The sequence below is a fragment of the Nuphar pumila genome, chromosome 15 (assembly GCF_984573655.1).
Source record: "Nuphar pumila chromosome 15, dmNupPumi1.hap1.1, whole genome shotgun sequence".
Lineage (NCBI taxonomy): Eukaryota > Viridiplantae > Streptophyta > Magnoliopsida > Nymphaeales > Nymphaeaceae > Nuphar > Nuphar pumila.
In genome coordinates, this window is record NC_143263.1 from 70,384,011 (window position 1) to 70,456,099 (window position 72,089).

Genomic DNA, 72,089 nt, shown 5'->3' on the forward strand with positions numbered 1-72,089 from the left:
ATAAGATATCTCTTCGGTTCTAAGGTAAAGGCTTCCCAACATCCTTGAGCACCTACCGATATACCTCGGACTATGGCCCTTAGGTACGTGGTAGGGGGGCGCGAACCCAAATAAGTGGTCCAGTTGTGAGGCTCTCTCCCGAACTATGGTTCAGTGAGATAGCCCAGCAACGTGAAGACCGTGACAATATAGGTAGGGATGTTTTCAAAAATATGACCAACATGCAATAAAATCAGAAGGCTCTAATGCAAGTCCTAAAGCGATAGATTTAAATGAGAAGAAGCATACACTTGCATACATTGTTTGCATTCAATCCCTAGAATTGAGGAGAGTTGTATTTAAGACCTAAGTCTAATGTGAGCATGGATATAATCTCCTCAATATGGTCCTACCAAACCATACTTAGATCCTATATGAAAATAATGTCAGCTTAGGACAGAATCTAGGCTCCTAAGGTTTGCATGGAAATGAAGCTGACAGATGTTAGAATAAAGACTTAGATTATATAAAAGCAAGGCAAAGGCATCAATTCGACCAGACGAAGACGAGGTCCCATCACGGTCGCCAAAACTGTGATCATCGCAAAATTTTTCCTCTCTTATGGTTTCTCTCTCTTCCTTCTCTTTTCCTTTTCTAACCTCTATTTTCCTCCTTTTTGAAGGGAGAAGAATAAAAGAAAGAAAAGAAAGAGAGAAGAGAAAAGAAAGAAAGAGAGAGAGAAGAGGAACTATTTTGCGTGGTTTCACTTGACCTTAATTTGAAAATATTTAGAAATTTAACTCGCCTCCATTTTTAAAAATATTGGGGGAAAAATGGAGAGACGGGATTCGCTCGTCGGTACGAGGTTCGACCGTTCCTGGTGCCTTTACCAGGGGTAATCGAACCAAGGATCGAATCTATGCCTTTTGCTTTGCCTAAATATAATCTAAGAATCTATTCTAACCCTAAATGCACAAAGAATCATACTTGTGCAATGCAAGGATGTATGCTCTTTAGAAAAGAATGTTTTTGGAAATTTCCAAGTATTCTGAGATGAACTTGGTAAAGGAATGAAGAAATGATTGAATTTCACTTAGAGCTTGAGATAGATCAGAGAAGTTCTAAGTTTTTGAAGTAAATCAGGATTTGAAAGAATAAATGAGAAAGAATGACTTGAAGCTTTGAAATGAAAGAAAATGAAGTTTCAAAGTCAAAATTGACTTTGAATTTGGATTTGAATTTAGAAAAGGAAATGAATACTTGAGATGGAATTGAATTTGGATTTTAAGTTTGGAATGGGTCTGAGATAATCAAATGGTATTTAAGAATAGAAATGGATTTAGGGAGTTCAAATGAGATCTGAAAATGGAATTGGATTTGAAATCTAGAATTGGGAATGGAGTTGGATCTAAAGATGGATTTAAGATCTGAGATCCGAGATAAAATTGGGTTCTGGATCCTAAGATGGATTTGGATCAGAAGTCTGAGATCCAATGTAGAGTTGGACTCTGGATCCTAAGATGGATTTGGATCTGAAGTTTGAGATCCAAATGTAGAGTTGGATTCTCGATCCTAAGATGGATTTGGATCTGAAGTTTGAGATCCAAATGTAGAGTTGGGCTCTGGATCCTAAGATGGTTTTGGATATGAAGTCTGAGATCCAAGGTAAAATTGGATTCTGGATCCTATAAGGAAATTGGATCTGAAGTCTGAGATCCAATAAGAGTGTTGAATCATGGATCCTAAAATGGATTTGGAGTTAAATTCAGAAGATGAATCAAGAACTTCCAAGTTTGATTTGAATTTTGGGAAAATGAATTTTAGAAATTGAATTTTGAATATACAGATGAATCCCAAAGTCATTTTAGACCTTGGATTTGAAATTTGAATTTGAAATTTAGGAAAATGAATCAAGAATCTCAAAGTTAAATTGAACTTTGAGTTTGATTGGAGCTTTTGAAAATGAATTTGAATTTTCAAAGTCAAATTGAACTTTGGAATCTGATTTGAATTTGAATATATAAAAATGAATTTGAAATCTCAAAGTTGATTTGAACTTTGAGTTTAAAAATAGAATTTCGAAAAATGAAAGGATGAATTGGTTTTGAGAAGGATTGAAGATAGATTGAGGAAGATATTTACATTACTTGGAGTTTTGAAAAAGGAATTTTGAGAAAAAAAAAATATGATGCAATTCTATTCTATATGATGAATGAATTTAGATTTTTGAAATTGGATTTTGAAAAGCTATTCCATTTTTTAAATGAATTAAAATAGGATTGAAGATATAATACATCCTTGACTATGGTCAGTGAATGTATTATATAATAATCTGTATTTAAATTCAGGTGAAGAATGAAACACATTTGGTGCTTTTATAGAATTTAAAATGAAATTAATTCTCAATATACCCTAACTATGGCCATTGGTATATATTTTGAATTAATTTTAAGTTAAATTCTGATAAAAGAAGAAAATATTTAAGGAAAATATGATGAATTTTGAAGACGGATCTAGTGTGGATCCAATGTTATTTCGTAAAAGATAAAAATCCTAAGTCTTGTTTACATCCCGACTATGGCCGTTGGTGTAAATCATCAACTTAGGATTAATTTACCTCTTACGAAATGGTGCACGAGCCATTCGTGTTGCCATTTGTGAGAATTTAAAAAAATAAAACAAAAGATGCATGAAAATAAGCAAGTTATGATATTTACAATGCTCATTCATTCTATCTAAAACAGGAAATGTAATTTCTCATTAAAAATTCAATTATTACATCTTTCAATGGAAATCAAAGTCCTACCCTAAGAACAACGAGTAGCACCTCTCTACATGTTTTTTTTTTTTTTGCAAAATTGGATCAGCACAGGACAACAGAAGGCAAAATATATAACAGAAAAAATGTTATATTAGAACTAAAGACATGCTCAAGAAAAATACCTATTCTAATGAAGAAAAGAACGTACCAAATGCAATATTTAACCTAAATGGAAAATGCATATGTATATATCTTATGCTATCAAGGACATATATAGGTGTATATATATATATATATGTATATATATATATAGGTAGTGCTTTAGGCCAATGAAGCCTGTATGTGAGGAGGCATACACAATGCCCTTGATTAATGAAAATTTTGTACAATGAATGATGATCTTTGCAAGTCACTGAAAAGGTGAGTGGTAGTTTGTACATTTGCACAACAATATTCTAAAAAGGTAAATGATGTGCTGTTTAGTGAGGGTGTAGCAAGCTACAATCATGCTTGGTACTGTTGTACCTACTAAGAGGAAGGCCACAACAGTGCTTGTCACTGTTGTAGGCATGTAGGAAATTGCAGCTTGAAATGAGAATAAACAAGGCTTGACACTGTAATGGAGGTGCAGAGAATACACGAGGTCAACATGGGTGGTCAGGTGATTAGTGCAGATATCACTGTGAGTTATTATAACACTATACAGGATGAAGGTGATATACAGCTGCACAAACAAAGGCATTGGCTGTGATGGGATGCAGGGGTATTGGCGAGTAATAGGCGATGAGATGGTGCTGTAAGGGAATGTTTGACAACAGTGGTGACTAGGACGTGATACAGAGGATAGTTGGAAAGGCTGTTGTTGTAGGTAGAGAGATAGGAATGACTAAAAAGGGGGTGAGTGAGCAATGCTTGGCATTGCTGTAGGAGTCTGAAGGGGCAGGACTACATGGCAATGCCATGGCATTGCCGTGAACACATAAAAGGCTACAGCAGTGCCAAGCACTGCTGTAAGTTACGGTTATTAGACAGGAAAATCAAGCCAAACGTGCTGCTCCTGTGGTAACAGTGAACAAGGGAAGAAAGTGATGTACAATGTATGGCGAAAGGATGGTATGAGCAAGACATGAGAGGATGACAATAATGCCCTGCACTGCGTGGAGGAAAACGACTGGAATGGCTGTGATAGATGTATGCATAGCAGTGACTTGAGATGCAAGGAATGATTGTGTAACAGATAATGTAGGTATAGGAGTGATGTGATAGTTGGGAAAAGACATGAGTAAGTGGATATAGGAAGCTGCAGGTGATGGAACAGTGCATTCTGAGGGCACGTGGAGGTGTAGATGTAGGGAATTTAGGGCCTTCATATGTCAAGGGTAGATTAACTATCAAAACTGATCGGAGAACTCTCACCTAGAAATGACTGGTGTTGGGTTTTAAAATCAAAGTTTTTGCGAAATTGTGAGAATCAGTCCTGCCTAATTAGGAGAATTTACCAAACTAAAGATGCTACCATCATAGATCAGCTGCAAATAAGGTACTCTACACCTTTGCATATGATAAATTGACCCAGACTCCCCATATTTGACTAATAATTTGACCTCTGCTTGAAGCCACACATGGTTATACATAATCCATGGGCAGACATGATCTGGAAATGAATGCGAAGGTATTGAAGGAACTGTAGACTGATTGTGGAATATCTAGGCATTGAAGGTTTTTAGAGGATACGGTGAATCAACAGGAAGAAAAGGGGATGTGTTGTGCAGAAAATTGTTGTGTGCAAGTGACGTGCAATGAAGAGAACAGATGGTTTTGTAGTTCAGTATACACCATCACCATTGCATGAGTGGAGATTGCAACACTCTCACAGGACCAGGCACATATGTACCTGAATCAAACGAATACAGCAAGCCAAACTCCTTTATAAAAAAATTGACCATCATAAGCCTTTTATATCCAACCCATCGATATCAGTATCTTTGACAGGAATGTTCAATTCTAGGATTGCAGAATTACTGTTAGCTGGCTGCGGTTGTATGGTGAAGAGGATGTAACACAAGTTTGAGATTAACAGCAAGATGAATTCGTGTGAGAGAGAAAGTGTATACCTATGCTTAAGATATGTACATAATTTTCCATTGCTCAAAGCCTATGTTGGATCAATTTATCAGACAATTTCATGTTAGATGGAGTCCATTGCCTCTCATGAGATAGACAAACCAGATATGTCGTTTCTCTTTCAGAGGTTTCTATCTACATGATCGGACAGGAAGTCTGGAATATGAGAGATGTAATGATATTAATTGATATGCTTACGATACAGAACTTATATTTGAATCTACTGTGGAGTGATTGACATAAACCATGATGTTGATTCCGAAAGCTAAAACATACGTTGGATGATCATGTTACAAAAGCTATGTAAGCCAAAAAAAATAAAAAATAAAAAATAAAATAATGGGAAACACAAACCTGGGTTAGATCGATGCATAGAGGATCAAGTAAAGAATGAAATATTACCAAACAAAGAAAAAAATGCGATGATGAACAGGGGTGAAATCCATACTACATGGAGGTACCTCTTGTGTGTGAAGGAAGGTAACGTGACGCATCAAATACTAAGAATACAGTAAGCAGGGTATGTCTGCTGAATGATATGAACAAAGTGCCACCATACATTGAAGATCCGCATCAAACCAGCAATTGGATATAATAGAAAACAAGAAAAGAAAAGAAAAAAAAAATGAACAGATCAGACATGAGAATAAAACAGGAATCAAGCTAATAAAAAGTAAGAACAGGAATCGATCAAAACAGAATCAAGTAAAGAAAACTAACATCGAATTAGATAAAAGATATACATAGAGAAAAATTGTTGGGATCAGAGATCCTGTTGCTGTTGCATGGAGATGGATCGAGATTGCACAAGCAATCTAACACCATCAATGATGCATAAACGGGGGCCAAAACCAAAAAAAAGAAAACTAAGAGGAAATGAAAAGGGAAAGAAAAAAAATATAGGTAAAGAATACTTACCGGATTTATTGATTGAAGCTGGATATTTTGAAGGAAGGGGAAAAGTCGAAATGGAGCCTTGGAATTAAGAAACCTTTGAATGCTGGATAGATCGAGCCCTTGGTTTTGGAGGAATTCCGGAGATGAAGAGAGCTATTTAAAGGCTATTTTTGGTATTTTCTATAATTTTTAATTTAAAATTTGAACAAGGAGATTCAGATTTGGATCTGGACAATGGATCCAGATCCAAAATCAATTTAAACATATGAAATGAATTTAATTTCAATAATACTTGAGAAATGAACTGAAATTTAGATTTGAAATGACCCATTTGCTAAAAACTGAATTTAGGGGCAATAAGGGAATATTTAAAAGATTTTGAAAATTTTGGGGTGTTCACAGCTTCCATAGTTGATCTTCTAGGCATAAAACCAAATTGATTCTCTGATATCATGACAACCTTCCTCAACCTAGACTCAATCACCCTCTCCCAAAGTTTCATAGTATGACTCATGAGTTTTATACCACGATAGTTTGTGCAATCTTGTATATCACCCTTATTCTTATATAAAGGCACCAAAGTACTCTTCCTCCACTCATTAGGCATCTTATTTGTTCGCCAAATCAAGTTAAAAAGATTTGTCAACCAGTCTAAACCTTTCTCTCCCAAGCATTTTCAAGTCTCGATAGGTATACCATCTGGGCCAACTGCCCTTCTTGATTTCATTTTCTTCAAAGCCTCTGCGATTTCTTTCTTTTGAATCTTGCGCATGAAGTCACGATTTATCTCATGAAAAGGAATGGAGAAGTCTCCAAGATCTTGAGCATGACTATCATTAAATAACTTATCAAAATAATCTTTCCATCTCTCCTTAATCTCCTCATCTTTGACTAAAACCCTTTGCGTTTCATCTTTGATACATCTAACCATACCCAAATCCCTCGATTTCCTATCTCTCATCTTTGCAAGCCTATAAATATCCTTCTCGCCTTATTTGGTATCCAACTTGTCATAAACCTCCTTATATACCTTAGCCCTCGCGTTTCAAACTACTTTTTTAGCTTCCTTCTTTGCTATCATATACTTCTCCAAATTCTCATTATCACGACTCTTACTTAGATTTCTATAACACTCTCTTTTAACCTTAATAGCTAATTTGACATCCTCATTCCACCATGATGTATCCTTACCTAGTGATGCATTGCCTTTAGACTCACCCAATACCTCCTTAGCCACTTTTCTCATGCCACCCGCTATCTTATTCCACATAGATTCTGAATCCTCCTCGAGACACCAATCAGCTTCCTTAACTACCTTCTCTACAAACATTCCTTGTTTAGCTCCTTTCAGTGCCCACCACTTAATTCTAGGATCTATCCTATATCTATCCCTTTTGCGGCATTGTCTAATTCTAAGATCTAAAATTAAGACTCTATGTTGTGTAGCTACACTTTCTCCCGGTATAACCTTACAATCGATGCAACAACCCCTATCTCTCTTTCTAAGTAGGAAAAAATCTATCTCACTCGTATTAACCCCACTTTTAAACGTTACTAGGTGAGACTCCCTCTTCCTAAACCAAGTGTTTGCTAAGATCATATCATAGGACAAACCAAAATCTAAAATCCTTTCTCCACTTTCATTTCTTTCTCCTATACCATAGCCTCCATGGATACTCTCAAATCCATCCCTACTAATGCCTACATGTCCATTAAGGTCACCGCCGATGAAAAGCTTTTCTCCATAAGATATCCCTTGTACTACTCCATCTAAATCTTCCCAAAATTGATGCTTAATGGAATCATCTAAACCTACTTGAGGTGCATAAACACTAATAATATTAATAATATCCGTACCTAATACTAATTTAATAAGTAAAATTTTATCACCCTTCCTACGGACCTCAACTACATTATCTATAAACTGACGACTCATAACAATCCCTACTCCATTCCTATTCCTATTTATTCCTGTATACCAAATCTTATATCCCCAAGGTTCTATCGCTTTTGCTGTCTCACCTACCCATTTGGTCTCTTGTAAACATAAAATATCAATCTTTCTCCTACACATAACATCTACTAACTCTACCAACTTACCAGTTAAAGACCCTATGTTCCAAGTGGCTAACCTAATTTTATGGTCTTGGACTAACTTCTTTACCCCCACCCATCCAACAAAGTGAGGGAACCCTTGCCTATTTGACACCACACCCGGGCGCCAGTGTGACGCGTCGCTTCTGGGCGACGACCTAGCAACCCTTGCCCATTTATCACTGCCTCCGGGCCTAGAGAGTACAGCGCGTCGCTCAGTAGGGAACGCCCCAACGAAATTCTCATATTGGTTCGTTTTCATAGGGTATGACTAAGTTTTTATGCTGGCTGTCACAGGCCTACCGCAACCCTCCTCCTTTATCCGGGCTTGGGACCGACAATGATTACAATGACTTACACTAAAAAAAGTTAAATGCTCAAGGGATAACGATTTGTACTAAGGAATACAAAATTCTGCAATGATCATTACTTAAGAATGCAAGCAATTACAATGATTTATAGTATTGAATGTTAAATGCTTAAGCGATAACTAAGGAATACAAAATCCTTCAATGATCATTACTTAAGAATGCAAATTATTACAACGATTTACAATACTGAAAGTTAAATGCTAAAGCGATAACGATTTATACTAATCAAGAAAAAATCCTACAGCGATGATTACTTAAGAATGCTAAACATTTCAACGATTTATACTAATGAATGATAAATGTTGAACTGATTGTAAACGATTTTAAACTATTTACCTCATTTAATTGCAGACCATCTAAAATGAACTTAGCATTATCCTCCTAGACATTTATTCTAGCCCACCGACCGATCTTTGGAAAATCACAAATCACAGGACCACACTGAGGATGCAACGCGACAATATGCTCTCACGCTCAGGCCTATAAAAATAATATATTAGTAACACTACAACCTTCAACGAGCATAGTCTACAAGTACTAAATATGTAATAAACAAATACCTAAACAAATAGCCAAAAACCCTTGACGATTTTCATACCCTTACTCGCACGGTAAAGTTGATTGTACAAGTGTGCGAGCATAGTAGCACCCCATGCCCAGTTGTTGACTTCATCTAAGTCTTCCAGGAACTACAACCACAAGTAACTTATTCTCGAACCAGAACAATCATAAAATAAAGTAAGTCCAAAAAAAAAAAAAAGGAAGTCGCACAACTCTTGGTCATCTCTTTCAGATGCACATATTGCAGACTGACCTTTCCATTTATTACAAAAAGAAGAAACTTTCATCAATGTGGATTTGCTTCCACCAGAAATACATTGACTCTAGTCATCTATCGACATTCCTAGAAGGGCCGTGCACTTTTCCTTTGCGTTATAGTTTGAATTCTGTAATAGGACAACACTTCTATGACACTTAAGACTAGTAATCTGCACCACATCTTCTAGGGTCATAGTGATCTCAAAAGAATCAAATTGAAATGTGTTTGTCTGATGATTCCACTTATTTACCAGGTGGGTCATGGTGTTCCAACACGTTTCAAAATAATGTTGGTCTAGAAGAACACCGAAGTGCATATTTTGTAACTGATCCTTCTGATATGCACTCAGCTGACCATATCACGACAGAACTACAGGTCACTGACACCACCCTCTGAGCTTTTCACCTGGTGCTCTACTTCTCTTATGACCTCTGTGTAACACAAAATAGCATATTATCCGTATCAATTATAAATTAGTCTCATTTATACTTATACACGTCATTGTATACAGTAATCGCTATACATAGTAATCGCTATCACATTAATCGCTATACATAGTAATCATTATCACAGTAGTATCTATCATAGTAAATCGTGACAGACAGGATCGATTTACGTACCTTGGTCACACTTTTCTCCTCTTTATCCCCTCCCTCCATCCTCTGCCTTTCTTGTTGCTCTGTCTCCTCCCTCTGCTTTTCTATTTCTTCCTTTCTTCGCTCCTTCACCTCCCTCTTCTGCTTGTTAATTTCTTTCTTCCTTTCCCTTTCCTTCTCTTTCTCCTTCTGTTTCTTCCTTTCCCTTTCCTTCTCTTCCTCCTTTTGCTTTTTCCTTTCCCTTTTTTTTTCTTCCTCCTTTTGCTTTTTCCTTTCCCTTTCCTTCTCTTCCTCCTCCAGCTTTTTTCTTTCCCTTTCATTCTCTTCCTTCTCCAGCTTCTTCCTTTCTCTTTCCTTATCTTCCTCATCTTCTTTCTCCTTCCTTTGCTTTTCCTTTTCTTCCTCATCCTTCTTCTCCTTCCTTTGCCTTTCCTTCTTTTCCTCATCCTAATGCTTCTTTCTTTTCCTTTCCTCTTCCATCTTTATCATTTGCCTTTCATTGTCTTTCTCCTCATTTTTCTTCTTCAATAGCTTTTCTCTCTCCTCCTCCTTATTCTTTTTTTGCCTTTCCCTCTCCTCTGCCTCCTTCTTCATTTGACTTATCCTCCTTTGCTTTTCAAAATATTCCTACTTCAGCATTTGCCTTTCCTTCTCTTCCTCCTCCTTCTTCTTCAATTGCCTTTCCCTCTCCTTCTCCTCCTCCTTATTCTTTTTTTGCCTTTGCCTCTCCTCCTTTCTTTGCTTTTCATTCTCCTCCTTCTTCCTTTGCCTTTCCCTCTCCTCTGCCCTCTTTCTTTGTCTTTGCTTTTCATTCTCCTCCTTCTTCCTTTGCTTTTCCTTCTCTTCGTCATCCTTCTTCTTATTCATCTTTAGTTCTTTCTCATTCTTCCTTTGCTCTTCAGCCTCAATAACTAATGGATAATCCTTCGCATAATACAATTCCAACGCTTTATCCCTGTCTTTATCATTCTCAATCTTCATTATATTTTGGTACCTTTCATAATGCTCATATAGATGGGACTGGCGGATAACTTCTCTAATAGTCATCCCATAGAATGGCGGGGGATTTCTTGTCTGACGAGCTTTAGACATTGCTAACCTGCACAACACATAAATTTAACTGCATCATTATATGTTACAATCGCTTCCCCAAGTATATAATAATATGAATTATCCCATTCATTAAACAATCACCAACATTACAAATTGTCACAATATTTGGCTTCATAAGTAAACACCATTGTAAGATTTAACAAACATAAGTAAACATCAATTGGAACTTTTGATCCTCATCCGGTGACTTCAACTCTCTTTCAAAACCATTTCCAGTCTTTATTTCAACTATTTTAGAACCCTGGTGTGGGGCCCACATAGTTGGTGCCATATCTGAAAGAGTTTCAATCCATTTAGGACTCTAGTTAATTTAGAACTTCAGTTTTATTTTCAAACTTTCTTTCAAAAACTTTCTTTTTTAAAAACCCTTTATTTCAAAAACTGGATTTTCAAATCAGTTTTCAACCTTCTTCAAGCGGGGCCCACCCTGCAGGGGTGCAAAACCCTAATTTTCAATTTTATTTTATTTTACATCCTTCGTATTTCAAAAGCACAAAAAAATATATTAGTTAGTTTAGATGTCCTTTTGAAGTTTCTGAAGAAAAATCATTTTTAACCCCTTTATCTTTAATTTTTTAAAATCGTTTTCTGAAAAATAAGTGAAGCCCATAGTGGGTGGCACCACATTTGAAATTTTTTTGGTTAGTTTAGGATTAGTCAGTGTCCTAATTAGGTTAGGAGTTTGAAAAATCAAAATTGATTTCAAAATATAACTTTTATTTTCGCTTTTTAAAACCTTGTTTTTAAAACTTGAAATTAGAGTTTTTAAAACCAAATATGGGCCCACAAGGGATGGCGCCACATTTGAGGCTTATTTTACACAATTAGGACTCAATTAGGATAGAAATTAGGGTTTTAATTAGGTTGGGAGACTTTAGAAAAATCGCCCCCCATATGGCTTATCCAAAACCATTAAGAAGAGTCTAGAAAAATTAAAACTCTTCTTAAACTAAATCCAAAAAAATCTATAAAAAGGGGCATAGAGGAGGGTCGACCCATGCATGCTCTCTCTCTCATTGCTTTCTTGCTCTCTCTCTCTCTCCTCTAGCAGCCTTCATTCCTTCATTGTTGCAGCATCACCAAGGTAAGTTTTATTTATTTTATTTCATGCTTTTTTTATTAATTTTATTATTTGTTTTAGAGTATTTTAGCCCTTGCCACCCTTTTGGTATTAGATTTGAGCCTCGTTTTTTGTTCAAAACCTATGAGGATGATTCAAGAAAGCAATTTAATGCTACGTGAGGGTGATCTACACATTTTTGCTCCATTGAAATTGTTGTTGATGGGTACGTTATGCTAAACGCTCGAAAAAAGATCGAGATTCGACCGTTCGATGGTCGAATCCCTCTTCTATAGGCTAAATCAAATTCCAACCATGCTTTCCCTTGATTTTTTTTATTATTTCATCATACTAATATTTGTTTTATTCATCCAAGCATCAAATCTAAATTAGTTATATTATTTATCACTTTTTCTTTATTATTTTTTATGTTTAGAATAGGTTATTCATGCATTATCGATAATTTGTGCATCTCGATCCTGATCATGCGGGAACAACATTATTTCATGTTCTATTTTCTGTAAAAAAAATATGATTTTTTAGGTAAGAACCGTGCATATGTCAGTGATTTTCCATAAAAAAATTGGATTATTTTGGGCTCTGTAACTCTGTCAAAAAAATAGAAAACCGAACTATACTTCTTGAACAGAGAAAATGCTATAGGAAACTGGGAACGACTTGCCAAGGTGATATCTCCCTCATCAAAGGTCCGATCGACAACTCATAAGTTACAGTGCGTTCATCATGAAGTCTAGTATTTCCTGTAAAGTTTTCATATTTTTCCACGCTTGAGTTCTATTTTTCTTTTATCAGAAAGTGGAACCTATTTTACAGAGCGTGTTATGTATTGTCTAAACCTCAGATTGACTTGTGTCGATCGTATCTCCCTCACTGGACATACGATCGATGATTCATAAAAAAAGAGTATCTTCATCTATGTGTTTACTATCATCTGCTAAAATTTCATAATTTTTTAATATAGTTTGATATATTTTTCTGTACCTAAAACCAGATGTATTTATTTCAACTCGTTACGTATTCGTCGAAATTAATGGTATATTACCAGAATAGTATCTCCCTAACCAAAGATGATTTTTCCAATCTGTAAAAAAGGGAATTTTTGTTTATCTGTCTAATATCTCTCTGTAAATTTTTATGGTTGTTTGATACCTGATTCGGGTCTGACACTGTGATAGGTATATGCCCATGGGCAAAATTGCATATTTTTAGGGTTTTATTTTATTTTCATATCAAAATAATGTCAAAATTTCTATTTTTCAATTCTACTTTAATTTAAAAGTTATTAAAAGTGTTGATGTCAATTTTTGTTAAATTTTGAATTTATTTGATAGTTTATTTAGTTAAATCACAAAAATAGGGTGCCCACAAAGTCCCGATTCAACTGAAACAGAGGCAAAAAACTGATATTTTTATGATGTTTCATGTTTTTCATGAAAAACATCATATTATTAGGGTTTTATCATGTTTATAATCATGCTATAGTGCTCCACACTCGATTTGATGTTGATTTGAATCTGTTTGATTCTTAAATCAAAAGTTTTACAAATTTGTTTCTGAAAGCCTGATTTCAAGGCCATAGTCTTATTTTTAGGAACATTTTGGTCATTTTTTCCAAAATTCTGAATTTAAAAGTTGTTTTTTTTATTATTTATTCAATTTTACATCATGTTTTATTATGTTTATCCAAGGAAAACATGGGAAAAGGCTTATATCCAGATAAATCCAGCAATTTCCAGATATTGTTGGATAAATCCTGAAAAGCCAACATATCTTCACTAACAAGTTTGCTAGTTTTGCAGGGACATTCAAGACTGTATTTTCTTTATTTTTCTTTTCTTTATTTTAATTTGTTATTTATATAAATTATAAAAATTTGGAATAAGAATTTAATTTCCTGCTTAGAATAGGGTTGCATTGCATATAGTTTATTTCTTTCAATAATGTTAATGTGTGATGGATGATGATTCATGCATATTCAAATCCACCATGGTCTACATGAATGACACATGCACTAGCTTCTAAAGAGTTGATAAACTTGGTGGGTTTCATATTTATGGTCATAGTCAGAATACGAACGAAACTGAGATTTATCATCTTTTTCTAAGCCACAAATGGCCTACACTCTTAGGCATTTTAAAAAATCATTACATATTTTAAAGTTTTTCTAAATATTTTCTCCCTTTAGAATCAAATGAACTATATTCCATACGTATTAATGGCCATAGTTAGGGATATGTAGAGAGTTTATTCCAACTGATTTCTATAAGGCACAAAAATTCTTTTTATCAATGATTTTCCATAAATTCTTCAGAAAATATTTTCTCATATTGCATTCATGCATCATCTAGGTTATATTTCATCATAAAAAGAGTTTTTCAAAGGGTTACACGCCCATCCTCTTGATCAATTCAAGATTTTAAAACTCAGAAAAAATGATTTTCTCAAAAATCTTCAAAATTTATTCAGAAATTGATTTTCTCAAAACATCAAGATTTCTTCAGAAATCGATCTTCCTTTTCTTCAAAATATTTTTCCAATGTGATTCATGATTTTTAAAGTGTCCCTTTTCCAATAATTTTCCAATATTCGAAGCATACATCATGTTTTCAATCTGCACATGCCTGATTGTTTGTACATTTAGGAATAGAACACCGATTTAAACAAGTTGAGCAAAGCAAAGCACTAGATTGATCCTTGGTCTGATTACCCCTGGTTATGGTGCCAGGAACGGTTGAAACTCGTACCGACAAGCGAGTCTCATTCTTCAGAATTATCATGCATTTTAAAATGGAGGCCAGTTATTTGCAAAATCTTTTTCAAAGATCAGTTTGACTTGTAAAAGTAAAATTTTGCAATGATAACAGACATGAAACTCATTAACAAAAATAGAAACACAACCTAAATAAATCTACAAATCCTAAAGGCAAATCTAATAATATACAACATATGGGTTGCCTCTCATAAAGCACTAAGTTTCACATCCCCAGCTAGACGGATCTCTGGGAAACCTTCATTATCCATGAGATCAATGGACATGAAGTCATGCTCAATCAGGCTCTTTGAGAAAAAGAGTGTCATCTGTGACATTACGCACTGTGTTTCTGCCCACTCTACCCTTATAAGTGATATCATGACTCTCGACGCTGGATGACAGGAGGTTAGTCTCCTCTTGGAGAGTACTCTCAAAAGGAGAGTCAAGAACCAATCAACTATCACAATATGCAATATCAAGCAAGGGAGAGATGTGATCTTGATTGACTAGGTCAAGCATCTCGTGAATGTATGCCTCTTGCTTGCTAAAAGCAATCAGTTGCCCTAAGGCCTGGGAAACAGGGGCTCGGGAAGTATATGATGAAAACTCAAGCTGCGGGCCTTGCCCATTCTCCTGGGGCTTGGTGGAGGAGATCGACTGGTCAGTAGGTATGACAATAGGCTCATCAGTCGATTCCTGAATCGGGTGATATGCCTTCCCACTCCAAAGGGATATAACAGATTTGACCTGCTCATGGTGAGAATCTAGGGTATGCAGACCAAATGACATGGGATCCTTTCCCTTTGGGTTGACAACAGTCTGACAAGGTAGGCTCTCCTCGTTACGCTTGCTCAAGGCCTCAACCAACTGTCTCATTTGAGTCTCTAGCTTCGCTATTGATTGCGTGTGGGAATATAGAGTGGCCTTAATATTAGAAAAGGCCTCTAACATCTTCTCCTAAAATTATGTGCTCGAAGTGGGCTTGTGAAGAGAAGGCAGACTAAAGTGGGGGTGGACCTATGGAAATGTGGGACACGTGTAACCTTGTGAAAAGTTACTTTGTCTATGCTGTGTCTGGGAGGACTGATGGGGTGGGTCAAAATTGGAGTGGTTTTGCCATCCTGGGTTATATGTAGGTGTAAAAGGATCGTGCACGGGTCTAGCAAAACCTTGGGCAGCATTCTCCTGCTCCTGAATGAATTCAGGATATAGCGGTGATGCCGGACACTCAAAAACAAAGTGTATAGGGTTAGCGCATAGCTCACACATTTTTTCTACTAGACTTCTCAAAGATGAATTGGCTAAGAATTGATCTAACTTCCTAGTCAACATGTCAACTTTGGTTTGCAATTTGCGCTCGGACCCTACTTCAGAAATCCCAACTTTCCTAGGACCACTAGGCACAGATGTGGTCCTATCGAGCCGTGAAGACAAGGCATGATGCATGATATTTTCACTCAAAGTCTCAAATAAAGTCCATGCCTCATCCTCACTCTTGAGCATGAATGTTCCCCCACACGACGAATCAACAATTTGCCTGTCCTTCTCAGTCAGGCCATCATAAAAATACTGCACCAGTTGCCAATGGGGCACCTCGGGGTGGGGGCACTTGCAGAGAATATCTTTCATCATCTCCCAAGTCTCATGGAATTGTTCTCTCTCAATCTGAGAAAAACTGGTTATTGCTTTACGAAACCAATTTGTCTTACCAATTGGGAAATACTTTTTGAGGAACTCACATTGCATTCATTCCCAAGTGGTAATTTAAATTGTATCGAGGGCCTTTAGTCAGTGCTTGACTTTATCTTTGAGGGAGAACAAAAACAACGTTAACCTCAATGCATCATCTCCAAAATTGTTGATCCGCACTATAGAGCAGATCTCGATAAACTCATCGAGATGATGGTAGGGGTCTTCGTTGCTAAGGCCATAGAAAGATGATAACATTTGGATTACACTGGCCTTGATCTCAAATTGGTTCGCTCCTACATTAGGTCTTGTGATGCAGGAGGTGAGAGTATACTGATTTGGCATGAAATACTCTCTAAGAGGATGAATCAAAGGCTGATCATCGGCCACAGTGATGGGATGATGGGCTCTCCTAACGAGAGACTTGAGATCCTCAATAGGCTCAACAAGCTCGGGGTCGAGCGATCCTTGCCCTTGCATGCACCAATAGAGTAGACCGGTGCGGCAAATGTCCTAAATTTGGTTTTTCTACCTAACTAATGCACTAAGTGGCTAAACCACGCAAACCATAAAGCAAGTAAAATAAAAGGCAATAATGAAAAGCTCAAAACAAACAAAACACCACACACTTGCACTCAGTAGGGAATTTGCAAAAAATAAACTATAAGCACAGTACCAATCGTGCATAGTCACCTCTAAGGGTATCCTAATAGGTGGGCTATGTAGGAAAAGTAAACTGGTCTCTACATTATGCAAACACGTGGTTCTAATCTTAAGTACGAAAAGCAAACTAAGCAATCCTAATTAATCAACAAGAAAACAAACTAAGCAATCCTAATTAATGAACTGAAAGTAAACTAACAACCTAAAATATGAGAACAAACACAAGACAATAAAGTGAATACTAGTATTTCACCGTTTCTCGACAACGATGCCAAAATTTGGTGTAAGTTTTGGAAAACCCGCTTTAAAACGATAATTTTCAATTGAAATACAGTGAAAGCGAGACACCAAAAATAAAAACCGGCTCTCATGAGTGATGGAGTCCGTGTCGAACTCAAAGAATGGGTAATACTGTGTATTCAACACTCAACTAACTATGCTTTATTGCCAAAATTATAAAAGTATAAGAAAATAACTACTTAACTATTACATCAAATTTTACCCTAGATAGGCAGAGGGTTTAAAATGGTTTTATTATAACCCAAAAATTAAATGAAGATCAAATTCCTGATTCTAAAAGAAAAGCAATTGTCTTTTGCTTGTATCCTCATGTCGCATATCAAATGCACGCCACCATGTGTCTCGCTTGCTTGCCTTCTGCTCCATGCTTTTTCTGCAAAACACGAAACACACAACAACAACGACAATAGCACTACACTAACAAAATGAAAATGCAAAAATGAAATGAATGCATAAATGTCAAAACAAAATGCGAAATGAAATGCGAAATGCGAATTCACGAAGGGAAAATAAGAAAAGCAAATTGCACGATATAGAAAGAAAACACAAAACTAAAATGCTTATGCAATTGTGTAGCAGGAAATTTTAGAAACAAAAGGGACGGAAATACAATGTAATGCAAGAAAGGAAAACCGCACAAGTAAGAAAATACAGTAGAACGTAATTGAAAAGAGCATAATGGATAATAATAAACAAATGCGCACAGAGTGAAAATCTGTTGCAGGAATGAAATTTGAAATGCAGGAAGTCAATGAAATGCTAGAAATGAAATAAAGAAAATGAAACTCAAAAACACATATAGCAACAACAAATGTAGAGGAAAAAAACTAATAAATCAAATCGCGAAAATCGCAGCAAATAAGAAAAATCACAAAATAGGAAAATGCTGCAGAAAGTTGTTGAAATCAAAATTTTCAAATGATGCAACACGATGCAAATGAAATGCGCTACTGATTGGAATGAAGATGCAGAATGAGTTTGATGTTGATGATAACAAATACAGAGGTGACGATGATGTGGGAAACCAAAAATGTAAGATGTAAACTCAGAAACGCTAAAAGCTAAACCGTAACAATGAAGATCAGAAAAATCTAAAACACAGAATGAAAACTTAATCTAATTTTTTCGTTTTTATTTTCAATTAATCAAATCAACTAATCTAACAAGAAATGAAAGGAAGAAAAACCTTACCGAATTGGCTGGAGGGGTTGGGAAGAGAAGGCGATCTCTAGCCCTTCCACCGCCGTCGGATCATGTTTCTCCATCGGAGATGAAGGAGAAGGAAAAGAGAAGAAGAGAGGAGGTGAAAAGAGAGGGAAGGAGGAGAAGAAGAGGAAGAAGGACTTACCAAATTGCTGGAGGGGTTGAAAGGAGTGAAGGGGCCTCTCCCTTGCATCAATGGCACCCAGTGAGAAGATTCAGGACCTCCGGTGGGAAAGAGTTAGAAGAAGAAAGGAGGAAGAAGGAAGGAGAAGAAAAGAGGAGGAAGAAGATAGGGGTTGAGAAGAAGAGGGGTGCGTGTGAGCAAAGAATGGGCCCCTCTGTCAAATCCCTACATAGGGTATTTAAAGAGGAGGAGTTTGCTACTAACTCCTATTAATTTCTATAAATTCCAAAAAGAGTTTTTCTACAAAAACAAAATGTTTTCTAAAAAACTCTAAAAACCTACATTTTTCCTAAACTATTTCAACTTAAAAACTATAGCGTCGAGTTATTTTTTCGAATCTAATTTAATTAAAAATCTAAATCCTAAAGAAAAATATGAATACTAATTTCTAAACAACCTAATTCACAAAATTAACTTGCAATTTATGCTTTTTTTGAATTTTATCTTTTTCACGCATTTTCTTGAAACTAACCATAAATTTTGGATTTGTATTGGATCATGCATGAATTAATATGAATTAAATGCTAAAATAAATGCATGATCAGTACCTCCAAATCACAACAACAACAAACAACAACTACGCCTTCATCCCAAAACAATTGGGGTCGGCGATATGAACCAAAAAATAAAATCATTATGGGTCTTCCACATGAATCCTTCTCCAATCATTTCTATCCAATGCCATGTTCTCGGCGAGGTTCAAATCATTCATATCCTTTCCTATCACCTCCATCCATGTCTTCCTAGGCCGACCCCTACCTCTTTTAACTAATATATTTTTCCATTTCTCCATCCTTCTAACTGGAGCATCATTAGGCCTTCGCCGAATATGTCCAAACCACTGTAAACGATTCTCTCTCATCTTATTTTCAATGGGTGCAATGCCTACCTTCTTACGTATCTCCTCATTCCGAATCTTATCTTTTATTGTATTTCCACACAACCATCTGAGCATACGCATCTCAGCTACACTCATTTTTTGAATATGATGTCTCTTGGCAGCCCAACACAAAATAATACAATACCAAATGATCTACTTGCCTTTCTCACAAGGAGAGAACGCTACAGCTGCACACACACACACACACACAACGACCAACTTATCGTCACCCAAATAGACCTTTATGATTGGATGATACATGTCAGAGGCCCGACGAGATGGATGGAACTTGACTAGTACACGATTGCTCACCGCTACTCCCGCACGAAGAAGGGCAGAAGAGAAAAAGAAGAAGAAAAAAAACACAAAGAAGGGCCAATAAGGAATCTGGTACTGGCCGATGAGAACCGCGATAGTGAAGGGCCTCCGGGTCGGCACTCGTCAGAGAGACGAAGTGTGTCTCGACGACAGCAATGGTGCAGGGTGGACAAAAGAAAATAGGGGAAGAAAAGAGGGGATGGGAGGTCAGCGATGGTCGGCCTGCGACGGATTGGGCGAGACTTGGGGAGGGGGAGGAAGAAGAGGAGGTCGACGATGGCGCCGCTCCGACGGCTTGCAAATGGGGAAGGAAAGAGGTGAAGAGAGGACTCGGGGAGGGGGAGGAAGAAGAGGAGGTCGGCACACGACAGTGGCACACGGCGGTGAGAGAGATGGAGTGAGGGAAGAAGGAGGTGATGGAGAGAAATCAGGAGACAGGCGGCGGGCGACAATGGCACACTGCGGTGGTCAGCGGTGGCACACGACGACGAGAGAGGAGTGAGGGAAGAAGGAGGAGGTGATAGGCGATGGGCGCCGATGGCACACGACAGTGGCACATGGTGATGAGAGAGGAGTGAGGGAAGAAGGAGGAGGTGACAGGCGGCGAGCAATGTGCGAGAGATGAAACAGTAAGGGAAAGAAAGGGGATCACATTAGGGTTTTACAGAAGAAATTAGTGACAACTTAGCGATGGAAAATTTTTATCTGAAAATCTATCGCCAATTAGAATGAAGTATCAACAGAAAAATTAGATCGCTCATCTGTTGCGAAGTTGCGATGGAGTTTGAGCCGGATTACATTCTGTCGCTAATTAGCGACGGATTTTGAGACAGAATTTTTATGTCACAAATTCTGCAACTAATTCTAATTTTAGGGATGACTAATTTTATCTCGCTAATCCGTCGCAATATTGGGATGGATTATTTCAGTCGTAAATGTCCATCGCTAATTAACATTTTTCTTGTAATGAAATGATATTAAAGAAAAACACTGTAGAGAAGAAGTATTCCTTTGTTTTTTATTGATCTTCTACAAATTACAAATATATGTAGTCCAAAATAAGAGATAATAATAACAAGTCATTGACCTCTATCATATCCTTAACTCAAGGGATTCATGATAATCCTTCTTCTGTCTCCTTAAAATATGTAATCCGAAAATGAAACTTAAGTTAAAAATGAAAAATTATATTTTTTACATTTATCATGTCATATATAGAAAACATAGCAAATAAAATAAATTTAACAAATCTAATAATAAATAAATAATATATAATATATATTCTGATTATACATATATATTATATGCATATATATCTAGCCAAACCCGTCTGGATTCCATGGGATTAGGATTTCTCAATGGGCCGGCCCCAACTGGGACTTAGACTCAGCTCATCAATTGACGGGCCAGGCTTTGACCAGGCTGACCCAGTTGGCCGGTCCATTAGCTGGCCAGGCCAACCCGTTGCCCACCCCTAGGTGGAGACATTTTTTGACATGTTTGATAGCCCCCATGGGACACATCAAAATGGAACAAAAAATCCCCGGAGCATTTTATCCCTGCTATCAAACACACCCTAATTGTTAAACCATAAAATTAACCCAAACTTGATAAACCCTATCATATCTCTAACATATGCTTTCAACAATTTCTAAACTATTACATTTTATACTAAGCTTTGTTTGACATGACAAAGTGTAAACTATGTCACAGGAACAAGTTATATGCCTCCAGTGTCTACTGACACAAACATGACAAACGTAGATGCCATGTGACACATCATGACATATCCTACATTATTCTAATATTATTTAAATAATTCAATAATAAATACCAAGATTTTTAACTACTAAAATATAAAAAATATACTTTTTTATCAATAAAAATTAAAAATCTATGTCATCTTGTCCAACTTTTCAAAAAAATTGTATATTCATGTCTCACATTCATTTCTAGTCTATGTACATGTCCATGTCCATGTGATATGGTGTAAATAAGTGTTGGTGGCAGTGGGACAAAAGATCTAGTCACACTGAATACATTGTAACAATATCGGCTATTTATCACACAAAAAACTCCATATAGAGTGATATAGAATAAAACTTAGCTGTTACAAAATTCATAGGCAAAAGCTAGTTATCATAAAATATCATTATATACTTTAAAAATAAATCTCTTGCTTTTACCATTTTTTGCTTAGGTTGCTTTATTTTAAGTGCCATGTTATCCAATCTCTTTTAGGAATTTTAGTTTAGAAACATATAAAGAAAAGCAACTTTTCAAGTGTCACTAGACTTTGACTCTCATGGTAAGTGAATTCACACTATGTTTTTCATGGAAATGCTACTTCACTTTTGCATTTGTTATTTTCCCTTGTCAATTTTCAATAGACATTTTTAGACTTGTTACTCTTAAAAAAAAGATCAAGATGAAGAAGAAGCCTCCATATGCATTAAAAACATACATTTTTGGCATGCTTCAACAAAAACAAAAAAAAATTGTTTTTATTCTATATATATTCCTTGTTTTTTAGAGGAACCATAAAATTCTAGCTTCAATTTGAGTCATTGATACGAAAAAGTGAGAGATAAGTGCAAAAATGCATAAATCAAATTACCTTAATAATTTATTATAATTTTGCATCAAATGATATTAAAATATCATAATTAATAGTAGTTGAAGAAGTTTAAAAAAATATGACATGAGGACATAGATTTCCTAATTTATAATAAAAATCAATTTTTTATTTTAAAATGTCCTTGTGTCCTATTTTCCAAAAAAAATGCAATCTTGCCAGTCAAACCCACATCACAAGTTCTCGTTTCAACGTCTCATGGTGACATAGAGTGCATTTTTTTTTGTATTTTTTGAAAGACTGGCTGGGCTTATGCAGACCCCTACCAGATGTCTATTAAACCCCATGTGGCAGAGGGATTCAAACCTGGGCCTTCAGCTTGGCACGGGACCCTGCTTACCATATGGGATACCACCTCGATGGTGAGTGCATTTCCTTTTACTCATTGAAAGGAGGCATATTTAAAAAACATAGAAATTTCATACGAGGTGATCATCATTTTCAATATTGTTATAATCACATATGTTAGATTTTTGGCTCAAAACTACCTAAGTATAACCTCTATCTTTCCATTTTTTCCTAAGTATGTGGGTATAGGTTCCCTAGTAAAGTTTAGTCCTATATTGAAAGTTGTAGAAACTTTCTTTGTCCTTATATAGGAGGGTGAAGCCTTAGAGGGCATTAGATTTTGGGCTTGAACAAACCTTGGATCTTGGATTACAAACAATTTATATTTAGATTTGGGTTTGCCCTCAAGTATATTTTTGACCTTTGACCAACCATTAAATGGAATTTGACTTTGCTTTTGGATCTTTTTAGATCTTATCCAGATCCGTTTTGAACTTTGCTCAACATTTTTTCATAAGCATTAAGAGTCCAAACGATCCATAGCCACCCAACCATGTTACCGTTGACTTATAATCCTATCTTGGATGATCTTGTAACTGGCAGAGTCATTTCAGATCCTATTCATATAACTTTGGTCTATTTTGAACGCCCCTCTCTGGCTAGCCATTTAGGCCTTTATGGTCGACCATTTGGCCAGCCCAGGCTCATTATGGCTAACCATTTGAGCTCTCTTAATGGCCACTATGATGGTTGGTGGGCTGAGGCCTATATAAACCCAGCTCCCCCTCCTCATTTTTTATCCCTCTAATCTTTGCTTTCTATCTCGAGCTATGCTCTCCTCTCTCTCTAGCTAAAGTTTTTGCTCTCTCTAATTTTGGTGCTTCTCTCTCTCTCTCTCTCTCTCTCTCTTGGGTTAGACCCAAATTCAGGTAGAGATCCGATTCTTTTAGAGAGATCTAGATCTAGTTTAGCCCAGATCCAGCATTGGTTTGAATCCAGATCTATTTCTTGAGCCAATCCAGATTCAATTATAGTTTAGATCCCTATCTAGGATCTAGATCTATTATAGTTTGAATCCCTATCCAAAATTCAAATCTAGTTGCTGATCAAACCTACATCCAGTTATAGTTTGGATTTGACCCAATTACTGTTAGGATCTAGATCCAAACCCAAGATCCAAATCTAATTCAACCTTAGTCAAGAGGTTGTTCAAGGTGGTCTGTGTCGAGGTTGTTGGGCTCACTCAGTGTAGGGCATGGTTCTATCATTTGCGAAAGCTTGATTATATTTTGAAAGCATAGTTGCATGGATATCCATTGCACTGAGGACTTGATCCTAAGTGGAGCAACTATCGCTTGAAAGATAACACATTTACACATGCCTCTCAGCTCACTGGTTCACTCTCAGTTGCCTGACCCACTAACTACGGTAGAATTTTCAATAATTTTTAAGCTATAATTCTGCAAATAATGACTGTAAAGATTAGAAACCAAGAACTACCCAAGTTGTCCTAGTTTGATGACACCAATTTTAAATGATGGCAACAGAAGGTGCTCATCTTCTTCACGATTGCAAAAGTGGCATATGTGCTCACAGAGGACTATCCAGAAGAACGAGAGGACAAAACTATTGCTAAAAGTTGCAGGAGACTAAAGTAGAAACATGATGACTTTGTGTGTCGCTGATACATATTGAATGCACTCTTCGACACCCTGTTTGACCTCTACTCAGAAGTTAGCACTACAAAGAAGTTGTGGGAAGCTCTTGAAAGTAAATACAAAATAAAGGATGTATGAAATCATAAGTTTTTGGTTAATAAGCTTATGGATTTCAATTTCTTCGATGATAATCCATTGCTACCTCAAATCCATGAAATACAGATCTTGGCTAATTAGATCAAGTCTACGAGTATGAACCTTGATGAATTATTACAAGTGGTTGCAATCATTGAGAGAGTGCCCCCATCTTGGAAAGATTATTGAAATGAATTAAAACATAAGAATGCAGAGTTTATATTAGAACAACTTCTTTAACATCCTAGAATCGAGGAGGAAGCTCGATCTCGAGATAAGAAAGATGATATAAAAGAAGTTCGAGCTAAGATAAATATGGTTGAACCTAAACCAAGGTTCAAATCCGAACTTAAGAAGAACAATAAATCAAAATTCGATGCTAAAAAGATAACGATTGTTTCCTGCTATACTTGTGAAAAATCAGGTCACTATGCTAGTAAACCCGATAATGACTTAATGGATGTAGTTAGTGAGATATTTATTATTAATTTAAATAAAAGATAATACATGGATTCTGGATCAATAATCCATTCATGCAATAATAGAAGTATGATCAAAACATACAAAACCGTAGGGAAAGACCATATTATATATATGGGAGAAAAACATGAAGATAAAGTTCATGAAAAAGTGCGTGTGAAACTTTACTTCACCTCTAAGAAATGTCTAACCCTAGAAAATATGTATCACGTACCTACCGTCATGAAAAATCTTGTATCTGCCTATTTGCTTACAACTCATGTTCTCAAAGTTGTATTGAAATCTGACAATATTATATTGTCGAAGAACCACAAGTTTGTAGGCAAAGGATACACCACCATTGGATAGTTCAAACTCAATTTGAGTAATAAAGTTGTTTCTTCTTCTGTTTATATGCTTGACTCATATGATTTATGACATGCTAGATTAAGACATGTAAATTATAAATCTTTGAGAAACATGGGTAACTTAAGACTTATTCCTAAATGCAAATGTGAGCATCTTAGAAAATGTGATGTGTGCATTAAAACAAAGTTTGTGAAAAAAACTATTTCAGAGTGTTGAAAGAACTTCTAAATTACTAGAGTTAGTACACTGTGATGTATGCGATTAAAAAAAATACTCCAACGCGTGGGGGTACCAATTATTTTATAACCTTTATTGATGATTTAACAAAATATGCTTATGTCTATCTTATGAAAACAAAAGATGAATCATTTGAAAAATTAAAGATTTCTAAAGCAGCGGTTGAAAACTTTCATAATAGCAAAATAAAGTCTTTTAGATCTGATAGAGGTGGTGAATATCTTTCAAATGAGTTCATTGAGTTTTGTAAAATTTGTATAATATATAAACAAAATACTGGTCCATATACTCCTCGTCATAATTGTGTAGCTGAAAGTAAAAGTAGGACTCTATTTGACATGGTTAATCCAATGCTTATTAGTTCTGGTATAGATTATAACTTGTGGGTTGATGCATCACTTAGTTTATGTCATATCTTAAATAGAGTTCCATATTCTAAGTCAAACACTACACCTTATGAATTTTGGAAAGGGAGAAAACTAAATTTACGTTATTTAAAAGTTTGGGATTGTATTGCTTATGTAAAGCTTACTGAATCAAAATTAACCAAACTAGGTAAAAAAAAAATTAGAACATTTGTCTTCATTGAATATTCTCAAAATAGTAAGATATATAGATTTGTGGATATTGAAACCAAAGTGATTTTAAAAAATATCGAAGCCGAATTTAGAGAAGATTTAAATTTAAAATCACTTGAAACTCTAAAAGTTTTGAAAATAATTCAAGAAAAAAAAATTATGAGACTGAAAATATTGAAATTTGAAAAAGTAAAAGATTGAGAAAACCAAAATATTTTGGCTCTGATTTTTATCTCTATATAATAGAGATTATGTTTCTTTTTTAGAAGCGATGACCTCTCCTGATGCTCCTTCTTGGAAGAAATCTATATAGAGTGGATTAGATTCTATCATGAAAAATAAAACTTAAATTTTTGTTGATTTATCTTGTTTTAAACCTTTGGGATGCAAATGAATTTTCAAAAAGGGAGCTTCGAACCGATGGCTCTATTGAAAATTTTAAAGCTAGACTATTAGCTAAAGGTTTCAAACAAAAACCCAGACTTGATTGTTTTAATACCTATGCTTATGTACGTAGAATTGCATATATTAGAACTATGGTTACTTCGACATCAATTATAATTTTGAAATTCATCAAATGGATGCCAAAATTACCTTTTTGAATGGTGTCTTAGAAGAAGAAATTTATATGTAAAAATCTGAGTGTCATATCACACCGGGTCAACAAAAGAAAGTTTGTAAACTGTTAAGGTCATTATATAATTTAAACTAATCACCTAAACAATGGCATAAAAAATTAATGAAGTAATCATTTTATGTGGTTTTAGAATCCACGTCTTTGATAAATGCATATATAACAAAGTAGAAGATAATCATGTTATAATTGTTTGTCTCTATGTAGATGATATGCTAATCATGAGTAATAATATAGAATGCATAAATAATACCAAAAGTTTTCTTTCATCTAAATTTGACATGAAAGACATGAGATTAGTTGATGTTATAGTTGGTATTAAACTTATTAAACATAAAAGTGGTTATGCATTAACTCAATCCCACAACATTAAGAAAATAAAATCATTATAATTGTAAGCCCATTGCTACTCTGATTGATCCTAGTGTTAAGCTATCAATTAACACTGGAAGAAGTATATCTCAATTAGAGTATATAGGTATTATTGACAGTCTCATATATGCTATGAATGAAACTAGACTAGACAGAGCGTTCAACATGAGCAAGTTAAGCTGATATACAAATAATCCAGGATAAGAACATTGAGATGCAATATATTGAGTCTTGAAGTATTTGAGAGCAACTTTAGAGTTTGAGATATTCTATGAAAGAGAACTCGATGTACTTGAAGGGTACAATGATGCAAACTGAACTTCTCATTTCAATGAATCATTATCCACAAGTGGATATATATTTACCCTTGAATCTAGAGCAATTGCTTGAAGATCCAAGAAGCATACTGTGCTAACCCATTCTATAATGAAAGAAGAGTTGATAGCACTAGCATCAACTAGTATGAAAGTTGAATGACTAAAGAATTTCTTAATGGTGATACCATTAGGCGATAAGCTAGTATCCCTAATAACTATGTGTTGTGATAGTCAAGCAACTATATACAAAGCACAAAGTACTATTTATAGTGAAAAATCTAGACATATCAGTCTAAAGCATAATTTTATGAATAATTTACTTAAACAAGGAGTAATCTCAATTGAGTACATGAAATCTTATCAAAACTTAGCGGATCCGTTGACAAAGAGACTTTTTCAAGATATCGTATCTAAAACATTGAGGAGAATAATGTTAAAGTCTATAAAAGCAATCACTGCTGACAGAAACCCAACCACATGATAAGGGTCAAACCATGTCGAGTGATTCAATGGGAAGAACAAGTCTCTGAGTGATTGAATTGAGCACTTAATAATTTTTTCATTCTTGATGTCAAGTGCTTGAAACATGTGTACAAAAGTTGAGTTTGAATTAAACTCTTAATAAGATCTATAGGCCTTATGATTGGGGTGTTTCAAACAGGTTTACATCCTTGATGGACTTAACTATGTGAGTGTGAATGTGAGGGTTGTCTTCTATGAGACTTAGACTTTGTATCTAACGTTCTCATGAAACTGAGATACAATACATGACCCTTAATATGTAACTTTTATATATTGGTAGACACACTATGACCACTAAAGTGAAAGTGTGTGTTACGGTATTTGAAAGGTCAATTAAGATTCTCAATTTAAAGCTAATACTATTGAGGTCCCAGACTGACTAAGACTAAGTAACACTAAGTGGGGGTTCAAACCCAAACAATACCTTCACCTATGCACTGAATCTTCGTGAACAACCTCTTGAGTTCTCTTCTTATAGTTTTGACCCACGTGGGAGATTGTTGGGTTTTTTGCTCAAAACTACCTAAATATAACCTCTATCTTTTTATTTTTTCTTAAGTATATAGATATAGAGTTTCCTACAAAAGTTTAGTCCCATATTGAAAGTTGTAAAAACTTTCTTTGTCCTTATATAGAAAGGTGGTGCCTTAGAGGGCATGGCCCTCAAGGGCATTAGATCTTGGATTACGAACAATATATTATATTTATATTTAGATTTGAATTTGGGTTTGGGTTTGAGTTTATGGTTTGTGGTTTCAGATTCGGATTCAGACAAGAACTGGTTTGGTTCAGTTTGATTCGGTTTGGTCTTTGACTTTCTTTTGAATACCTAGGATGGTTTTAATCCTCAAGTATATTTTTGACCTTTAACCAACCAATAAATGGACTTTGACTTTGCTTTAAAACATTCTTAGATCTTTTTGGACTTTGCTCAACGTTTTTGTATAAGAATTAAGAGTCCAAATGATCCATAGCTACCCAACTATGTTGACCATTGACTTAGCCATTTAGGCTCCCTTAATGGCCATTATGATGGCTGGTGGGCTGGGGCCTGTATAAACCGAGCTCCCCCTCCTCATTTCTCATCCCTCTCTACTCTTTTCTCTTTATCTCGAGCTTTGCTCTCCTCTCTTGCTAGATGAAGTTTCTCTCTCTCTCTCTCTCTCTCTCTCTCTCTTTCTCTAATTTTGGTGTTTCTCTCTCATGGGTTAGACCCAAATTCAAGTAGAGATCTGATTCTTTCAGAGAGATTCAGATTTAGTGTAGCCCAGATCTAGCCTCAATTCGGGTCCAGATTCACTTTCAAATTTAATCAAGATTCGAATATAGTTTGGATCTCTATCCAGAATCTAGATCTGAATATAGTTTGGATCTCTATCCAAAATCTAGATTCGTTATAGTTTGGATATCTATCCAGAATCCAGATTCATTATAGTTTAGATTTCTATCCAACATCCAGATCTGGTTGCTGATCAGACTCATATCCGATTGTAGTTTAGATCTGACCTAGTTAATGTTAAGGTCTATATCCAAACTTAGGATCCATATCTGATTCAACCCTAATCAAGAGGTTGTTTAAGGTAATTCGTGTTGAGGTTGTTGGGCTCACCCAGTGCAAGACATGGTCCGATCATTTGCAAGAAGGTAAAAGCTCGGTTATATCCTGAGAGCGTAGTTGCATGAGTACCCATTGCACCGAGGACTTGATCCTAAGTGGGGCAACTATCGCTTGAAAGATAACGTATTTACACGTGCATCGAGCTCACTGGTTCAATTTGAGTTGTCTGACCCACTAAGGTAAAATTTCTATCAACATCAACATGAGTTTAGAATATGTAAAAGTCAGTGTAGCAAAATTCATGGAATAAATTGAAAATTTGATTTGTCTTATGGTTTTATCAGCAACGATAGTATCATGATATTTTGGCCATTTAAGTAAAATATTATATTTTTTAAAATTTTTGTTCAGAATATCACCGATATTTGTCATTGTCACTATGATTAGAGTACCATGGCATTCTCGAGAAGTCTAGAGGCAAAAACTTTGGAGAAGCAAAAACTTTGGAGAACCTGTTGACTTCAAGTACAAGCGCACATGCACCTGCTCTTGTGTGTGTGTAAATATGAACCACATAGACGCTCGAGCACACACACACATGTACATGGAGGCGCTTACGTGCACGAACATTAGATGCCACGAGTTTTCATGAAACAGTGAACTTTGCGTTTGCAAAGCTTGCCTTTAGGAGGTAAGACTGAAGCCACATTAATGTTTCGACTATCTTTTCTCTTTCTCTGATTCCTTAAGAGGAAACAGTTGTCACAGCTTCTCAAAAGTTGCATTTAGGCATAGCTGCAATTGAACATATAGTTTGTGGCTAGAATTTATGCATGAGGCACCAGATTTTGCTGTCATAGTCTTTCATTGTCAATGTGCCCTTAGATTTAAGGTGGGAAAGAGAAGACCCTCCAAGCTCAATCATTAATACCATGAGCTTCCATCTTTAACTATATAGCCCTAAGCATGATTACTGAAATATCACTTCTTATTAAGAGTTTCTACAGATAGGTAATCATGGATAGTACCTAAAGATTTTTTTTTCTACTAATAAGGTAATGTCTTTAATGTTTCAAAAGAAAATCTGCATAGATTAGTTATAAGAGCAACCTTTTTTTTTGGAAAATTTTCAAATACCCCCAAACATTTCAGCCTAATTCATTCGCACACCAAACATTTTCGGAATTTGCAAATGCCCACCAAAGTTTTTACTTGGGTTAATCAAATGACCTCAATCATAAACTAACATTGGGTTGTTCTTGGGTTAACTTAACTCATATTGTGAAGTTACTATTTTACCTATGTAACTAGAAAAACAAAATTATTTGTTCATCCTTACTCTAAAAGGATGAGTAAAGCAAGTTTTTGTAGGGCTATCAATTAAATGTATTTAACAAATTTTTTTTGCCTATGATAGGTTGATCTCCCTAACAAAAACCACAACTCTAACCACTACACCATAAAGCTTGTTGTTGGTTATTTTTCAAAACAAAATCTTTATATTTAGATTGTGATAAGCCAATCAACCCAACATTTACTTGACCCACTAAAATCTCATCATATAGATGTGATCTAAATGCTTAATTATATAGGAATAGACTCTTGAATCTTCCGATTATGCCACGTAGTTAGGTTTTTATAAGATTTAAAAATCAATGGTCTATAATTTTCAAAAATAGTCAATGCTTAAAAATTCATGTTTTTAATCAAAAAATATGATCCAAGTGTGATTTTTAGCAAATCAACCATGCTTAAGACATCTATAAGGTCTGATTTGAAAATAAATAACATGAAACCCTTATTTACTGGAGATAAGCTTGTGATAGGCTCAAAAAGTGATAGGTAGCTACTACTTTTCCCAAATTTATATAGGCTTAAAATCAAGTGGATTAATTTGTCATATCTAAATGAAAAGCTTAAAACTCACATTGTTACGATCATAGCAATAGCTAATTGATCTTGATTCTTGAATTAGTAAAACTTTTGTCAATTATATATAACCACATCAGCTTTTGGGTTAAATGAAAATGCATTTAGTTTCTCTTTATATATTTACCGGATCAACTGTTGAGGAACCAAACTGACCCAATTGTGTTATAGTGGGTTGAGCAATTGTTGGGTTGATTGACTTATCACAATCTAAAATATATACACACACACACACACACATATATATATATATATATATATATATATATATATATATATATATAGAGAGAGAGAGAGAGAGAGAGAGAGAGAGAGAAAATAGCCAACAATAAGCTTTATGGTGTAGTGGTTAGAGTTGTGGGGTTTTTTAGGGAGGGCAATGGTTCATATATCAGTGTAGGTAATAATTTTTTTGCTAAATACATTCAGTTGACAAACTTATTTTGCTCATCCTTATAGAGTAAGGCTGAACTAATAATTTTATTTATCTAATTACAGCGTTTAAATGGTAATTTCACAACATGAGTTACCTTAATCCAATAACAACCCAATGATAGTTTATGACTGAGGTCATTTGATAAAACCAAGTAAAAACTTAGTGGGCATTTGCAAAATCTGAAATGTTTGTTGTGCAAATGAATTAGGCCAAAATATTTGGGGCCAAAATATTTGGGGGGTATTTGAAGATTTCTCTTTTTTTTTTTACCGATGACATGCGGGTCCTCATTAATCACTAAAGATATTGACCTTTGATTAAGTTAGGTTTTGGATTTGCTTCTGAGTTACATTGAGGGCTTGAAGTACGAGACACATGAATAATCTTTAGTGATTAAAGCAGAGATTGGAGGAAATGAAGCTGCATATTTCAATTCTCGCGTGATGAGAAATGCTTAACAGAGACACATTATATATATAATTTAATATTTTATATATTTATTAGCATATGTCTATTAGTGATGGCTTAAGCTGTCATTAATGATCTTTACTTTTTTCTTAATGAAACACCTTTAGTGACAGTCTAAGCTGTCACTATTGATTAAAGAGATCTTGCGACGATGATTAAAGTTGACGCTAGAGGTAACAACTAGTAGCAATAGAAAATATTCAGATTGAATCTTTTTCAAAGGAACAGTAGGCACTTGGGGAATGTGGGTCTTTACAGATAATGCTTTGTGCAACAGCCAACTGCCACAATCGAAAACTGCACGTTTTGATGTTGAAATTTAAAGTCGGCACAACACTGACGATGGAAAAAATCACGATATGTGGTATGAATTTGGACAGTGATTGTCAATTAACAGAAAGTAGGCCAAACTGTTTCTTGTATGTTATGCACATCAGTCAAAATTGATAGCAATGCATTGCTTAGCTTTTTAAATGATAAACCAATTAAGAGGGTTTCATGTGGTTGAAATTAAAGTGGGAAATCCCTCTTGCATATACAACCGCTCTCCCCTCATGCTTTCATCTCATTTTTCAAACTTTTGCTCTGTCATTGAAAGATTTTCAGGGTAAAACAAAGAATTGCTTATTGTAGATAAATTTCTTGCACATCTGAATTAAAGTACCAAGAAGATAAAACACAGGAGAGAAAGTACCGTATATATATATATATATATATATATATATATATATATATCGTTGCTACCTCTGTAACAAATATCCTGAGATTTATAAAAATCTCGTGATAATATCGGGAGAAATTGCCTGAAAGTTTAAAACGACAATTTCTTGCAAGATTTTCAAACTGTGACAAATATTATGATATTTACAGTTTTAGCAGATATTTATCACGAGATTTTTATTTTTAAATGTGTTTTATTTATATTTTCTTATAAAAATTAAATTTTTTTATATTTTTTAATTTATTTCTTATTGCCCAGATTTTGCCAAAAAAAATGCAAGATTTTATGAAAAATTTTAAAATCTCCCAAGTTTTTGACTCCGGAGATTTTGCCTTTTTTAACTTTTGTCACTATGGTTGCTACCCTCTTAAGTAAGAAATCCTCTAATAAAAAATATAATATTTTTTATTTTAATGTTTTTTGCATATCTGACCCTCCAAATGTGATTTACATGTTTGGGTTAGTGGAAATTAGTCCTTGGATCATGCTATTCCAATGTATATGTAAGATTTTGCTGGGGTTAAAAAATCAATGGCTTATAATGTATCGACTTTTTAAAACTCATAAAATTTTATTTTTATGTCTAAAATATGATTCACGAGTCTATTACTACTATTTTGACCATGTTGAATACATTTGTGGAGTTAGATTTGATCAAAATAACCTCTCAAGTTTCTTACCCATGAGGGTGACCAATACTCTCCCATGGGTAAGGAACTCATGGGATATATCTATGTACTTGGCATTGCAGGCTATGTTATTAGTATCTGTGCATCAATACACTACAAGCCCAAATTGGCTAATTTTTAATAAATATAAAAATACTAAAAATATTATTTTAAGATTAAATAAATGGTTTTAACACATGTCATGTTATGATTGACACATAATAACTTGTTTTATTATTTTTATGCCGATATAGAATGATATCGATATCGGCCAATACAGCTGAATCGATGGGAAAATGACTTAGGGCCGATACTGATACTGACAACATTGATTTTAGGAACTAGATCTTGGATCATCCAGTGAGTAGTTTTTTTAGAGCTTCAAAAATTGACGAGTCAATTAAGATGTGCATATGTGACATGCTGAATTGACTTTGGAAGATGCATAGCACAATTTGAAGTGAAAATGGGCAATCCCGAGACTTTGAAAGATGCATATGTGATGGCCGAGCTCTTAGTAGATACTCGACACAAGACCTTCACTTCATCAACCAAGGTTGGGAAAAAACTGGACCATGAAGGCAAGAAAGAGGCTCGGCACGACAACAAGGGTGAGACATCGACCCAACACCACTTCAACAAGAAGCATAATTACAAGACGTACAACAATGACAACAAAGGGCGGGTCATGATTTGTTGGTTATGTGGCGATAGACATATCGCAAGGCAATGCTCAAAGTTTCTCGTGAAGGACGACAGACAAGTCAATGTGGTACAAGCAGAGAGTAGTAATACCGAGGTCATAAAGCCTCGGATAGGGGCCATGCAGACCATGAATGTGGTCAGAAGTTGTGTAATAAAAAGCATACCAGTCAGCAAAGAACTCATATATTTGGAAGTCATTACAAATAAAAAGTCTACTACGACAATGGTAGACTCCGGAGCCACACATAACTTCGTCTAGCGGGAAGGAGAAAAGCGGTTGGGCTTGAAGCCCGGGCCAAAGCAGAGGACCATCAAGACGGTGAACTCTGAGGCCAAGCCCATCCTTGGTGAAGCAAGGGATGTTGCTATCCAAATTGGAAGTTGGGTCGACAAAGCCAACTTCTCAGTGGTGTCATCGGATGATTGTTTGCATAATTTTAGGCATAGAGTTTTTTTGCAGCCAGAATGTAATGATGCTGCCGAAGGTGAACTCATTGACAATCATGGGGTCAATTTCTTCATGCATTGTACAGCGCCTTACACTTAGAGGCAAGACTTCAATGTTGTCTGCTATGCAATTGAAGAAAGGTGTCAAGCGGGGAGAGCAGACATTCTTAGTTACTATGCACACCGAAGAAGGGAAGGTTAAAGCAACAGTGCCACTGACCCTTGCCCCACTGTTGGCGGAGATTCAAGAAGTAATGTCTCTAAAACTGTCAAATCATTTGTCGTCGAGACACGCGGTCGACCACAAGATTGAATTGACCGTGGGAGCAAAGCCCCTTGCCATGGTCTCCTATCTCATGGGACTGGCTAAATTGAAGGAGTTGTGCAGGTAGCTGGATAAGATGTTAAAAGTAGACATTGTTCATCCTTCAAAAGCACCCTTTAGTGCCCCTATGCTCTTTCAGGTAAAACATAATGGTTCTAAAAGGTTATGTGTATATTACCATGCATTGAACAAGGTCGCAATGAAGAACAAGTATCTGTTACCACTGATAGCGGATTTGTTCTATCAGTAAGGCAATGCCCATGTCTTTTCGAAGCAAGATTTGCGATCAGATTTTTGGCAGGTGAGGATTGCAGATGATGACGAGCTAAAGATAACTTGTGTCACTTGCTATGGTGACTATGAATTTTTGGTGATGCCATTCGGGTTGAGTAATGCTCTGGCCACATTCATGACATTGATGAATACGATTTTCTTTCCTTAGTTAAACAAGTTTATGGTAGTCTATCTTGATGACATTATGATCTACAGCAGCAGCATGGAGATACATGTGGGACACTTGCAAACAGTGTTTCAGTTACTGAAGGATAATGACCTCTATGTCAAGCGAGAAAAATGTCCCTTCAGACAGAAGGAGATCAGCTTCCTTCGTCACGTTTTGGGGCATAGTTTGGTGCACATGGATGGACAGAAGATAAAAGTCATTCAAGAATGGAGTCCACCAACCAAAGTGCTAGAGTTATGGTCATTTCTTGGTTTGAAAAACTACTATCAATGATTCATCAGCAAAGCCAACTTTTCAGTGGTGACCTTGGACGATTTTTGGATGATTTTGGGCATAGAGTTTCTTGGCAGCCAGAATGTAATGATGTTGTATAAGGTAAACTCATTGACAATCATGAGGTTGAATTCTTCACATACTGTGCAATGCCTTACTCTTGGAGGCAAGACTTCAATGTTGTCTGCTATGGAATTGAAGAAGGGTGTCAAGCGGGGAGAGCAGACATTCTTAGTTGTTGTGCACACTGAAGAAGGGAAGGTTGAAGCAATAGTGCCGCCAACCCTTGCCATACTGTTGGCAGAGATTCAAGAAGTGATGCCCCCAAAACTGTCGAAGCGTCTGCCCCGAGACGTGAGGTTGACCAAAGGATTGAGTTGACCCGGGAGCAAATTCTTCTGCCATGGTCCCCTATCGCATGGGACATGCTGAATTGAAGGACCTACGCAGACAACTAAATAAGATGTTAGAAGTAGGCATCGTTCATCCTTCAAAAGCACCCTTTGGCGCTTCTTTGCTCTTTCAGGTGAAACATGGTGGTTCTAAAAGGTTATGTATGGATTATCTTGCACTAAACAAGGTCACGGTGAAGAACGAGTATTTGTTGCCACTCATAGCGAACTTGTTCGATCAGTTAAGTAGTGCTCGTATCTTTTCGAAGCTAGATTTGCGATCAGGTTATGCCAAGTAAGGATTGTAGATGGTGATAAGCTAAAGATAACGTGTGTCACTAGTTATGGTTCCTATGAATTTTTGGTAATGCCATTTGGGTTAACTAATGCTTCGGCCACATTCACGACATTGATGAACAAGATTTTCTACCCTTATTTAGACAAGTTTATGGTAGTCTATCTTGATGACATCATGATCTACAACAACAATATAGAGAAACATGTTAGGCACTTGCAAACAGTGTTTCAGGTGCTAAAGAAGAATGACTTCTATGTCAAGCGAGAGAAGTATCTCTTCGGACAGAAAGAGAGCAACTTCTTTTTCCACGTTGTGGGGCATGGTTTGCTGCGCATAGACGGGCAGAAGATAAGAGACATTCAGGCATAGAGTCTGCAACCAAAGTGTCAGAGTTGCGATCATTCTTTGGTTTGGCAAACTACTATCGAAGGTTCATCAAGGCTACTCTCTCATTATTGAGCCCCTCACGGATTTGTTAAAGAAGAATCGGGTATGGATCTAGATAGGAGCCTGCCAATATGCCTTCGATGGCTTGAAGAAAGCCTTGGTGAGGGAACCTGTGTTGTGGTTGTCGGACCACACAAGACCCTTTGAAGTCCATACAAATACTTTAGACTTCGCCATCAGTGGAGTTATCATGCAGGAGGGGCATTCATTTGCTTACGAGAGTCAGAAATTAAAGGATGCAGAGAGGCGCTATACTATGCACGAACGTGAGATGACATCCATCGTGCATTATCTCAAGACATAGCAGCACTACCTTCTGGGTGCCCAGTTCGTCGTCAAGACGGACAATGTCGTCATGAGCTATTTTTAGACATAGAAGAAGCTGACGCCCAAGCAAGCTCGATGATAAATGTTCCTAACTGAGTTTAACTTCGCTTTAGAGTATAAGGTGAGGAAGACCAATGTGGTTACTGATGCTCTGAGTTGTAAGGCTGAACTGATGGCTACACGGGCAGAGCCTTCGAAAGTTCACTTAGAGGGTGCATTGTTGGACTGTATCCATGAAAGTATGCATCAGAACACAACGGTGCAACACCTTGTCTCTCTAGCACAAGCGGGAAAGACTCAACGATTTTGGCTACGGGACGACCTCCTCATAACAAAAGGGAGACATGTCTTTATGCCGTGGTGGGGAAGCCTATGCCATGAACTACTTAAGGAGTGTCAAGATATACTATAGGCCAGTCATCCAGGACAGGAGTAGACCTTAGCACTCCTTGAGCGCGGTTACTATTGGCCGCAGATAAGAGATGATATGGAGAGGTATGTGTGAACGTGTCTTATCTGCCAGCAAGACAAGAAGACCAACCAGAAGACTGCTGGCCTCTACCTATTCTAAAAAGTTTTTGGGAGAGCATTTCTATAGACTTCATTGTTAGTCTACCAAAGGTAAATGGTTTCAGCTCCATCCTTGTGGTGGTAGATCATTTCTCTAAGTACGCCACCTTCATCCCAGCTTCGAAAGAGTACCCTGCAGAGAAGACTGTAAAGTTCCTTGTCAAGCATATTATGAATCACTAGGGTGTATCAAGAAGCATTGTGAGCGATCGTGATGCTCGCTTCATGAGCAAATTCAGGCATGAAGTGTTTTGGTTACTCGGCTCTGATCTGCTATTTTCAACAAGTTTTCACCCACAGACGGATGGGCAGACAGAGCACATCAACAGACTATTGGAGCAGTACCTCAGGCACTTTGTTAGTGCCAACTAGAAAGACTGGGTGAAGCTCTTGGACATAGCCCAACTCTGCTACAATCTTTAGAAGAGTGAGTCTTCATGCTACAACCCGTTCGAGATAGCCACAGGGCAGCAACCACTGAATTCGCATACTCTAGCCACATAAGAGAAGGAAAGGTCATCCTTTGCCTAATAGTTTGTTCGAGACAGACATGAGAAGACTGAGTTGGCGAAGGCATTTCTACACAATGCGACTAGGAGGATAAAGAAGTGGACGGACAAGCATCATCGGCTTGTCGAGTTCCGTGTTGGGGACCAAGTGTTGGTGAAGCTTTATCCTGATAGCACAAGCATCTTCCATGGATGGCACCGCAGATTGATCAGAAAGTATGAGAGACCATTCACCATCACCAAGAGAGTGCGCAAACTGGCGTACAAGCTGAACCTGCCCCTAGACTTCAAGGTGCACCCGGTGTTCTACGTGTACAACCTAAAACAGTTCTATGCGGACGAGGAAGATCCAGAACGTATCATGCCACAACGCACTCCTATCCTGCAGAGGGCCCCGACAACACAATGTGCTGAGAATTGTCTCAACATGATCCTTCCTCATAAGGTCAACTACTTGGGCAAATTCAATAAGTATTTTTTGTAGTGGGAGAAGACAGCGAAACTGATGTGAGAGTCAGCATTTCGAATGAAGAGCCGCTATCCAGATGAAGTCAGGGCTTACAATGAAACAGATGGCACCGAGGGCGGCACATGATTTGAAGATGGATCATGTTTCCTTGTAACCTACTTTCTACAGTTATGTCCAATGTCTATTTTGCTTTGGTTGAGTCATGATGTAAGTGTTGAGTCACTTATAAGTTTCTCTGGGCCAACCTTTGTACTTTGGTTCAGGTTGATCAATACACTGATGTGTTAACCCATAGATCTGAATTGTAATGAGCCTACGGGCAAAATACTGAATGAATGCAAATGCATTGAGCTTTCTTCGTTTACTCACAATGTGATTACCTTCAAGTGATTGTAATTTTTCTTCCTCTCTTCTCTTTCACTCTCTTGCACTCTTTATACTCAAAGCTTCCGCAATGGCAAACGAGCGACCAAAAAGGCTTGCAACGGTAAGGAAAGACTGTCGTGCCACACTGGCTTATTGAAGAAATAGGCTCATGATAGTGTACACCAGAGCAAAATAAATGGTATTATGAATTTATTTGTATGGTAAAAAATTAATTATAAAGTTCTAACACTTTATTAACCATTGATTTTTACAGCTCTTAAAAATACTTTTAACTTATCTTAATCACATGATTTAAAATTTTAATCCAGGTAGATCGTATCTATCGGAATCTTTTAACTATCCAATCATGTGATTGGACGATTTAAGATGAGGACATAAAGGGGCATTATACATATTACATATACAGAAAGGGAATTATTTTGCTCCCTTTTTTATTAGGTCACCTTTAGTACCTTCTAAAAATTATAGTTTTCTGAATAGCCAGAAGTGTTTATCATTACTTCTTTTTTAAGAAAACATAATTTCTTTCAAATTGATGTGACTTAAAAATTAAAATATTTTATCATGAAATTTAGTACAATGTCAACTTTTTTTTATTTCTTTAAAATATTTAATTGAACATAAAAATGCTCAATCAGATACGTGTTGCAGTAAACAAAGATAAACACATTTAACGGTTTTGGATCAAACATAAAACACCTAAAACTATAACGCCCAGTGGGGCTGATTTCAGGCTTTAGTGGTGGTCATGGGCCAAAATCACACTTTTAGGGGCTGTCGTGAACGGACGCTAAAAGTGATTTTTTTTTTGTTAAATGTGCGCCCTCCACTGAGTACGCACAATCAGCGGATGGCGTGCATCCGCTAACAATGGAAGACTTATGTCATCCAATGTTACTCTCTCTCTCTCTCTCGCTATATATATATATATATATATATATATATATATATATATATATATATATATATATATATATAATGAGCAAAATCCTGGACGGCTTAACGTTGAACACCACTTTTTCATCATTTTTTTGCATTTTTGGGTCTTTAGATCCGTCAAGAACTGCCGTGTTAAAGGTTGTTTTGTGTAAAATCACATGTTAGCAGCAGCAGGTGCACGTCCAATGACAGTGGACGACATAAGTCATCCACTCTTACGCCTTACTATATATATATATAGTAGAATTGGAAATATGAGAACTATGTGAACCATGATTTTCATTGATTTTTTCCTTTTTTCTTTAATCTGATCGTACGATCTACATGCTTGGTTTTATAAGAACCTGCTCTTGAATCATCCAAATTGAAGCATAAATGAGATTTTTTAAGCCTTTAAAATCAATGACTCATAATATTCATAAATATTCAAGCATTCAAAATTCACATTTTTCATCAAAAATATACGATCCAATGATTGATTCTTAACAAATTCACCATGCCAAGCACATCCACATGATTGGGTTCACAAAAGAAAAGTAATGAAAATGCCTATATTTTTAGTTCTCATATTTTAGTTTATTCTTCTGTTCTCATATTGTACCGACTCTCCCTACAGAGAGAAAGAGAGAACACGGTCCACATTTTTCTATGACTTCACATCACAAACGCAAAGTCTAAATCTCCAATGCCTCTGCAATCTCCGGATGGTCACTATCCCTCAAGCCACGTTTGGTAATTAAATTGAAGAGGTAGTTAAGAAGCAGTGCAGGATTCGTGGAAAATGAATATTGTTCACATGATCAAATTATAGATATTACAAGTCAAATCAATAAGGAGCTATGTTATCTCGAAAAAAGAATCATATGAGCTTGTCATTTTCTCTTCAAAAATATTAATATTTACAATGGGAAAGAAACACCCCAAAAGTTTCCATCTTCCTGCTACACTAAGTCATGGATTGTGGGTCTTTTCCTGACTACTGTATTGCCACGTGTCCCGTACTTTACTATGGATTGGATGCATGGTGTTATGTCATCATCCACGTTTGCTACACTAAGTTATGGGTTTTAATCTCTAGAGAGCCTGCTGCACCTCTGGCACCCGCCCTCTCATCATAGAGTTGCATACCACCTGGGTTCGAGCCGAGCTTGGGCTGGCCCAGCTCAGTTGGTTTAGAAAAACTGGTTGTTCAAGTTCGGCTCAAGCTGAACACCTTTAGTTTAAAAACTTTTTGGAAGTTTTGAAATCCTAGCCAGTAAAAATACCTTTTATAAACAATTGATGAATGTTGTGATTAAAACCCACACCACTTTCATGGGTGACCAACCACTTACCCATTAAGGCAAGACCTCTCTTTGTGCACATGTCGATAATACATATATGAGCCGAGCTTAATCGGGTTTGTCAGGCTTATCCAAGCTGGATTGTTTGTTCAAGCTCACTTGTTTATGCATACCGAGCCTAAGCCCTTGTTTAAGCTCAGCTCATTTATTTTTTCGGATGAGTTCAAGCTGATCCTAAATGGGTCAAGCCTGAGGTAGCTTGGCATAATGCCCTACCTAATAATGTGGACGACCCCTGCGGGGCTGACAAACTTCTTGGTCATCATTGTATAGGGATTTCTTGCCTGCAGATTGGCTGTCTATAATCAGTGTCTAGTTTTCCAAATCCTTGATTCAGCATTATTATTGAATGTCTTCAATAGAACCACTAACAGAATTTCAAGGTTGAGATCTAAGGCCTTCACATAAACTCCCCATGAATGACTCGCTAGACCTATATACAACGTGCATGCTTCAAGTATATATCTCTATAATCATATTATACAATTTAAACAATGCATTTCCCAAGACTAAAAATCGAAACATTCAGTTTTTTGACTCCTTAACTCGATTAAGCTCCAAGCTCATTTTTGCATAACCAGCAACTGGTCTACACATCAGTTTCTCTGCTTCTTTTAGCATCCTTGTTCATTTTCAAATATATATATATATATATATATATAACGTGCGATTAATGACATCGATGAGGAGTAATCCCATACATACTCATCAATCTGAAAATATATCAAGAATGGCTACAAGCATTAGTGCTGCTATTAAAGTTGCATCATCTGGTGCCAGTCCTTTCACTAACATGTATTTAAATAATTCAAACACTTTTTCTTTTAGAAGGAAAATTTTATTCATATAAATAGCATTACTACATCATTGTATACTACATTCACAGTTCCCATACACCGGTCAACAATGTAAACCATATTAACAGCAGCACAGCAACTTGACCATTGCTGCATTTTTTCCCTGATCCAGTTTATTGGCTTCTTTTGTTTCTCTGCATATCATGCTGTGGACCTTCTGTATGCTTGAGACAGCCAGATTTATCGCCATGTGACCAGCACCCAGAACCTCCATTTGAAGTCTCCTCGGCCAGCCCCCACGCCCCTTGGATGAGTTAGGAGCAGGTCACGCGGGCAACGGTAGTGGGTTGTTGGGACCTATTTCCAATATTTGATATGCAATTCTCTGTGACATTTGCACAGTACAAACAAGTGCACAAAATTTTCTACTTCAAGTTCGCACAGACCGCACCTGCTGGCCAGATGGAATTCCATTAGTTTCATGTTGCATTCCGTTCTGACTTTGTCTTTTTTTTTTTTTGGAAGAATAATATCATTGAAGCAGCAAATGACAAACCAAACGATGAGATATCATTTGGTTGCCAGAACAGCTTTCTTGGGGACATTTCATCAGACAATTTCTCAATTCTTATATCTTTGCAATTGATAGAGTCTGATGCAAAAAGAGGGTTACGTGAATGTGTAACCGTAAGTAGTGGGTTAGTGGGTGTGGGTGTGAGAGTATGTAAACCACGTGTGATGTGGTTCCTAAACTTAAGGAGTCAGTTTCCTATGAATTACAATGCGTTAGTGGGGTAGTGGCTCCTAATGAGAAGGAGCGGTTATGAGTATGCTTTTTATCTCTATATAATGGTCCTGTAGCCTGTACGTTTTAATTTTAAGTTTTTACCTTGTGTTAAACAATTTTAGTATTAACGTCTCCCACAGTTAGATTATCTTTTGTAGTGTGTATACTGCGTGTTTCACGATATTTTCAATAGTTTTGGTATCAGAGCACCAGGTTGGATTGAGCTGGGCGTGTTTGATCATTGCAAAGATCGTTGTCAAAGTTGGATATTCAAGTTGGTTTGTAATTACGTGGTGTAATTCATGATGTCTAACGGTACGAATCTAAACTCTATAAATCTTTCACATGCATTGGTACCTATTTTTAATGAAGAGAATTATGAATTTTGAAATACTAAGATGAAGGCATTTTTCATCTCTCAAGATCTTTGGAATCTAGTTGAAAATGGTTTTGTAGAGACAAAGCTCAAAGGCAACAAAAAAGGCAGCAACTGAAGTAAAGGAGTTGCGCAAAAGGGATGCTAAATCCCTTCTCATTTTGCAGTAAACCGTAACAAAAAGTATTTTTTCTTGAATTGCGACAACCACCAAGCCAAATGAAATGTGGACTGTTTTGAAGGAAGCCTATCATAGAGATAGTAAGGTAACTACTGTGAAACTCCAAACACTTCGTAGAGATTTTGAGACCCTGTTAATGAAAAAAATGAGTCTGTGCAAGACTTTTTTTCTAGAATGTCTACTACTATAAATCAAATGAGAATATTTAGAGAAATAATTAATGATAAAAAGGTAGTAGAAAAAATCTTACGAAGTATACCACCAAAGTTTGATCATATCGTCACAACTATAGAGAAATCTAAGGATATGAGTGATTATTCTATTAACAAATTAATGGGGTCTCTTTTGGCACATGAGGCTAGGTTGAACAGGTCAACCGAGAAAAGTATTGAAAATGCATTTCAGGCCAAGGTAAAAATTTCTAACAAGCAAGCAAGTGGCGAAGGATCCTTGGAGAACAAATATGCAGGAAGAGGAAGAAGTAGAGGTGGATATCGAGGCCGAGGTCGTGTCGTGAAAGATCTAAAATGGGTCGGCACAATGGAAATAATCAAAAGTCGACTTATAAAGACAAACAATGCTATTATTGCAAGAAGTATGGGTACGTGAAAGCAAGGTGTTGGGAGAAAACAAAGAAGCAGGTCAATGTCGTTGAAGAACAAGAACAATGTAATCTTTTCCTTGCTCAATTGAAAACCAAGGCTAATAATATATGGTTTCTAAATAGTGGTTGTAGTAACCATATGACAGGTGAAAAAAAAAACTTTTTCACAATATTGATGAATCCATGAGAATGAATGTTCGGTTTGGAAACAACAAACAAGTGCAAAGTGAAGGCAAGGGAACTATTGAAGTTGACGTTAAATAAGTTAATAAAAGAATGATTCATGATGTTTATTGCATACCTCATTTATCATAAAATTTATTGAGTGTTGGACAATTGATTGAGAATGGTTATGCACTTAATTTTTATGATGGAGTATGTGAAATTAGAAAAAGAAAAATAGACAGTGAACCTCTCATCAGAGTCAAGATGGCACCTAATAGAATGTTCCCTCTTGAATTTACACACGTGAATGATGTTGCCTTGATTGGCAAAGATGATAGGTCTTCGCATCTTTGACACTTACGGTAATGAACATTTACACTATAATGGGCTGAAAATACTAAGAACCCAAAACATGGTTTTGGAGTTGCCTAGTGTAATATGCAATGATGGAGTGGGTGAAGGGTGTGTACATGAGAAGCAACATCGTTTGTCATTTTCCATCGGAAAGGCATGGAGAGCCAAAAAGCCTCTTGAGTTAGTTCATGCAGGCCTTTGTGGGCTCATGAACACTCTATCCTTGAACAATAGTAGATATTTTTATTGCTTACTGATGATTTTACTTGCATGAGTTGGGTATTTTTTCTTTCTAAAAAATTAAAAGCATTTAAAAAAATTTAAGAGTTTAAAGTTTTTGCAGAAAAAGATAGTGAGCATGTCATAAAGTATCTACGTACAGATAGAGGGGGAGAATTTCTATCTAATGATTTTGAAGATTTTTGCAAGAAGAATTGAATTCGTAGGTAGCTAACAGTAAGGGAAATATAAGAGCAAAACGGTGTAGCTGAGCAGAAAAACTGTACAATCAGAAATGTCAAGGAGCATGTTGAGTAAAAAATAACTCTCAAATGAATTTTAGGCTGAAGTAGTTAACACAACAGTATGCTTACTCAATATATCTCCAACAAAAGTTGTGCATAACATGACTCCATATGAGGCATGGTGGCAATGAAAGCCAAATGTGAGTAATTTAAGAATTTTTTGTTGTGTTTCTTATTTCTTGATCGATTAGTGATTGTAACAAGATAGATAAGAAAAATGAGAAATGCATTTTTGTTGGTTATAGTGACACAACAAAGGGGTATCAATTATATAATCCAACAACTAAGAGTGTAATTATTCATCGTGATGTTATTTTTTATGAATTAAGCTCTTAGAATTAGAATCAAGATGCAGATAGGTCAAATATGGGAGGCATTCCCCTTGTGTCTGATAAGATGTTAGAAGCTTCAAGAAATGCAATTGTAAAGACCAAGTTGGTGAAAGAGGCAATAATATCAGAAGCTTCAACAAGCATCTCTCAAGACAATGGTGGTACTGAGGACATAGATACACCACCTAGAAAGGTAAGATTCATAAAAGAAATTTATGAATCTTGTACATTTTCTCTATTGGTTGAAGAACCTATGTGCTACAAGGATGCTAGTGGGAAACACGAATGGGTAAGATCCATGAAAGAAGAAATGGAAGCCAGTGAAAAAATGATACTTGAGAACTCGTAGATTTACCCATAGGTCAAAATGCTATTGGTGTGAAATGGGTTTAGAAGGTTAAATATAATGCTGACAGGAGTGTGCAAAAATACAAGGTAAGGTTAGTCATTAAGGGGTATGCTCAAGAATTTGGAGTAGATTTTTCAGAAACTTTTTATCCTGTTGCACATTTTGAAATTGTTAGAATTATTTTGGCATTAGCAACTCATATGAAATGATCAGTTTTTCAATTTGATATAAAGTTTGCATTTTTTAATGGGTTCTTGGAAGAAGAGGTCTATGTTTGCCGCCATACAGATTTGTTGTTAAAGGTAAGGAAGAGAATGTGTACAGGTTGAAAAAAGTGCTTTATGGCCTTAAACAGGCACCATGAGCCTGGTATGGAAGATTGGACTCATACCGAATGCAATGAGGATTTCACAGAAGTGAGAGTGAGCACACTTTGTATGTAAAAGGAACAGGTACTGAATTTCTTATAGTTTGTGGTTATGTAGATGACATAATTTATACAGGCTTGTCGAGTACACTTTCTGAAGAATTTAAAGTAAACTTGATGCAAGTATTTGAAATGTCAGATCTAGGGTTGTTACATTAGTTTCTTGGACATCAAGTTCAACAAAGTGTTAATGGTATTTTTATTTCTCAAGAAAAGTATGCTTTAGACTTACTTGAGAAATTTAATATGGTGTCGTGCATGCCATGTTCCACTCCCATGAATACTAATGAGAAATTATCGGTACACGATGGTACTATGAAGGCTGATGAACGGTTGCATAGAAGCTTAGTTGGAAGGCTAATGTATCTTACCCAGACACGTCCAGATATCATTTTTCTTATCGACCTAATCTCAAAGTTTATGCAGTGTCCCACGATACATCATCTTGGAGCGGCAAAGCGGATCCTTCGTTATGTTCGAGCAACAACTAATTATCGGATTTGGTACCAATTAATTCATGATTTCAAATTAATTGGCTTTTCTGATAGTGATTGGGTTGGTTTTGCATATGATAGGAAAAGCATGAGTGGATCCATCTTCAATCCTGGATCAGTTGTGTCATGAATGTCAAAGAAGCAAGAAACAGTGGCACTTTCATCCTCAAAAGCAGAGTATGTTGCTGCGAATGCATCCGTATGTCAAGCTATTTGGATAAAAAGAATTTTGGCGGACTTGCATCAAGAATAGGCAAATACAACAGAACTCTATTGTAACAACCAAGCAACCATTGCCATGACAAATAACCTTGTGTTCCATGGGTGAACTAAGCATATTGAGTTGTGTCATCATTTTATCAGACAGGCTATCGCCGATGGAGCTGTAGCATTGAAATATTGCTCTACAAATGATAAAATTATAGATGGATTTACAAAAGCACTCAGCTATTCAATGTTTGTGGAATTTAGATCCACTTTAGGTGTATCGAGTTTTACATCAAGGGGGAGTGATAGAGTCTGATGCAAAAAGGGGGTTACATGAATGTGTAATCATAAGTAGTGGGTTAGTGGGTGTGTGTGAGAGTAGTTTGTAAACCACGTGTGATGTGTTTTCTAAACTTAACAAAGTCAGTTTTCTGTGAGTTACAAGAGTCCTGCATTAGTGGGGTAGTGGCTCCTAATGAGAAGGAGAAGTTATGAGTCTGCTTTTTATCTCTATATAATGGTCCTATAGCCCGTACATTTTAATTTTAAGTTTTTACCTTGTGTTAAACAGTTTCAGTATTAACGTCTCCCACTGATAGATTATCTTTTGTAGTGTGTATGTTGCATGTTTCATGATATTTTCAATAACAATTAAGGGTTCAGACTCTCTTCTTTACCCTTAAAACAGCATGAGCCCCACGTGCTTATTGAAAATGGTGAATAAGTTGGGCAACCTTTTTACATTTTAAGAATTGAATATCCTCAAAAATCACAAGGGAAACTACTACTTTTTCTCTATGGATATTTTCATTGAATCCCCTAGTAGAAACAATGTCAATGGAGGTCTGGATCTAGAGAATGGGCTGGATAATCAAAAAGTGATGTCCAAGGGAGATGAACATAAAAGGAAGAAGGTTTTAAAAGCTCAAGCTACTTTCTACTCTAAGAAGACTCCAACTACATTGTTGCCTAAGAACTCTAAGGCCATAGAAGACCTCTTAAAGGCTAAGAAACTTATGAACATAAAAAGTCTAAATTTATGTGTTTAAAGGGTCCTTGTAAATATATAGAAACCTTCTCGAAGCAAGAGTTTCCTTATTATACTCTGGTTTCAGGCTGATCTATAAATAATAATGAGTTCCTCCCTCACAAGTTAAGAGAGAGAGAGAGAGAGAGAGAGTTCATTTGTGGGCGTAGGTCTTAAGAACCAAACCACGTAAATGGTCTTGTGTGGCTACCAATTTTTTGTTCTTATCGCTCTGAGTGATTATCGATATTCTGCTCTCATCGCCTGGTAAGGTTATTGATTTTATATTCATGTAAACATCACCTATTTTGGTTGTCAATATTCTATTCTCATCGCCCTGTGTGGTTATCAATTTTTATTCTCGTGTGAACATCAAAATCATTTATTTATCAATGGATAAATTCTCCATGTTTTTTTTATTCACGTAACACACACCCAAGGCATGCTTGCTTTGGTCAGAAGTGGGATGAACAATCACAACTGAAAAAGTAGAGTGTGATTGTTGGTCACAAGGTCAATCCTGTGACCAACTTTTATAAGATTCAAGGCAAAAACAATTATTGGTAGCAATCACAATCACAATTGTACTTTTCTCATGTTTTATTAACCTTGAGAATGTGTTGTAATTGTGATTTGGACAAGAATCACGTGGCATTACAAACATGCTCTCGTTAATGAAGAGGGCACTCTCAAACCCATGGTTTAAAATTCAAAACCTAAAAGAACCACCACCCTATACATACATTATATATTTCTTTTATGTTTTTTGTGTATTGTATGTAATTTTTAATATTTTTATATTGGCCAACAATTTCTTGAGATGTTTTTTAGAAAAACTAACAAAATTTTAGTGGTTGTATGGATGATACCTAAAACCAGGTTATTAACATGGTTTTACGTGTCCAACTAGGTTTATAGCCTAAACCTGGTTTTATGCACAAGTTGGGTGCAAGGAGCCAAGTGTGTAAAAACTCGGGTTGCCTATTTTTTTACTTACCCCCAGTTTATGAATCCTAGTTTATCATGTGTGTGTGTGTGTGTGTGGTGGTGGGGGGGGGGGAGGGGAGAGATGGGATGTGTGGTTGTTGAGACCCCTCAAAATTTCCCAATTCCAAACCTCAACAATGACCACCACAATCTAGCTAGTTCTGGTAGGTTGTTCTGGCCGAAAATCGTTAAAATTATAAGTTTTTATTTTTTTCAAATTTAGAGGCATTCCCAGCCAGCCACGGGTTAAAAAATGAGAGGGTATTGTGTGTTCTCCCCCGAAGACGTACAATTTGCTATAGTGTGTGTTCGGGGGGTCCGAATGAGCACCACGTATATAAGCACATGAGGCTCGTATTCCCGTGTGTGTTAAAATCACTTAGCATCAGAGTATGATACGGTTGCAAAGACTTAAGTACCCTTTTCTACTATTCTCGCCATGAAACGACGGTTCGAGAAAAGGACAAAAATTTCCTCCATTCAAAAAAAGGGAAACAATGATTTGATAAAATGCCAAAATGTTCTGCATCCAGAAAATCGAGGATGATGTTAATTCTTTAAAGTCCAAAAGTTTTGTTTTGCACCATCTGCTGTAACAAGAGCTCCCTTTGACGACGCACCCTTTGTCGTCGTCTGCTGCCACCGGAGCAACCTTTGCCGTCGTCTCGAGTCCAGGTTCTCGCCTTGGTTTTTAGCTTGTGTTACAACACATTGCCACCTTCTCGTTCTTGCCTTGTGTTACAAAACATTCTCAGGTTCGTGATCGACTGGTTTGATCATTGGTGGGCGTCATAAAGGCATTTTTCGGCAATCTCTTTTTACAGGCTTCTCTTCTTTTTTGTTGTCGTTAGGAAGTATGGAAGAAAGAAATGATGTACAAACATTCCAACAAGTGCCATTAAGGTATCGTGAGTACCTTTCGATATCATCATGCTATTGTTGAAGAACGTATGTCATCGTGAGTGCCATTAAAGCGTTGTTTTGTTATTACAGGTGGATCTTGTCCTTTCGACTGTTTGAAACTTAATGATATTTGTAAGACGCTGGGATCTGTTGACAAGAATGCTTGTTTACAGATGTGAGGAATGGCCTCTACCCCATCTAGTATCGTCTATTCACTCAGTACATGCAATGTATCGCAAATTGCGATCGTAGTAACATAGTACCGATTTGTGAGATATTGTTTTGTTTGTTAATATCGATTTGTAAGCTATTATGCTAAATTTTTATATCGATTTGTAATATATTTTGCGATATGTATATTGATTTGTAAGATATTATGTGTTTTCTAGTATTGATTTGTAAGATATTTGTAGAAAGATTTTTAAAACGTGTGCATGTGGAAATACATTGTTGTGCGCTTGCAGTGGCGATTTTCGTATTCAAATCATTGTTCATTTAGCGATTTCTATTGAAATCACTTCATAGTGTCGTAGATATAATTAAATCTCTGTCACGTGAATCGCTATCGTCAACACACATATATGACAAATTGTTTCATTTATTGGCATGGTAAATAACAACTCGATGTATAGTATAAGCAAATAACAAATCATTGTTGCTTTTATATTGTGATTCATTCAATTGTTTCTTTGACTTGCTTAACCTTTATCGGTATCCATTGTTATATGCATCTTGAATAAATTGTAATAAACGTATGTGATGGCTATCGCAAATTGATATCTTGCTTATAACAGTGTTGAGCTTATCATCTGATTTTAATGAAGATGATCTATCTCAATCATTGGATAGTTATGGAGAAGTGAACATCTATACTAATGACGCACCTGAAGAAGTGAACATGTGCACTAATGATGCACATGATAAGAAGGGTATAGGCATTGGATTCACTCTTGACTTGAATGTTTCATCAGAAGAAATGCATTTGGATAATGAGGTAGACGATCGTGACAGTACACTTGATAAATGTGAAGGCACTGGGAATGTACATGATGGTACACCTGACTCTGTTCCCGTAGAAGGAATGCAGTTTAATAATAAGGATGCTGCATATAAATTTTACAATGAATATGCCTTAAAATTTAGCTTCAGTGTTAGAAGGTATTCTTGGTCAAAAAATGCATAGGGTGTCATGGTGAGAAAGACATGTTTGTTCTAAGGAAGGTTGAAAGAGGTCAAGTGAAAATCCAACAAGGAGCAAGCCAGATTCAAGATGTGGTTGTCCAGCGAGAATTATGTTAAGAAGACTTTCGAATGAGAAATATGTAGTTCATACTTAAATTAGTGATCATAACCATGATTTATCTGCTTAATTTATGACTCCTATATTAAGGTCACATCATAAAGTAACTGAAGCGCATGCTGCAATTGCTGAAATAGCTGATAGCGTTGGCATTACACCAAGGAAGACATATAATTTGTACGCGCAGATAAATGGTGGTCGCAAGAATGCGCCATTCACACCTATGGATCTAAGAAACCACTTGAGAAGAAAGAGGACATATAACATGAAGAATAGAGAAATATGTTCTTTGGTTGATTACTTACATAAGAAATCAAGCATTGCCTCTGGTTTCTTAAGTGCAATGCGACTGAATGAAGATGGATATGTTGTGAATATGTTTTGGGCAGATTCAAAGTCAAGAGTACATTATGAATGCTTCAATGATGTATTTTTTTTATACGACAGTGAAGATTAATACTGAATAGTGGTCATTTGCGCAGTTTGTTAGAGTGAACCATCACTCACAAAGTTGTATATTAGGCGGTGCTTTTTTGTACGACCAGACCGAGGAAAGCTTTGAGTGGTTGTTCAGAGTATTTACACATGCAATGAATGGGAAGCATCCTAAAATTATACTTACAGATGGTGATCACGCAATTGCAGCTGCAGTGTCTCATGTGTGGCCAGATGCACATCATCGCCTATGTTTGTGGCATATCTTTCAAAATGCAACAAAAAACATAGGACACATATTTAATCAGAAGACAAAATTTGACAAAAAATTTATAAGTTGTGTACTTCAGAGCGTAGACGAGGTCACCTTTATGTCTAATTGGGAGAAAATGATTCAGATGTATGACCTTGAAGATTGTCTGTGGTTACAAAATTTATATACAGAAAATGAGAAGTGGGCATTGACATAAGGAAGACAATACTTTTGTGCAGGTATGATAAGCATACAAAGAACGGAATCTATACATGCCACACTCAAGAAAACCATGTATTCATGTTTAACAATGTTTCGCTTCATGGAACAATATGAATTATTTGTAGACGGTCTTAGACAAAATAAGCTTGAACAAGATGTGAAATGCTTCAATACATGCCTTGTAACTTTGGGCATGAAAATATTGATGCGACCTGTAGGTCTGTGTATACTAACTGTATTTTAATGGATTAAGAAGGAGGTTATACAGGTCAAGAATTGCAACATAAAAGGATGCATGCAAACCGAGAATTTGCACAAATACCATATTATATGGGAGGGTGAAGAGCATTAGAAAAGGCAAGAAGCACATGTCACATACATTGTTGACAACAAAACAGTTGAATGTACGTGCAAAAAGTATGAATTCAAAGGTATTTTATGTCGTTATGCATTAAAGACACTTAATCAAGAGAAGATACAAGAAATACATGAGTCATTTAATGTGAAGATGGAGGAGACAAGCAAATATTGAACTGCTGGATACAGATAATGTCAGTCAATCTAGTGTTGATGAGAAGTGCCACATAGTCTCCCGTTACTAACAACTGTATAGGTCATTTATGCATGTTGCAGTTTTGACACCGAAAAGTGAAGAAGCCTATGTATGCATGAGAAAAGCGTCAAGGGAGCTACTTGAAAATATGCAGTTAATTCACCATCAGTTCGTTGTAGCTCATGAAGACCAATCCAAGAAAATGGCAATGAACAACGAAGGTAAAAATTATGCTTTCCTTGACACTCATGAGAAGTTGCGCCAAAACGTAAACATCATCTTCAACAAGTCAGGAGTGAATGTTGTAGATTATGATAAAAAAATCACCTAGCAAAGGGTATCAAAAGAAAACCTACCTCTAATCGCAATCATTGGAGGACAAAGGGTGCACTAGAATTGGTTGGCAAGAAAAGGTCTAAGAAACAACCAACCTCTAAGGAAAATCTGAAAGTGCACTAGGATCGAGGCAACGAGCACTAGAGGGGGGGTGAATAGTGCTTTTAAAACTTTTCTGCGGAATATTGAATGATTTTGCAAATCTCAAAGCAAACACACAAAGAACACAAGATTTTATCCTGGTTTGGTCAAACCCGACCTACATCCAGTCCCCAAGCAAAACCCGCTTGAGATTTTCCACTATCAACCTTGTAAACTACAAGATCACACAGACCATAACCGGTCCCACTTTCAGTAACAACCCAACTGAAAGCAAACAACTCCTTTATACCAAGGAGTCCTTCTTTTTACAGAAAAGAAATAAGAACTTACAATACAACCTATGAGCCTTCCTTTTGAATGCAAATGAGATGCAATTGGCTTTTGAGGTTGTTGAAACACTCTACTCACGAATTCACTATCTCTCAAAGTGATTTGAGTGAAAAACTGAAGTGAAAATATCACGTGAGTGAGAAAACAAATACTTGAATGAATAGGAGTGAAAAGCAAGAAGTAAATGATTCAAATCGATTGAATTCTTGTTTTTTAGTGTAAAATGCACTCATATTTATAGTTAAAAGATTCCATACGTTGAGAGTATGAAAGGGTGTCAAAACGGTCCATTTCGAACGATGAAAACGTTTGAAAAATAAAAAGACACGCCTTTTTTGAAGTTTCAGGAAAACGGCAAAATTAGTCGAATGAAACATCAGTTAGTCGACTAATAGTTAGTTATTAGTAGACTGACAGTTATCGTCGGTCGACTGATCTGTTAATCAAGCCGTTTGAAAATCTGAACTTTTGAAACTTAGTCGACTTGAGAAAAGTTAGTCGACTGATAATATCATCAGTAGACTGAAAAACCTTTTAGTCGACTGCTGCTAAAATCTTCTGAAAAATAAACATTCTGTTCGGTCGACTGATAAAAAGCATTAGTTGACTGCTGCTAAATTTTCAGAAAACCCATGTTCTGTTCAGTCGACTGATAAAACCATTAGTCGACTGCTGCTAATTTTCCAGAAAACAGACATTCTGTCCAGTCGACTAATAAAAACTTCAGTCGACTAATTTGACAAGAATGACTTTTTAGAAAATATGGCGCGAAAGGATTAGTCGACTGATAAGTCTATTGGTCGACTAATAAACATGAAAATTTAAGAAAAGAGTTTTCTAAAAAGATTTTCAAAAGAGTTTCTTTTAGAAAAGTTTTTCTAAAGACTTTTAAGGTGAAATGCAACCTAAATATGCACTCTAAGTAAGGCTCTTACAAGAATCTAAGACTTTTAATGAATTAAACATTTGCACACTAGTCTTCAAGGATTCTTCACTGAATTCTTCAATTTCTTCATAGCCTTAGCTGAAATGCAGTTGATTCCACTTGCTCATCATCAAAACCTTGTACTTGAAGTATCATGTATGGCTTCATTGTCGTAACAATCTCCCCCTTTTTGATGATGACAAACTTAATCAAAGATGAAGCATTTAGATGCATAGATGGAGATTTTACTCCCCCTATCAATATGCTGCAAAACATTAAAAGTTAGCACATTTAAAGCACATATATCACATATTGATTGGTTTGCATTTCCATTCATCATTTCTTCATGCATTTAGAAATACATTCATTCAAAGCTTTCTTTTTCTCTTAATTTTGAATTTCTCATGCAAGATCTCTTGTAATGTAATTGCTATCATCTTTTTCTCAAGATCTCATGTAATTTCAATGTAATGCTATCTTTATCTTTTTCTCCCCCTTTGTCAGAATAAAAAAGAGTAAGGGCAAAAATAACATAAGCAGAAATAGAGATAAGTTTAAAATATTACAACCCATAAAGTATGTTTTTCAAAGATCAAAGATCAGAAAAGAGAGTTTAGCAAATCCTTAATGGCAGTTACATCCTTCTAAATTGAAGCAAGTTGTTGAGTCACATCTTCACGAAAGGTGTGTTGATATAGCTCTAAAGCTTGCAGTTTCTGCATAACTTCATCATGGTCTTGATTTGTCGAAAATTTCTTTCTTTTTGCATGAGATGAAGGTGTCGCAGAAGGTGAAGGTTCAGAAATAGATGGTTCATTAGGATCAGATGGTTCAGTTTGATCAACATTTAAGGGAGGCAGATATTTAATTTTCATTCTTTTAAAAATTGTTTGATCAAAGAACTCTTTTTGCTCAATGTACTTTTCATTTGTTAAAGGAACTTTAAAATGTCTAAAAATGCGGGTTAAAAGACAACCATAAGGAAGAAATGGTTTTTGTTTCCACAAGTTTGTAAAATACACATTGTTTCTTCTTTTACCTTTAAAAATGATCTTTTTAGATTGAAAATAAGAAATTAAGCATAAATCATTTTCAAAAGAAACATGAAAACCTTTATCACATAATTGACTAATAGATATTAAATTATGCTTTAAACCATCCACTAAAAGAACATTTTCTATCAAGGGAAATTTTGGATTACCAATATTACCAATACCTATCACTTTTCCCTTGTTATTGTCACCAAAGGTGACGGTTCCTCCATCCTTATTTTGGAGGGTGGAAAATAACTCCGGCCTTCCAGTCATATGTTTGGAACAGCCGCTGTCCAATATCCATTTGCTCCTTATGTTGTGTACCTATAACAAAATCAGAAAACAGAGCATTTGACCCCTTTCTATTTTTGGGTCCATGAGAGTTAGTCTTAGGAACCCATATCCATTTGGATTTTGGTTTCCTTTGATAATAAGTATTCTTTCTATAAAAGGATTTAGAATAAACATGTCTAGAACAATCATATCTAGATGCATTTCTATTAGAACTAGAAAGTTTAGTTCTATGAACAAAAGATTGAGAATAATGTCTTTGATTTTTCACCACAAGGTTTGGTCTATTTTGAGTATCAAAGAAGCTATATCCCAATCCGGTTTTATTTACCGAGCATCTTTGAGAACCAAGAAGTTTTTCTAGATTCTCTTGACCATTTGTAAATTTGGTCACTATAGAAAGAAGATCATTTGACTTTTCTTTAAGACTAAATATTTCTTTTTGTAAGAGATTGGTTCTAACTCCAATTTCTTTTATCTCAATTGCCTGGCAAGAATTTTCCTTCTTGAGATCTTCTATTTCTTGAAGTAACACTTTATTTTGAGAGTCAAGAGTTAAATTTTCAGTTTTTAACTCTTCTTTGATTGGATTCAAGATTTGGAATCCAAGATGATATTTGGATCTGAAATCTGAAATCCAAGATAGGGTTGGACTCTGGATCCTATGATGGATTTGGATCTAAAGTCCGAGATCCAAGGTGAATTGGGTTCTGAATTTTAAAGAATGGATTTTTGGATCTGAAGTCTGAGATACAATGTAGAATTGGGTTCTGAATCTTAAAGAATGGATTTTTGGATCTGAAGTCTGAGATCCAATGTAGAATTGGGTTTTGGATCCTAAGAATTGGAATTTGGATCTGAATCTGAGATCCAAAGTAGAGTTGGATTCTGGATCCTAAGAATTGGAATTTGGATCTGAATATGAGATCCAAAGTAGAGTTGGATTCTAGATCCTAAGGATTGGAATTTGGATCTGAATCTGAGATCCAAAGTAGAGTTGGATTCTGGATCCTAAGAATTGGAATTTGGATCTGAATATGAGATCCAAAGTAGAATGAGGATCTGGATCCTAAATGGAATTTGGATTTGCAATTGGAGATCTAAAGTGGAATGGAGTTTATACTTAGAAATCTGGATCTAAGTTGAGACTAGGATTTGACTTTGGATTTGGGTTTTGAGAAGTCCAAATAGGACCTTTAAAGATGAATCTGGGTTTTAGAAACCCAAATTTAAACTTGAGATTCAAATCCAAACCTTGATTGAAGATAAGGGGATGAACTTGCTTTTGAAATCAGAAGATAACTTCAAAGTTAAATTGAACTTTGAATTTGAATTTTGATTTGAGTTGAAAAAATGATTTTGGAATTTCAAAGTCGAATTGGACTTTAAAATTGAATTTTTGAATATTGAAATGAAATAGAATTGGATTTGAATAAGATCTGATGAAGAAGAAGAAACACTTGGGATTTTGAAAAAGAAGTTTTGAAAATATGATGCAATTCTATCCTATATGATGAATGAATTTGAAGAGTTTAAAATTGGATTTTTAAAATCTATTCCATTCTTTAAATGAATTAAGAATGACATTGAAGATATAATATATCCCTGACTATGGTCATTGGATATATTATATAATAATCACATTTAAATTCAAGTGAAGAATAAAATACATTTTTGGTGCTTTTATAGAATTTAAAATGAAATTAACCCTCAATATACCCTGACTATGGCCATTGGTATATATTTTGAGTTAATTTTAAGTTAAATTCTGATAAAAGAAGAAAATATTTAAGAAAATATGATGAATTTTGAAAATGGATCCAATGCGGATCCAGTGTTATTTCATAAAAGATAAAAATACTAAGTTTTGTTTACACCCCGACTATGGCCGTTGGTGTAAATCATCAACTTAGAATTAACTTACCTCTTATGAAAAGGTGCACGTGCCATTCGTGTTTCACCATTGTGAGAATTTGAGAAATAAAGGCAAAATGTATGAAAAACAAGTAATTTAATGATGTTTACAATGCTTATTCATTCTACCTAAAGCAAGGAATGTAAATTCTCATTTAAAGCCTAACTATTACATCATTTGAATTGAATCTAAGAAATGTCAAGGCTTCAAAGGAGAAAATCCTGCAAAACAAGAATTAGCCTAAACAAGAGATAATATATCACAAGAGATATCATAAGGGGAATTTAAGACAGCATGATACACCTACATATACACGTTATACCGTCACACCCATTGAACTGATGTGTAGGAGAAAGGTGATATCTATGCATATACAGCAGGTGGTTTTGTAAGAAAAATACAAGTGGCTATGATATGTCAGGAAATGCATGGGGCTGTTGGATGGAAACTAAATGCAATGGTATATACATGCAGAATGACATAGTGTTCAAGAGTTGAAGTTGAAGCAGGTGCATGTGGAAGATGAGCTGTTGTATGTGTTGGGCAAATGGTGAATGAAGTGGGTAAGTGGAAGTATAGAGGAAAATGTGCAGCGGTGGAGATGGATGCTAGATGAGCCTAAACTGGACAGGGTACAGAGGCTCTGTTGTAGGTGGTTCACAGCAGTAGGGGTTGTGGGTATTGAAATGGCAGTGTACAGCCAATTGTGCTTGCTGTGGGGTTGATGATGACTCACAGCCATCGGTGGAACTGCTGTAGTAGATGTGAGGCTATAACAACTCAGGGAGTTGTTGTAGATGGATGGTAGGGATGACACTGGTAGTAGACAGTACCTACACTTGGGCCGACATGTGTACAGATGAAGTAATCAAAGGACTATGCTAAGGTGATAGCTGGGAGGGGTGATAACATATATAGATGGACAATGTTATGTTGATAGGTAGCTATTGATGCATGGCCCAAATTACAGGAAGCACAGGTGTATGTAAAAAAAAATTTTGCTGAAGGTGAAGAAGAAGGAGATACCATGAAACTTTAAGTGAAGTGAAATGATAAAGTATTAAGAGGATGAAATAGTGAGAGAGAAATGAGATGTTGAGAGGATTCAGAGGGATTTTGCATATGCAACAGTGGTGATATGCCACAGTGGAATGGGGAACATAATGACGTCTAGACAATGGGGCCAAGATAGAATTTATGCCAATGAAATTTCTTCAGGTGAGCCAATAGGAACAGAAACATTGGATTTGGATGTCAACTTCGTCAGAGCCCTAAGGGACTTGGGTTTCTCAGATAACTGTTGGTGCTGAAGGTGGAGGGGGAAGAAGGTGTAAACAATGGTTGAAGGCGGGAGCAAAAAGGCCTATAAGCTATTGTAAGCATAGAGTGCACTGGTGACTTACACTGGGGCCAATGCCAATACTAAGCTAGATTTTTTTCAAAAAAAAAAAAAATTTACAATATAGAAATTTAGCTTTTATAATAATGACCAAGTCACTAATTGAAGACTGACGACTTGAACCTTCCTGGATTCTCCTTAGGAGTTCTTTGAATTCTATCATCTGAGAATCCAAGAGATGCTGCAAAATTCGTAGGGTATGCCATAATCGAACTTATGAAAATAGGACTTCCCGAGTCCATGAAAGTACAATCAAACTTTCCATTATCGAACCTGGGATCTGCTTTTGGATGTTCCTGCTCCTTTTATGGATGCATAGACATCACCAATTAACATACGCACACAAGGCCTTACGAAGGAATAGGAGGCCGCCATGTCTATTCCAGCTGCAGATTGTGAAGGTTTTCATAGTACTAAAGGTAAATCACCACAATTAGCAAGACATCTTTATAAATGTAGGATCACCAAGATGGTAATCGTGTCAACTAACAGCAATGGAGCGACAATGGCCCCGACATTGAGGATGTCAATACTGCTATCATTTCTACAACATTATTGAAATAATTGAATCACCAAAGATGAACCGAGTGAAATAGAAATGCACGACATATCATAAGATTGCATTAAGTATGAATTAAATCTATTATATGGACAAGAGAAAAAAAAATTAAAAAAATAAAAAAAAAAAGCTGTAGTTGCCATGCTGAGATTAATCCAGTAGGATGCTCGGGACAGGACATTATCATTCAGTAGGTACTCGACCAAGAAACATCCGATACCGATTTAAGGGAGATGAGACAGATATAGGCATAAACAGAAAATCAAGTTATTCTACAGGATATATGTGAATGAATTGCAGAATACACCATCGTATAGCAAAATGGGATACAAGTATGAAACATAGATGAGAGCGAAATCATAATACGCAATAACCTTTGACATAAACTACAGATATACAGAATTATAACCACTAAAACATGAGAAATAGAGGATGAATATACAATACGAGGTGGCAATAACAAAAAAAAAGAAAAAAGAAAAAGGGGGGGGGGGGATATTAGGCCATAGGTAGCCATACATGATAGAAAGATGCATAAATGGGTAATGATCAAATGTAACTAGAGAAAATGATATAAAAGGATTTTTCTAAAGCCAGAGAAACTGATGTAAAAAGCATGAGTCGATTAAAATCTTCTGCAGAACGGACTCAATCTGATACTGGATCAGATCGGGTGTCGTTGCTGGAGATTCTGAGATGTAAAATGAGATTTAAGTAGGTGGGTACAGTTGCATGGATGAAGGGAAGAAAACGATGGTGTGTCACAGCCCAGAGCACAACAATGAAGAAAATACGAGAAGTATTATAACAAATTGCAAGCGATAAACTGGAGACTATTGTTGGAATTGTTCATTCCATTATTGTTGCACAAGGAGGTATTAAAATTGCTAGAGGCAATTTAAGACCATCCAGGATGCGTTAACAGGAACTAAAACAGAGAAGAAACCAATTTCAAAAAGGGAGAAGGAGGTGATTATTACCTGGTTCGTGGGAGCTGCGATTAAGGAGAGAGTAATGCCACTGGTATGTAGCCGCGATATGAAATTGATCCCTTCCTTATTGGCCGGGGCTCAAAGGTCAGAGAGAGAGTTGCGGTTTTTCCTGGAGAGAGCAAAAGAGGGATTCAGGCAGTGCTCGATAATGGGCGCTGGATCAATGATGGCTGAGATGATCGATCCTCCAAAAGTCCAGTCCGATTATGGGAATTGGTGGATGTTTGGCTTTGCAGAAAGCTTCCGACAGAGGAAATCAACCCGATCCTCCGATTTGCTGGTGTCGCTAGATTCGAAGGTCTTGCTGCTACTCAACGGGGAAATTGCAGGAAGGAAATCAAGGAACCAAGAGGGGAAAGGGGATTGAGAGGAAGGAAAGAAGGCAATGGGCGGAAATGGCGATCGATGGCGAATTGAAAGGAGAAGATCTGGAGGTCAATTCGTAGAGAACGCGATGATGATGGGTTTTTGTTCTTGATGACTGACAATATGAAGAAGAAGAATGGATTGTAAATGAGTTTTGTAGAGAAAGCTCGGTGATTGATCGGTGTTTGCCAGAAAGAAATGTATGCCCCAGAAGATCAGGAGATGATCGATGATCCTCCGGATGGAGTCGATGCCTCCTTTTAAAGAGAGAATGGAGAGTTCGAGAGTGGGTTTGTTCAGGATAGAAGGCTGAGTGAGGAGGAGGCCGTTGGAAGATCAACGGTGGTGTATTAAAAGAGAGCATGCGCGGGAGCGGGTTGTTGGAATTTTTGTGATATTTCCTAAAAGAGGCTCCCCTTAAAAGGAATTTTTGTAAGATAGTTCAGAATTGAAGTTTTCAGCAAGAAGCTTCTTAAAACCTTGAGAATCATTTGCTTTTCTTGTAATTTTTCCAATTTTTTGGTTTTTTTTATGTTATTTTCCTATATATATATTTTTTTGTACTTTTAGAATAAAATTCTAAAACCTTACGAGAAATCAAAGATTAAAACTAATTTTTTTGTGTTTTTGTAAAATATTTACAAAAGAGAATTTTTCTGAGAGTTTTAAAACTATTTTGAGAAAAATTCTTCAGAAATGGGTTTTGATCCAGGTTTTAAGAGAATACGGGTTTAAAACACTGGATTCGGATCCGGAATTGATTTCGAATACATCAATATGGAATTTAATTCAGAAAATCTGAAGAATGACTGAAATTCATCTTTGAAATCGCTTTGATTTTCTCAGAAGATGGAGTCAGGGGCGAAAAGGGTCATATTTACAAAAGCTTTGAAAAATTTGGGGTGTTCACAATCACCATTCATGAAAATGGTTTCATCCAAAAAGCTATGGAACAAAGGAATTGTGTGTGAACTCTGTTTAATAATATATCTTTCACATGTATAGATAATTGTAATATGTATCATTCACACATATAAATCGTTGTCATATCTAGCTTACAAAGCTACAATTTTGATACCACAGGTAAATTGCCATTGCTCAGTGCTTATACAATTAGTGAAAATCGTTGTCTCATCTAGCCTTCACATATACAAATTGTTATACATATACTATATCGTTTATATTGTATGAGAGGGCCTCTACACCATCTAATATTGTCCATTCACTCAGTATATGCAATGTATCATAAATCGCAAATCGTTGTTGTAGTAACATAATACTGATTTGTGAGATATTGTTTTGTTTGTCAATATCATTTTTTAAGTTATTATGCTGCATTTTCGTATCAATTTTTGTAATATATTCTGCCATGTGTATAATGATTTGTACAACTGGATGAAAATCACAATGTGCATGAGTATAAATCATGATAAAAGTGCACAGACAAATTGTTGTCTCATCTACAAATCGACGTGCAATTCAACAAAAAAATTGAGGTAAATTTAAAGTGATTTACAGCATGGTACCGATTTATGTTTTATACAAAACAATATTGTAGTAACAGTTGCAAATAAATGAGTAAATCACAATATTATATATCGATATTGTTCACAATGACAAACAAAGATATATCGTTGTCGTGGTAGCTTTTTACATATTAGTATCTTTTTACAATACATCATGACCAATGGCCGAAACAACTGATTAATAAATGGTCGTAAAGAAAAGCAATAAACAAAGCCACACGATGTATAGACTTAGTAAAGAATAAATCGAGAATAACTCAACAATACAGATTGAGGTAACATTATAAATATAAATCGATTTTGTTCACAAAGACTAACAAAGACATATCGTTTTCGCATTAACTTTAAAACTACAAATCGATGTGATTTACAACCACAATCATTTACGAAAAAACCTAGGCTTTTTTACCTGATCATAATGGTTTGGATTAGATAAAATACATGACCATCATCATCAAAAAAACATATATCATCACCAGTAGATAATAAACAAGATGTCTAATTGTATTTATGAAGTAACTACGACAATGATATGTCTCTGTTTGTCTATATGGACGATATCGATATGTAATATAGTGATTTACTCATAACATTTTATAATTGTTACTTAAATCGATTTGTATGTTACTAAGTCTAATCATTGGGTCGGTTTTTGTACACATGCGTAAAACCCTGAAAAATGTAAAACCCTAATATAGATCTCTATATAAAACCCTACCCGACCCGACCCGTTGTCCAGGTCTAAAATACTTTTTCCTCCACCTTCGTCTTCTTCTTCTTCTTCTTTGTATTTTTCTTTCTTCCTTGTTCTTCTGTGTTCCTTCTACCTGTGCTTGATAGATAGGGTTTGATGTTGATAACATAGTTGTTTCACGCCGTGATGAAAGATTTGTATAATCTTCGATGATGATTATGGTGGTATTCTACATGATAGACAAAAGGGTGATGCTGATGGCCATCTATTTGATCTATTCCTACTGCCAGACCCTCTATTGTTCGCAAATCATACTTCACAGTTGGGAAAATATCTGCCTAATCTTTGATATACTTCATGACAAATATATAAACACGATTTATCATGTAGCCCCTCTGCTCCTTCATGGGGACGATGCCTGAGCTTAAGTTGTGAAGCTTATTGTCAAGACCGCACCAATGCTAGAGTCTCTATGAATCAGCCTCAGTCAGAGGAAAATGGTGCAGTGGGCTAACATTACTAGTACTTTTTGTATATGAATGTGGTTGTAAATCATGTGCATTTGTAGTTATGAAGTTACGATGAGAACGATGTCTTTGTTTGTATTTGTGAACGAAATCGATTTGTATTTAATAATTTTACTCATTTTGTATAATTGAAGAAAAACCCAAAATCCTTAGACCGTGGATGAAATCGATGGTATAACGATTTACACAATGACGTCTATGTCGACCCCAACTGAATGAAAATTGCATTGTGCATGAGTACAAATCGTTGTAAAAGTGCATGACCAATGTTTGTGCAAATCTGTGAACACCCCAAATTTTCCAAAAAATCCCCTTTTGCCCCTGACTCACATCTTCTGAATAATCAGGTCAATTTCTGATCAAATTTCCATTCATTTCTCGGATTCACTAGAATCCAGACTCAATTTTCATCTCTGACCCAACTTTTGATCCAAATCGGATATCTGGATCCAATTCTGATCTCGGATCCCTTATTGTTCAAAAACTAAAAAAAAAATCAATTCTTTGAATCTTCTCGGATACTTTATCTAAATCCAATCTCAAATCGATATCCAAAAATCCGTATTCTCTCAAAATCTTGGATCTAAATCCATTTCGGAGAATCATTTTTTGAAATAAATCATGTATTTTATGAAAAACCCTATTTCAGAAAAACTTACAAATTCAAAGCGAATATTTTATAAAAATATTTCAAAAACCTCGTCTGGATCCCATCTTTTGAATCCTTCTTAGATTCCTCTTAGATTTAAGTTTCTCTTCCAAAAAAGCAAAAGAAAAATGTTATAAAATAGCTTCATCCCCTTCTCTGAAAAAACCTCGTAAATATAACCACCTTTTTGAAAAAACTTTAAAAATAAAACCCATTTTTTGTAAAATGCCCGGCAATGGCTTTCTGTTACGAAAGTCGCTCTCTCTCTCTCTCTCTCTCTCTCTCTCTCTCTCTCTCTCTCTCTCTCTCGAGCTCTCCTGTCCATCTCCAACCATCCTCCAATCTTCCTCCTTCTCGACCCTTCTCCTCCCCTGTCTATATAAGCATATAGTCTTCTTCTTCTCTAGCACCGCCTTTTCACCCCTCCATGATCATCTTCTTCTTCTCTCCCTTCTTCCTCCTTCTCTCCCTGAGAGCCTCCCCTCTAAACTATTGAAGGAGCCACAACTTCCCCCTTCAGAACTCCTGCCGTTACAGGTAAGTGATCGCCCCTTTTTCTTTATGATTCTTCATAAAAAATTTGCCTTTCTTTCGTAGCATCTGTTTGTTTTAAAATTCCCTTCTTCTTTATTTTTTTTTACAAAGCAAAAGGGTGGGATCGGTCTGCATATAGCAGGACCGACCCACCTGCTTGCAAAATCAACAGAATACATCTATTCCAACATTTTTTTTATCATTTTCCCTTCTTTTGATTATGGAATTTCAACGGTTTTATACATGTCGATCCTCCCGTTATCTTACTGTAGGTTATGATTCTAATCCGTCTTGTTTTATTTTGATTTCCCTTCTTATTTATGTTTTTCTTTCATATCTGGTTTCTAGTTTCTTTCTGATAATCGACTTATGCTTTGCTCGCTTATTAATTCTTGGATTTCTGCTTTGTTTTGATCATTCATGGATTTAGATTTTCTGTTTCATCTTGATAATCTATTGCATCGCATATATCATTGGGTCGTCATATCCCCTGCATATCCACTTGTGTTTGTCTGTGATTCCTACTGTTCTGTATCTCCTTTGGTCCCTTTTAATTCAACGCAATTCTGCCTTCTTCCTCGTTCTGCTCTTGTCTGTAGAATGGTGATAGTGTAAACACCCCAAATTTTCCTCACTCATTCTCAAACAACTCTCCTCGTGCAGTGCCAACCCCGTTAGGTCAGTGTAGGAGTCAAACCCCGAGTCAGTTTCAGAAAATCACCATTTTACCAACTTTTATTAGGAAAATTACCATTTTACCCCTAGGTCATCCCGGACCCCAGTCAGTCGGAGTCAACTAAGCTCATTGGTCAGTTCAGAATAGTTAGAATATCAGTCATCTCAAGCTCATCTGAGCTCACAATGAACAGACCATTTTCATTTCTGACCATTCCTGCCAAAATGGGATCATTTCTTCATAAATGCGCTTTTTTCTCACTCAAATCTAAGAAAATTGTCTCTGAGTCAGTCATTCATAGTCAGTCATATTCCTCAGAGTATAACTTGAGCTCACCAGCAGTTCAAGCGCTCCAGTTTCAGTTCAAAACCATTTCCAAGTGTTCAGGAGCCCATTTTAGTCCATTTCAGCTCTTTCAGCTAAAATTGAGCTGAGTTCAGACAATTGAGCTAGTGTTCGAGCTTCGATTTTAGTTCACGTCAGTATTATTGACCTTTTTCTTAGCTCAAAGTCAGTTCAAGTTCGTAATTCACTTCACTCTAGCGACCATTCTGTACCATTTCTCTAAAAATGGCAGCTTTTCTTGAAAATTCAGTCGGAAAGGTCAGTTGAGTCAGTGCCTTGTCAGCTCATTGGAGTTCTGAAACTCTAAAACACAGCTCAATCTGGCTCATTTCAGTTCAATCCAGCTCGAACCCCAATTTTCAGTGTCACTCTGACCCAATAGAGTCTCGAAAACCATTTCTTGAGCTATTTTGCAAATTTTGTCAATTTTAATGCTTTTTAAACTAGTACAAGTGTCAATCGGGGTCTGACATCCAAAATTCTTTATTAAGGGTCTGCATTTCGCATGTCATTTCATGTCATTTCTCATCATTTCATATCATTTTTCAGCATTTCATAACATTTCATTTCATTTTTGAAGTCCAGAACTCCACTTTTATAAATTTCAATCCAGATCGAGTTTTAAAAGCTTTCATAAATTAACTTCAGAACCTCGGGTTTCCAAAATTAACATTTTTACCACCGGGAGTCTAAATTTGGAAGTATTTTCTCGAGAAAAACAATATGGATTTCTCCCAAAATCAAAATTTCAAATTCTATACTGGATTTGCTTCGCAACGAGCTATTAAACTTCAAAATCGGAGCTCATTTCAAAAATTGCCAAAAATAGCTCGTTTCGTTTTGAAAATATTTTCTCAAGAAAAACAATCTGAATTTCTTTCAAAATCAAAATTTGAAATTCTACACTGGATTTGCTTCGCGATGGGGTATTGAACTTTAAAATCCGAGCTCGTTTCAAAAATTGCCAAAAAAAGCTCGTTTCGTTTGGAAATATTTTCTTAAGAAAAACAATCTGAATTTCTTTCAAAATTACATTTTTAAATTCTACACTGGATTTGCTTTGCAACGGGGTATTGAACTTCAAAATCCGAGCTCGTTTTAAAAACTGCCAAAAATAGCTCGTTTTGCGTGGAAATTTTCTGAAAAGACTATTTTATCCCTCTAATCGTCAAAATAAATTTCAAAAGTAGAATTTGGACCCGCTCTGAGATGGCCCACTCATTTACATTTCTGTTTTATTAAAAAAAAATTCTTTTATTCCTTTCAATTTTCTTTTATTTGTTCATTTTTTTATTTATTTATTTTGCATTTTAGAGAGGTGGGACCCACAAGGTGGTCACCCAAGCCTCCAGCCCCACTTTCCATTTTTTTTTTCTCATTTTTTCTTTCCCTTTTCCTTTTTCCCTCCTTTTTCTTTCTTTCCTTTCTTTTTCCCTTTTCTTTCTCTTTCTTCTTCCTCTTCTTCCCTTCCTTCCTCCCTTCTTTTCCCTCTTGTCCAGCCATTCAAGTAAAGGCTGTTTCCCTTTCCTTCCCTAATTAAAACTAAAAACTTAGGGAAAGATAGGATCTTCCCTAAGTTAAGAAAACCAAAAAAGAAAAAAAGAAAAAAAAGGAGGAAGCTACGGCTGCTTTCTCCCATCTCACGCCTCTCTCCCATTCTCTCTCATATTCTCTCTCTCTTGGTGTCTTTGACACCCAGCCATCTTCAAGCTTTGCAGCCACCAACAGCAGGAGCCCTCCTCCAGGGTGACCATATCCACCTCCTTGGCAGCTTCAGCCGGCTCCTCCTCCATGCCCAGCAGCTGCCCCACATCCAAGCCGGCGACCACACCTCCATTGCTGCCACATCTTTTTGTTGCAGCCACGTCCAGCCGATCCATCAATGGCTCTAGCTCCAGCAAGGAACCATACATCTTCCCCAGCTGGTGACCATCCTCTTCAAGTCACAGCTACAGTCATTACAGCCGGCACCTCCTTTGCAGCCATTCCAACGCCCAGCAGTCCACCTTCTTTCCCTTTGCTCCAGTCGATCCAGCGCCATCTTCTTCATTAGCTGTAGCAAGGCCATAAGGTAAGCCTTTGCCCCTTTTACTACTACAATTTCCTCTGTGATTCCAGCATGAATCCGGTGCAAAAACCGGATTCACCCAGTTACAAAAGTAATTTTCTGAGGTTATAGCATTGATTAAGGCTGTACCGAATAGAGGGATCCATCCGATTGATGGATCGGATCCCCCATTTCGATTAGCCAATATTAAAGAGGATCGGATTTCCCCTGCTGTTTTATTTTCTTTTTATCATCATATTTCATGTGATTTCGTATTTTAAAGATAGCATCTAGATTAGTTTTTAATATTTATTCTATTTGTTTTACTATCTTGCTTTTATTAACTTAGAATCATAGATTTTCCAGTTATATGCAGAATTTAGTTATTATTTCATGAGTGTATTTTCGTTAAAAAATCCAAAATAAAATTTTGATATCTCTAGTTGCATGTCTTTGTTTTACTTACAAAAACTTGAATCTATTTGAGTTTTGGAATCCTTCTAAACAAATCAAATCCTAAACCGGGATTCTGCATTTCTGGAACTTCCAGTTTGCGCTTTAGCAGACAAAAACCTCCGACACCACCCTTGTGGGAGATTCGGATCATCCTCCAAAAATCACAGTAGATTTATAATTGAATCTAATAGTGATCTGGAAATTTTGAGGTTTTTTCAATTAATTTTGACCTCTGTAAAAAATCGGATTTCTTAGACCTCTGGGAAAATATCGATTTTCTTTTGTCAAGGTATAGACAGACTCTAATGCACCGAGTCCATACAATATGTAATTCTTATGCAAAAACTTTAAACATGAAAGTTTTTTCTAACATAATGTTATGTCATTTCCCAAAATTTGGGAATTTTTGGATCTGTTTCATTATTTTTCTTGGATTTTCTCTTTCTGTCTAACAGATTCCAATGTCCAGAAATTCCAGAGATTTAGGTCTCTGATAACAGTGTGGCCTTTTCCAAACCATAACCCGAATCCCAATGATGTCAAAAAATTAAATCTTCATCTGTTTGTCAGGAACATTGTCCCACAATTTCAGCCATTTTCCCATCTGTCTGCCATTTTTCCTACATTTTCTACCGAAACCTGTATGTTTCCTTCATTTACTAGAGTCGCCGGATTCCGATCCGACTTGCCGGAGTGGTACAGCTCCGACCATAGGTCAAAACTAGAAAGTGTAAAAGGAAGAAATCCTTGTCCTACTATTCTATGTCCCCCCATAAAATTTGGGAAATTTTTATGGAAAATTGATATCCTAAATCCCCTTTAGAATCAATATTTTAGGCAAAAATAATAAAATTTAGGGTTTTTATTTGAATTTTCATATTTAAAAATATAAATAAATTAGATTTTAGAGATACATTCTGTTTTCAAGATTATTTTAGGTGTCCATGACAAATTTGGTTTAATTCCAAGTTCATTTGCTCCATGTGTTAGTTTATCTTTAAATTTAGAAGCGAAAATCAGGTTAAATTCGATGTTTTATGATATTTTCGCCATTTTAGGGTTTTTATCATGTACATAAGCATGTAGAATCATATTAGGGTTAATTTCAATGTCATTTTCATTTCATATTTTTCAATTTTACAAAATTTATTTCAGAAAACCCTGGTTTCAAGGCCATAGTCTTGTTATTGGGGGTATTTTGGTCATTTTGACCTAAATTTCGAAATTTCAATTTCTAATTCTCCAAAATTTCATGCATATCATCATATCTTATCATATTATGTTTGATTTATTTCATTTGATTTTCAAAATTCTAAAATTTACAAAACATTCTTTTTAGAAAACCCTGATTTCAAGATCATCAGGGGTATTTTGGTCATTTTGACCCCAATTTCGAATTTCCAAGTTTATTTTCAAAATTTATTCATTATTTCTCATGTTTATATCAAAGGGGGTATGATTATGAGTTTATATCTGAATAATATCTGATAATTTCCCATATTTTCGGATAAATTCAGAAAAACCTACATTTTTGTGCTAACATTGTTTTCTAGTTTTGCAGAAATATTCGAGAAGAAGATTTTATTTTATTATTTTATTTCAATTCAATGTAACATCAAATGTAATAATTTGGAATAAGAGTTACATTTCTGCTTAGAATAGGGCTGCATTGCATATAGTTTAATTTATGCAAATTTCAATATGTGATGTATGATTCATGCACATTATTTCAAATTCACTATGGTTTACACGAATGGCACGTGCACAAGCTCTTATGGAGTTTATAAACTCGGTGGGATTCGTATTTATGGCCATAGTCAGAATACGAAGAAAACCAAGATTTATGATCTTCATATTAGCCACATTCAGCCTACACTCTTAGGCTAATTTCAAAAATGCACTGCATTTCTCAAAGTTTCAAAAAGATTTCCCAATTCCTCAATGAAATTATCTTTTCAAATTCATATTCATTCATTCATTCATTCATATCATTCAATTGCATTATTTTCAAACTCATTTTCCAATTTCAATTTCAGAAAATTCAATTTTCTCAAGAATTTCCAAGTCTTTCTCAGGATCTGGTTTTCTCAAAATTCTAAGTTTTTGAATGACATTTAAAAGCATTTACCAAGTTCAAATCAAGATTTTTCTATGTTTTAACATTCTCAAATTTCAAAATCCCAAGTTTTCAGGAATCCATTTTCTCAAATTTCCTATTTTCTTGAGAATCCAGTTTCCTGAGGATCCATTTTCCATTTCAAAATCCTTTTCCAATGAATTTCTTAGATTTTCTTAGAATTCTCAAATCCATTTTCTCAGAAAAGCAATTCCAAATTTCAAAATCGATTTTCCAAAGTTCAAATTTTCCTGAGAAATCACTTTCCAATGCAAATTTCTGATTTCCAATAAAATTCAATGATTTTCCCAGGAATTCCATTTTCAAGCATTTTCCAGTCCTTTTCTAAATGCATTTCAATTTTCCAAAGCAAACACCATATTTTCTCAAACTTGCATTTTTCAAAATTCCATAGCACAAGCCTGATTCTTTGTGCATTCTAGGAAAAATAGAGCATAATTTAGATATTTGAGTCAAGTTAAAGCACATAATTGGTTCTTGGTTCAATTACCCCTGGTAAAGGCGCCAGGAACGGTTGAACCTCGTACCGACAGGCGGATCCCATTCCATGGAATTTTCCCGCAAATTTTCAAAACGGAGGTGAGTAAATTTTCAAAATCATTTTCAAAACTTTGGTCGAGTTTGACTCGCGAAATTTGTTTCTCTCTCGCAAGGGAGAGGAAAAATTTTGCGATGATAACAGGTTTCGCGACCGTGATGGGACCTGTCTTCGCCTGATCAATTATGTGCTTTAACTTAGCTCAATTATCAAAATTATGTTCTATGGAATGTCAGCTTTAATTTCTGATATCATGTGAACCTAGGAGCCTAGGCTTGAACCCAGCTGACATGGATTGCATGTAGACTAGGCATGGTTTGGTAGGACTATATTGAGGAGAATTATTCATGCTCACATAGACTTAGGTCTGAAATACAATACTCCTCAATCTAGGACTGGTATGAAAACAATGTTTGCTTCTTCAAAAGTTTTCAAAATTCTATCTCTTTAGGATTTAGAGCCCTTTGTTTGCCTGCATGTGATCATATTTCAAAAACCACCCCACCTATGTCTACCCGGTCTTCACGTTGCTGGGCTCTCTTCCAGAACCATAGTTCGGGACAGAGCCTCACAACTGGGTCACTTATTTGGGCTAATGCCCCCCTGCCACGTACCAAGGGCCATAGTCCAACGTATATCGGCAGGCGCTCAAGGATGTTGGGAAAACACAAGCCTAGACCCGGAGATGAGTTTTATGCCACGTACATCGAGCCTCGGCTCGAGTATATCGG

General features: G+C 36.0%; 1 protein-coding gene across 1 annotated transcript; it reads left to right on the forward strand.

The window, feature by feature from the left end:
* Positions 1-34,987: 34,987 nt before the first annotated feature.
* Positions 34,988-39,049, forward strand: LOC149815557 (uncharacterized). Its single transcript, XM_089990570.1, has 9 exons — positions 34,988-35,349; positions 35,776-35,899; positions 36,549-36,709; positions 36,757-37,075; positions 37,215-37,425; positions 37,600-37,725; positions 38,010-38,203; positions 38,357-38,413; positions 38,591-39,049. Exons 1-9 carry the CDS (start codon positions 34,988-34,990, stop codon positions 39,047-39,049), a joined length of 2,013 nt encoding a protein of 670 aa, XP_089846696.1.
* The last annotated feature ends 33,040 nt before the right edge of the window (positions 39,050-72,089 follow it).

What these genes read in the sequence shown, in the direction of transcription:
- LOC149815557 (XM_089990570.1), top strand. Translation starts at nt 34,988, where the DNA reads ATGCTGCCGAAGGTGAACTCATTGACAATCATGGGGTCAATTTCTTCA. An exon ending in TTGCGATCAGGTTATGCCAA is followed by an intron (nt 36,710 to 36,756) that starts GTAAGGATTGTA and finishes GTGTGTCACTAG; the next exon opens with TTATGGTTCCTATGAATTTT. An exon ending in GTTGGACTGTATCCATGAAA is followed by an intron (nt 37,726 to 38,009) that starts GTATGCATCAGA and finishes CTTATCTGCCAG; the next exon opens with CAAGACAAGAAGACCAACCA.